Source organism: Sylvia atricapilla, chromosome 1 (genome assembly GCF_009819655.1).
Source record: "Sylvia atricapilla isolate bSylAtr1 chromosome 1, bSylAtr1.pri, whole genome shotgun sequence".
Taxonomy (NCBI): domain Eukaryota; kingdom Metazoa; phylum Chordata; class Aves; order Passeriformes; family Sylviidae; genus Sylvia; species Sylvia atricapilla.
Genome location: NC_089140.1, coordinates 42,437,813 through 42,498,760, shown reverse-complemented (window position 1 = coordinate 42,498,760; position 60,948 = coordinate 42,437,813). Strand labels below are relative to the sequence as shown.

General features: G+C 44.2%; 1 protein-coding gene across 3 annotated transcripts; it reads right to left on the bottom strand.

The window, feature by feature from the left end:
• Nucleotides 1–9,860: 9,860 nt before the first annotated feature.
• Nucleotides 9,861–41,148, bottom strand: POMGNT2 (protein O-linked mannose N-acetylglucosaminyltransferase 2 (beta 1,4-)). Of its 3 annotated transcripts, none has more exons than XM_066320451.1 (3): nt 41,065–41,148; nt 38,705–38,836; nt 9,861–12,183 (listed from the first exon to the last, which is right to left on the bottom strand). In XM_066320451.1, the coding sequence occupies exon 3, from the start codon at nt 12,089–12,091 to the stop codon at nt 10,355–10,357; it is 1,737 nt and encodes a 578-aa protein (XP_066176548.1). In that variant the 5' UTR covers nt 12,092–12,183; nt 38,705–38,836; nt 41,065–41,148; the 3' UTR covers nt 9,861–10,354. The 3 variants fall into 3 exon arrangements, with proteins under 3 accessions (XP_066176548.1, XP_066176539.1, XP_066176534.1); XM_066320442.1 differs by lacking the exon at nt 38,705–38,836 and adding an exon at nt 25,545–25,650 and having other exon boundaries at nt 41,065–41,117; XM_066320437.1 differs by lacking the exon at nt 38,705–38,836.
• Between the last annotated feature and the right edge of the window lie 19,800 nt (nt 41,149–60,948).

Below are 60,948 nucleotides of genomic sequence, written 5' to 3'. Positions count from 1 at the left end.
CATGTAATGAATAAATATTTTAAAAATAGTTAACTTAAATATTAAAAATCACCCCCATCTCTGTTCTGTAGGTAGTATTTGGGGAACTAGGCTGGAGTGGAGAGAAGGTGGAACAGTCCCTTTCCAGAAGAGCAAGGGGGGCTGCAGATTAAACCAATTCTTGAGCTGGTTTCTAATGAGCCTGCTGCAGTTTTTCCAGGTGAATCAAAGAAATGAAAATCCTTGGTCAAAACAAATATTTCCATTCAAATCCTGTTGTCTTCCTATTCCCTAATCTTCCCCCCAATTCCCAAATGCTGACCCAGATGCTCAGTCCAGTCTGTTACGAGGATGCTGGGACTGAGGGGTCACAACTCTTTCCAGGTGAGGCTGTGTTGTCTGGAGGCTGTTGAACCATCACCTTACTGGAGCCCAGGGAACCCTCACCAAGGCTGGCTTTGTCCCACATTCCTCCAAGACATTCTTCACTTGTGGTCCTTCTCACAAGCACCATGATTTCTCTTTTCTTTCTTCCTCTGCAAAGGAAGAGAATTTAAAGATTAAATCCCTCTGAGAAATTAAAAAATCATAGGTCCCTTGAGACACAAAGTACAGCTAAACCCAACTGTGTGAGCAGGGAAACAGCTTTTCTACATGTTGGGGGAAGTTTGGCAGGTAGGAAAATATTTCTCAGCTGAACACTCTCCCTGTGGTTTGGATTAATAGTTTGGGTCCAACTTCACTACTCCCATAACAAATAAATCTTAAACCATAACTAGCCCAAGAGAAGAAGTATCTGCTGGATGCCTTTTCAATGCTGACATTTTTCCACTGTAAAGCATTCCTCTTTTAAAACCTCTCTGGCTCTTCATAGCTTATTTTCCTTGGATTTTACAGAGATGTCTGTACCAAACACGTGCAGACAACTAAGTTTCCAGGTAGCAACATATATAAGATCTATGTGACAAAAAGTACAAGGCAAGATGTTCCCAGCAAAAAAATGCTGAATTTACTGCTTGTGAATTATGTATGAGGAAACCCCAACCTTTTTTTTACGTATTTAGCTATTAGTCAAAATTATTTGACACTCTGCAAGACCAGTGTCCACAGCCCCTCTGCAGCCATCTCTCTCACAGGCTTCTCCTGCCCTTGGGGATGGAGGTTTGCATGTTTTTCTGCCATGGTTTTGGAATCTTCTCCAGCTCCAGAGAGGATCCTGTGCTGAGATTGAGTTGCCATTGTGTTGGAGCACTGGGGGAAGTTATTAAAAAAGAACTCAGTGTATCATTTGTACTTAAACTAATAAACAATAGATGTTCTCTTCAAAGGTAAAGGAACAGCTAATTAAACACTCACAAGCTCTTTTAACCCAAATAAAATCTCAGTCAGATGACAAAGAAATCCTTAAACCCAAGCATTGAACTCGACGTTGAAACATCAGCCCCCAAACATGAGAGGAGTATGCCCATTTCCTCAATGTGCCTGGGAAGAGCCAGAGTTTGGAAGGTTTAATCTTTCACTTTTGCCATCAGGTAGAACAAAACGTTTCACCTAAAGCGCGGTAGTTATAAATCAGGTCTTTGAATGCCTGCAGAGAAGTCCTTGGGCAGTTCTCAGCTTCAGGTGTGGAATGAGTTAGGACAGACTTTTATCTCCATTTTAGCACAACAGAGCAAAACATGTTCTACTCCACAATTTTTTTACAGTCCCCTCAAATGAAACCCTTAATCAGGTGTCTTTCTTTATTCATTGTGCTGTCTCTGAAGATGGGGGAAAGAAAGTAAATGTGGAGAATAAAGAGGAACATAACATGGCTGCACTGAGAGAACCCTCTTGCATGGCAGAGCTCCTCTGTCTGGGTGGAGAGCTTGAAAAACCTCAAGAAGGAAACAACTCTGATAAACGATGGGGAGCAAGGCCAGCACACCCACAGGTTGTCCACGGTCCTTCTACTTGGCCAGTAAACAGTGGAAGAGAACAGGGAAGCTGCCACCAAATGCAGAGAGGCTTTAATCCCACTTCTGCAAAGAGTCCAAGAGCAAACTTCTGAGGTGGGAGGTGACGCACCAGTCCCATCCAGACCTGGCAAAGCCTAGCCTTGCACCACTGGTATAAGCCCACTTGGTCTTTTCCCTGGCTTGCTCCTACTCTGCTGGCACCAGGGGAGTGGCTGATGAGTGCTGGCAGGAGGCTGGGCACGTGTTTGAAAGCCAGAGAGAAATGGGAAAGATGTGGCATTAATTATGATGGCTTGGGACCAGCTGGAACTGTCAAACTGAGTTAACTGAGGAGAAAATGGCTCACAGCTCAGGGACAAGGCAACCTGGGGGGCTTGGCAGGGGCCACCAGATGAAAACCACCACCATGTGCCAACTCCCTGCTCTTTCCCAGCATCAGCCCTGGAGCATCACCCTCATGTCACCATGGATGCAGCTTGGATAACGGGAAAAGAGAGTGAGCCCACTGTCAGTAGTATTTTCTTTTGAAGCCCTGCCATCATATGTGGGATCCCACTCTGGCAGAGTTTGAGCTGTCTTCTTAGCTAAACTGGGAAATTATTTACCCTGAGCCACACTTCCAAGTGAACAATGGCAACTTGGTCTTGGGAATGCCTGGTCTCAAGCAACTAAATCAAGCTCAGTGAAGCAGTCTAGAGCCTCATCACTTGGTCTGCTGTAGGACCATGGCTTCCAGTGGGCAGGATGTTGAAAGAAATGCTGTACATTGACGTTTGTAATATCTAGAGCTCTTGGCAGCCAAAGAGCTGGGCTGGGGTAGCAGCAGGTGCACATAAGGTGGGCATAGAGGTACGTGTGTTACATAAATGCTTTAAATGGAAACAGACAAAACCTATTAAAATATATTGCACTGGGGTTATGCTTCTTGTTGCCTCTGCTTCAAGCCGTAGATTTGCAATTAGTTTGTATTTATGGACAGTTTACATTTTTAAAGCATTTCAAAACACCTCAGCCTAAAAACATGCATTTCTAGTCTGTTTAGATTTCATGGAGAGAAACAGGTTCCCCTATGAGCCAGGCATGAGTTAAACAATAAACAGATCCCTTTTACAGGCAGTGCCAGATTTCCCCTCCTGCTGTGTATCCATGCAAAGGTAAGTAGGGTCCCAAGGCAGTGCAGGTGGCTGGAGCCCCCCACTATGGCAGAGCCCCAGCAAAGGTGGCACACGTGTTCCATGGAGCTCCACATCAGTCTCTTTCCTGGTAAGCAATGACATTCAAAGGCCTGATTTTTGTTTATTCCACTGCAACCCGTGTGGTTGTTTACATGAAGGTAAAAGGTATGAAAAAAGCTATCAGACCAGAACAAGGATAAAAAGGGAAAAGCTCCATGCAGCTACAGCTGGATGCACTGACTGCACCTGGCTGCGTTCAGGCATGTTAGCTTACTCCTGAAGCTGTTGATCACCTAATGCTGAACTGGTTTTCCTACAGATTATGTGGGAATGGTGGTAAAATACTCTTTAATTCCACCAAGCAGAAAGGGTTTCCAGGTAAATGACTTGTCTGGCCTGGAGTAGCACAAACCAAGGCACACCTGCTCCACATGGGTCATTTTGTGGGTCTCTTTTTCCCCTGAAATGTTCCTGCTTTGCAACAGAGCTGAGAAAGCAGAGCCAAAATCCTTGCCTAGAACTGTGCAGCTTACTTGTGTGTGGTGCTTATGTAGGAGGCCCTCACCTGAGCTACTGGCGAGGATGCATCAAAATGGCCAACAATATGCTCTTGTTTTTTATGGGATAAGGATTAACTCAGCAGGAGAAGGGTAGGAGCAGTGCTGCTCACCTTGGGAAAAACCACATCAACAGCTGTGTCCATCACAGCCTGGGGTTACATACCTGCCACCCTTCCCCACAGCACTGCTGTGGTAAGTGTACTCTGCTGCTCAGACGTTTCCCAAACCTGGGCTCTAAGAAACACGGGGTTTTTTTCTGATGAGAACGCTCAAATTATGTACTTGCTCAGAAAGCTGATGACACCTAGAAGGGAAACGTGCAATGTAGAGAATGAAGCTAATTGCTCTTTAGTAGTTTTCTTTCTGCCTACCAGCTTTACAGCACAGTTTGGGGAAGAGAAGGCTGCCCTGAGACTTCCACTGAAAATTCTGCACTGCAGATAGGGACTATCAAGGTCAGCCCCACCAATTTCCCGTCCCTTCCTCTAGCCTGGGAAAAGGAAAATGGTATAAATAAACCACTGTTTAACCAGAACCCCCCTCCAGACTCTAATCAATGGTTGAAAAATGTTTAAAAACCAGTTTTGAGTGGAGGATAGCTCTGAAATTTAGATATTTCATCAAAAATTCTCCCTAATAGAGTCTCATTCTTTTGTTTTGCTTGGTTTGGTTTTGTTTTGGTTTTTTTTGTGGAGGAAGGAAAAGTTGTCAGAGAGAGGATATGTTTCTCACAGAAGCAGCTGGGACTGGGACTGTGGTGTTTTACCCTTTGGAGCTGCAGCAGCAATGTCTCTTGTCCCCTTTCTCCAAGGACACAGCATCTTCCCGGCATCAGCATTAACCAAAGGCTGTCTTACAGAGTCACCTCCTGCCTAAAATTTAGCAAGTGAGAGGTGGGAAAAGAACAAGAACCTAAAGTATCTGAAACCCTCACTCCCAGACAACTGAATCCCATTCTTCTCCTTAAGCAAAAGGCATTTCAAATTGATCTTCTGAAGCATCACCACCATCCTGAGGAAGGAATTTGGAGGAAGAAGAAAGGAAAGAGATCTTTCACAGCTGTCTGGCTCTGAAACTGAAAAGTATTCGTGTGTGGAGGAAAGCACCTTTCTCTGTCAGAAGGAAATAAATGAAAAAACATCGTGTGAAATACAGAGGGCAGCACTCATCTTCCATTGTCCTGCAGAAGCACTGCTGTCAGGGGCTTCCTGGCCACAGATGGACACACAAGTGTCTTCTCATGGAGCTCTCCCCCCCTGCTCTCCTCTCCTGAAAGTCCAGCTCAAATTTTTCATCTTCTAATGGCAAAATAGAAGATGGAATCTGGAGAAGAGCAAACAAAAAAGTACAAACTAACAGAGAATGGTAAAAATCCTTGAAACAGAGGAGCAGGATTGGGATGAGGACTTGTACAAACAGCACGGGTGAAATCACCCCAAAGCAGGAGATCCATTGGAGCCCACACAGCATCTGCTGCCCCAGTACCTATTCATGGATAGCAACAGGGACCTGGCAGGTTTTTGCCAGGCAGACTGAAGAAGCAGGAGGAATTGACTCATCACAGAAACATCACACCGCTAGGAACATCCACAGGATAACACTGCTGGAAACCCACAGTGGGAAAACAACGTTGCTGCTGAGGATGGAGTGCCAGCAGACTGTCCCACCTCCATCCACCTCAGCCACATGCTGGCTGGCTATTGCTAGAGGCCAGGATAGTATTAAAGCAAGGAGGGACAAAGGGAGTCTCTAGGGCATGGAACAGAGATGTTACCCTGAGTGGATCTCTCGGTGGGTGCTGCATTATGCATACAGGGACACAGCTCACCCAGAAGGTAAATCGGGCAATTGGAGCGAGCTGTTTGAATACACACCCAACAGAGGGAAACTCAATTAAATTTTAAAGGCAACACATTTGAAAGTGGCAGGACTAAGTGGCATTTAAAGGTGGCAATCGTTGCCAAGTTATTTCGAGCAAACAGGAGGCTATTCCATGCATCTGTTTGAACGTGCCAACAATTAATTTAGTAATCAGCATGTTCTGAAGGGACAACTCAAGAGGGTGACAAGCAGGGCTAGGCCCTCGATCAGTGTAAATTCACCATGGCTCTCTGTGCTGCAGCCAGCCCCACGCTAGCATAGGGTTTGGCTGAAAGCCCCTCAGGAGGGACATGCTGGGGGAGGTGACTTTACTTACATAAGGACGGTGATGTGCCTCACACACGTGCAGATGGTGATGCTTCTCATACCACCCACAGCACAGATGGACTGTCAGTCATCACACTGAAAGCCATTCCAAGAGTGTGCCTACCTCCAGTCCAGCAGGGAAAAATTAAGTGCTCTTTTATCCACTAAACCTATCCTGCCTTATACCAGCATAGACACCAGAAGCAAAAATATTATAGAAATAAACCTGCTATTTATACAGCTCAGCAGAAGAGATACAGCCATAAAGATGCTGATGTCACTATTTTGCTCAATGCAAATTAAATGATGGTGTGCCTATAGAGTTCCTTTCACCCAGAGAGCAACAACCTCCTTGCTGTGGACTTGGACCATCTCCTGCCCTGAGGAGGCTAAGGGCTTGTATCAGGGCCCTTGCCAGTCCACCTGCAGTAAATGTGCCTCTGCCTTGGAGCCATCTACACCAACAGCCTACAAGGTGTTGAAATAAATAATATCCTAAATGTCTTCACTTAATTTGGGTCCTGTGAGGTGTTCGTGTCTTGGAAAAAGGGACATCCAAAGATCCCAGAGCACTGGACTTGCAAAGCCCTAAGAGATGGAGGCAAAAAAGTGGCTTGAAATACAAGAAAGAATAAAAATTTAAAAAATCAATAGACAGCTGTAACAAATAATCCTGTCATACATTTACCTTGAGTAATGTATTTAGCTCTTAGAGATTGAGGTGATAAAGCCAAAAAGGGTGCTTTGCAAAGTCCCAAGTTACTGCTCTTAAGAGTTGTAATTTCCTTAAGAAAAGGATCTGTCAAAAAAGAATCAGGAGAGGGAAGAAGACAGAAACATCTCAATTTGAACTCTGCAGACCCAAGCATTTTGATTAACTATCTCCAGTCACCTTCTGGAGCTCTAAAACCCACCCTGGGTGACCAATCTGGGCTGCAACCAGCCCATCACTGCCCGCCCCTACCACCCATGGAGGTATTAGCATCGACCTGCAGTTCCTGCTCCAACACCTCCATTCAGTTCCTCTTCATCCTCATACATGTCAGTAAGAGCCCTCCCACAGCCACTGGCTGGTCCTTGCACTGGGCTTAGAAGGAGATAGGAAATTGCAGCCAGAGGAAATCCTCCTGGATGATCCATCTCTGCAAGCACGGACAGGCCCAGCAGCAGCGAGTTCAAGACCAGCACCCTGCACTGCCCCCAAAGGGTTCTGGATTCAATCCCAGCTACTTCTCTTCTTCCAGGACAGCGTGGCCAGACAGCACCAGAGAGCATCTTGTATTCCCTTTGGGAGCAGAAACAAATGATGCAGTGGTAGAAGTTCCAAATCTTTTACACAAACTTGTCAAAAGGAGCCCCACAAACTCACCCAATGAAAAAGCTCTCCTGGAAATAGACTAATCCAGCTCCAGTTGCTGCCTTCCTGCACACTGAGAGATGCAGCCTCAGCCCCTGTGCACAGAGAGTCTGTATTCACTATAGGACAGAATTTCAAATGATGCCAGGCAGAGACATTCCTTCTGATCCATCAAGAAATGGCACTGACAGAGAGAAGCAAGGCAAAGAAAGAGCCCATGGGACAGGGGAGGTCAGGGGCTGAGAAATGGAATGGGCCTGCAAAGCACTGATGGCAAAGTTATTAAAAGAAAAAAAACTTGCTATGGAAAGATGCCAGCACTCCAGAGCAGTTCTTGAGGTAGTATAAATCAGCATAACATTACCATGCCCAATTTGTGGCAGCTACAGGCTGCACCAGGGGCTCTCACTGCTGTGTGTTCTGGCAGAGGAGAAATTCAGGTATAGCACTGAGGTGCCAGCACAGATGCTTGCTCACTGGGCAGGTGTTGGAGGCAAATGGCAATGCCACCAGCACAACTGCAGTGTTCAGCTATCTCAGAATTTGAAAAGGAAAAAGCCCTTCTTTTTTTTTCCACCTCATAAAGTACTCATAGCACTGATGAGGAAGACAGAACCTGAATGCACTTTTTTGGAAAGCACATTTGATTATCTTCTGGAAAAAATGAGTCTGTTTCTCAACACAAGAGACTGTTTCATGCCAGAGTTAAGAGCACAGAAACCCACATATATGATACTTCATTGCTCTGTAGCCAATTTTGTTGATTAGTCATTAGGATATACAGTAAAATAGTTAATGTGCTGTAACCAATCTGCAAATGTTATAAAATCTGCAATCATATGGAACTAATTTTAAGTGAAATGGGATGATCTACAAATTACAGGCAAAGGATTACTACAAAGGCACAGAGAAAAGCAGGCAGGATGGCAACAAGCAGATCAATATCCTGCTGAGGATGAACAATGGTTAGGAGAACACAGGCAGTTCACATACCCAAAGAAAATGAATGCTGACTATATTTCAGATGTCTGAGGACTCATTCACTACCAAATAGGACATCAACAATAGCACCTTTGCAACAGCCAACGAGATGGCCACTGGCCACAGGGCTACTACCTTCAGTTTGAATGGATGTGGGGCTGCAGGACTGCTACAAACCCTTCTGTGAGCAGGAGCTCATCAGCCAGCGAGTTCCTGGGGAGCCACAGGTCCTGGAGGCTTCCCTGAAGAGCTTGCTTTCACCGTCATCTTTGAGGAAGCTTTTCTCACCTCAGCTCTGACATATATGGTGTGGAATGTGCAGCAGCTATGTGGAGACTATGGGGCACAGCTGGAATACTCACTTCAGCAAGAAGCCCGTTTTGTCCTAAGAAAACAACAATGGGAATGCTCCTGTGCCCCTTTAAAAAATCAAGGCAAAACCCATTAGTTGGCAAGGTTACAATTACCAAGCAAATGCAGACTTTGGGACTCATGTTCTGTTTCTTCCCCTCCTTTAAATCATAAATATGTTCGAAAACAAAGCAAGACATAATGAAAATGAATATACAGAAGTAGCACTTGCCCGAAGGTCCAATGTTGTGCTGTGATGTTTTGCTCATTTTTCAATCCTTCTGTTTCTTGTCCAAATTTGTACAGCCATTTGTACTCTCCCTTTTCTTAGAACCCATATTTATAATCCTGCCTTGAGATGCTCATCTATCAGCCTAGAAAGCAAATAATTTATCCTACTTTTCAAATGTCCATCCAGACCTTGGGAGGAAGGTGGGGACTGGGAGAGAGAGGAAAAGAAAGCACTTTTCCTTTTGCTTCAACATTGGTTATAGAGGATGTTAATATCCACCAGGGAAACCTCTCTCACTCCTGCCCCTTTCCTCCTCCCCTTCTCAAGAGCTGCACTTGTGACTCAGAGCCATTTTTCAAAGACAGTGCCATTTAGGGTCTCCAGCTAAAGCAGATCTGAGCAGGATCAGGTCCAGTAGTCTGTGTGTTACTCCAGCAATGAAGCCAGATTCTGATGTCAGGGAAAATGAATTTAAGTCTAGACTAAACTACTCCCCCCACTGGAGTAACAGAGGTGTGAGTGTCATCAGCCTGATCCCTGCCATGTGCTCTGGACAGTCCAATGCCCTGGAACACCCACCTGTTTCCTGCCTGACTCTGCTTCCTTCACTAGCATCCAGAAACACCTGTGCACAGAAAGCTTCCCTTTGCCACCACCTGCCTATTCCCTAGCAAAACATGTACCGATTAGTTGCTATTATCAACAGATTATTTTGATCAAACACCAAAACAAAAAAGGATTTTCTTGAGCGGACTGCTGTTGACTCAATCTCCTCCCCATCAGCTCTCCCAAATCACCCACTCCTTTCTCACACACCTATACGTAACTCACAAAATGAAATCTCCTAAAACATAGTAAATTATTTTATCTACTCCATCCCTTCTACCTCTTATCTGTTACTACAACCTTTTGCAATAGGGGTGCAGTAAAATCTGATTTTAAACATGAAGCTGTAGTCTGTAGTTGTTCTCTTCAGTCAAAATATAAAGATAAGAAGCTACAGATACACATTTTATCACAGCAATGGCCAAATCTATCACAGTAATGCTTTTGACAAATAATAAAATGAAAAAAAAAGTATTGAGATTTACAGCAGTTTAATGAAGGCTCTCGTACAAAATCTTGAACTCAAAGTTACAGTCCAGAGTTACTGAAAAATATAACTTACAATGAAAAAGCTGATGAGAATTGCCCACTTAGCCATGGAATTAACTGCGCTTTAACGCTGTGCTTAAATAGTCACCACACAATAGAAACAAATTTAAATCACAACCAAGGTACACACAATTCACTTCCATTCTGTTTTCAATTACACATATTCAGCAAGTAATTGAACCGCTGGAAGTTACTTGAAGAACCCAGAGGTTTCTCTTTTTTTTTTTTTTTTTTTTTTTTCCAAACACTCACTGGAAATAAATACAATTGAAAGGATACATGTGGAGTGCAATAAAATGGACACTTAGGCACTGGTACAGTCTAGTCCTCTTCAGCCCTCTACAAACTACAAGACGAGAAGTTTTAAACCACAGATGGAGTGGAGAGCAGGTTAAGAGCTGTACAGGTAGTGCAGCAGGTTATGTACTACACAAGAGCACATCTGCAAAAGGTCCCAGGAGATTTTTGTTGAAGATGCAGCGTATCCACACCAGGTATATCGTGAAGGGCTTAATGTTTTCTGAGAAGGTGTGATTCTGATGGGACAATATATAAGGCATGTAAGTGTTCTCCCCTTGCTCTTGTATCCACACTTCATATTTTACTTCTCTGACCTTGAGATACCTCAGATTCCAGGGGATCTGCCAGGACACAGCGAGTTTAGCTTCACTCGTGCCCTGGACAGAGGCCTGACACTTGGCATCCCTCACTTTGCCAGGGTAGAGGCTACCAGACCACTTCTGCTTCTTGGGTCCGGGCTTAGTCTTCACAGTCTGCCTAATCACGTGTATGAGAGATGGGATGTTCACCTTTGTGTCCTGGTAGGCACGGAACAGCCACTCAGGGTTGCGGCAGCAGAGGTGCCGTGGCACCTCCGTGCTCTTAATGATGCGCTCCTGCTCAGCTTTGTCCAGATGAGCAATCCCGCCCTGATCCCAAGGTCTGTCTGGGTAGGTTACGGTGTCTTCCCTGTCGGTGTTCTGCCAGGCAATGTACTGCAGGTCCATGCCAGGAAGGGTTGCCAGGGTTTTGTAAGGGGTGTAGTGCTCGGGGTTGATAGCATATGGGAAGAGCTCCACCACGGTGGCCCCTCTTGGCAGGAAGAGCGACATGACTAATTGGGCCCCGTGCATGCTGACCAGCATGGACGCATTGCTGATCAACCGGACGATGTCAGAAAATGAATGCTCCTCCAGAGAGACGGAAATGGTTTTCATCTGAAACTCCTGAGCAAGAGCCAGGATTAGTTCTGCCTCATTTAGGATAAGTCTGTTGATTGTCCGACTGAACACTATGATGTACTCCTCACTGGAGCTTTCCTCCAAGCTGATGTTCAGTTTCTGCATCATGAATTTGGAGAACTGCCTGATCTCATTACCAGAAACCAAGATGTTAGCCTTTGGCCCTTGTGGCTGGACAAATCCATACTGGTACCAGGTGGTGATTTTGGACAGTCCCACATAGGATTTGGTAAAGCAGAGGAGCCTGCCCAGGGTTTTAAGCTCCTCCCTGAGGAGCGGCTGCTTGTTACTCAGTAACTTGTAGAGGTCAAAGTGAACACCTTCACTCCACCCTTCCATGAAGAAGAGTCGTGCCTCCAGATCTAAGTCGGAGAACTGCTGCATGGTGTAATAGATGGGGAGGAGGTCGTCATGAAAGACGTGCATCAGGTTGTCTGGGTTGAACCTGTTGGCAATCAATGCCACATCAGGCACGAAGACCGGCTTTGGCATAAATTTCAGCGCAGCAGCTGGCAGCTCCACGAAGTTGAAGTACTGGGTGTTGTGATCTTCCACAGAGGAGAGGTCGAGCAGAGCTGGCTGGAACCTCCGGGAGCCCAGGTTGGGCAGCATGACGGAGGAGTTGCTGTGAAAGTAGACAAACTCCTCAGCCTCGGTAGAGTAGCAGAGGGACTCAAAGCGGCAGATGCGGTCGGTGTGCATCCTGCCAGTGCACACCATCCTGGTACCGTTCTCCACCAGGGCCTGCAGAGCTGCATGGTAGTCAATCTGAGCCTCAGAAAGTTCCTGAGCCTGGCGCATGAGGACCAACTCCTCTTCCACCGTGGCGGCATGATCGCGCAGCTTGATGTATTTCCACAGCACGGCAGCGAGGATGGACACGAGCAGGGCATTGAACACAGCTGCTATGTTCATTCTGTAGTTAGATCCTAGCAGGATGACAGGTGGGGAATGCAATGGAGAGGGAACACATCATTAGCACTCTTTGACATGATGAGGGCAAAGACCTGTGGAAAATAAAACAAGAGAGGAACCACTTGAACATCAGGTTTACAGCTCCACCATAGATCATATTTTACGGACTATTCAAGAGAGTTTAGGCTTCTTTTGATAATTTTATCCCCATCCAGGGAATGAGGGGGAAGAAGAAAAAAGTGCTGAAGCTCTCCCTAAAACTGTAAAAAAATATAAAGCAAACAGAACTGGGAGCTGCTCTACAGGAAGGTGCCTCTGTCATTTTCATTTCTGTGCTTTTGAAGAAGAAAATATAAAAGAGTTTAAGGATGAGCTCTATGAAGATCTGTTAGAAAGAAAAGTATGTTCTCTGGGACTCTGGATCACTCTGCTTTTTGCCGACCACGCCCACAGTGAGAGGAAATAGAGCACTGCAGTCACTGGGCCACCTGCACAGGACTTGCAGACCAAGCTCCTTCTCCCGCTCTGTACAGCTGAGAGCACTCAGGCGTGCCCTCACCTTCACTGTGCAGGCAGCAATAGCTCGGCAAGTATTGCCAGGACAGATTTCGCTGCACTCCAGTGTGCAATGTGAACTAGTGAGCATCACCTCCAATTTCATTTTATCCAGGGGTGGGGGAAGGACTTGCAGGTCTGTGGACTGCCCTGAGGGAGAATCCTGAGTCACTAGGGTGTTGCTCTGGCTGCAAGCCAGGATCAAAGGCTAGGAACCACCATCGTCTTCCAAAAGAAATACTGGCATGGGAGAGAGGAGAGCTCTGCTCTTTATGAGAGGAACTGATGTGTCATTAAAGCAATCAAACCTTAATTTAGTGAGAGTCTGGCTCGCAGAGCACAGCCAGCCCTTTTACAAATGATAACCTAATGCATTTTAAGGGTTTCACTGTTGGCATTTTCCCATCCCAACCTAAGAACCTTTTCTGTGCTGTTCCAAAGCCTCCCTGATTCTTTTTCTATTAGAGCCTGTGACTGTTTTCCTTCTATGCAGAAACACTACTAGCTTGTATCAGAGCATTGATTATAACTTCAACTGTGAACTTCAATTGAGGTATTGATTCACCTACAGAATTTATGGGCTTCAATTTTCATTATGCATCAAGATTCACTGCTAGTCAGGCTGTAAATAATTACACCCATGATTCATGGGGAACTTTAGGAAGGGAAATTTCTGATTAGTAATTAACCCACTAGATTGTTTTTAGCTGCCATTTTTAAAGGTAGCAATTGTAAATTTCCTTTGGTGCAAGTTTGCCGTGGGGGAGAAAAAAAGCAGTGTCTCAAGTACATGTTCTGACATCCCAAGCAGCCTTTACCATTTTAACCAAGAGACACTTCTTACATGGCAAAGTGGAGGAAGTTAGCCAGGCATATTTGAGACCAAAGCAAACACCTCTATTGCCAAAGGAGTTCCTTTGAAATCAGCTGCTGCAACTTAAATGCTTGATCCTACAACTTGGAATTGAATGGAGAATCATTCATAGAACTCAATGAAGTCAGAAGGGATTCCTACACCTCATGAGATCCCAACAGCCTGAAGGATCTGTCTTAGGAAGAACTGAAGGTACGTGGGAGTCTGAATAATGCCAAAGAATTGAGTGCTAGCTTTAAGCCACACAAACTCAAGAGGTGAGCTCTGGGGACCTGAGCAGCAAATTCATTTCAATTTCTAGCTACTCAAACAAAACAGAAATTAAGTCCATCTCCTTTGGCAAGTGGTCTGAAAAACTGCTTCATTTAGAAACTCTCTAAAAGCAAAGCAGGCAAGTTCAAAATGTGTTGTTTTGATTTCAACCATGGAAAAAAGGGACCAAGAGTGGTCACCTGATTATCAGGACAGGATCAACTCTCCACAAACTATGCCCCAAAGATGCTTCTCCATCTCATTCTTAGTAGTCATTCATCTCTTCAGCCAGTCTCTATCAAGAGAGGCACAAAGGACCGTGGTACACTCTTTTCTAACGCTTAGCCTTTGTTTCTACCACAGCAATTTTAACTGGGTTTTTCAGGGGCATTTTGGTGGTGGTGAACTCTGCTGACCATTACAAACCCCTTGAGCCAAAAAGGCCTCCTTGAAAACAGCCTGTTCAAATGTTTCACCCCTGATTTGTTCTCTCCTCTCCAGCTGCAAGGGAAGGGCATAAGAGGCACTTCAGAGATGCGGCCTGATGGATACAGCTAATGTTCAGAGGTTAGCAATTCTCATTTCAGACTCTGCCACAGCCATACCTGCTAAATGGCTAGGAATGAACAACTCAGCTTTTTAGTAAAAATCACCTGCAAGGCCCTCTTCTGCCTCTCCCCTCTTTGCAGCTCTTTCACTTCCCTGCACTTAGCTGAAGTGAGTGCATGTGCTTTAGCCAACCAGGTGTCAGGAATATGTTAAATGTTAGCAATGCTAAAGTAATCCATCTTCATTTCTGTTCCTCATTGCCAGTTCCTAAACCCTGGTTCATGCTGCTTGGGAGAAAGCTGCTTTTGATGGAAGTGAACAACGGGATGTGGACAGGAAGGGGTGTTGCAGGCAGAAATGAGAATTTCACAGGTACTCAGAGAACTGTCTTAATTCTTTGCCTGTTTTCCCACATTTTATCATCCACCTTTTTTCCAATCTGACACTTTCTGTGAAAACAGAACGTCAGGATCTATAATTTTTGGTCCCTCAGGGAACGATAAAACATAAATAGTAACAAACAATCCCACTGTCTGCTTTTACATACCCAAGAGAGGGTGCACTGAGAGAGCAAAGGCAAACAATCACTCTCCATGTCCCTGGTTCCTCAGTCCCCTGAGCCGAGATCAGTCGTAAAGTTCTGTCAGCAGCAGCAGACCCAGGATAAGAAACTTCCCCAGAAGGCAGAGGGTAACACGGAAACAGGTGAAAGCAGATAGTTTTCCACCTGAAGAGAGCTGCTTCACAATAAAAGAAACTTTCATTACTAAATCTCCCTCGTGAACTAGGTCTAGTGCTGCCACTCCCACAGTGTCATCAGAGAACATCTTAAGAACTGAAAGGCACTTGCAGAAGTGGCAGGCCAGACACACTGCTACTTTTTTTAAGAGTGGAGTGCTCTGTGCTGCTTCTTTCTACATAGAGGGCAGCCTCTAGGCCACTCACCCCCCGAGCTGCCCACAGACTCCCTCCTCCCCATCCCTACCATGTTCATCCACTCTCTTGCTTCCTAGTGACACTGGGATAACCAGGGCTCTGCTCCACGTGAGTAATATGCCCCAGTTACCAAGGAAATCGATTAGACTGACATTTTTTCACTCTCTGCTTTTAAATGCTAAGGCAACCATCCTTCAGCACCAGGAGACATGACAACTGGTAGACCAGAGCCAAGCCAGAAGAGATGTGCACGTAAAAGCTGCACAGAGCTTCTTGCTGCCAAGCTGGCAGAGGGCAATGATGTCCCATGGGAGGGGATGGGATGTGCCCTTGAGGACTCCCGAGAGGAGTGGGCTGCAGGGGAGCAGCAGGAGTAAGAGAGGGAGGTAGAGGAGGCAGATTTTCCTGGCAGTGATCCTGACAGGGCAAGGGACAGCAGACTTAGAGCCAGACATGGGCAGTTCAACAAAAACACTGGTGTGGGGGCAGCTGAAGATTGTGCAGTGGAATTAAGAGCATATCCTGAGGCTTGCAGCTCAGCCACAATGGATGCCACTCCAGCAGCTAAGAGCCTGTGGGAGGCACTCTATTTTTGGTCAGCTCATCTTTACTCTTTTTCCAGGAGTTCACAGGCATGAAGAGCTTATCCCATTTTCTTCCTCCACCTCCACTCACTTAGCAAAAGCATCATAGTTTCATTCTCACAGCCCAGCTACTTCTCCTCTAACTAGCACTGGCTGATGGTGAGCAGGTGGTCTTCAGGAATATTCATTTGGTGTGTTCAGCAGGTACTTCTGGCAGAGGCCTCCAGTGTCCTGCAGGTCCATAACACTGTCATGCAAGTTTGGACACAGCAGCACCTTCTGCCTGTTAGCTACAGGTTATCTCATGTATTAAACATCCTCAGGAAGTGGTAAGACACAAGAAGCATAGATGGAGAACAGTGTCTCCATCTCCTGTTAACATGCCTAGGAGATCAGAGTGGGTGGGATGAGAGAGGAATTTCCACTAATAGGCAGTTGGCATAAAGAACTGTTTGGATTCATTTAGGAGACGAGTTCTGTTGTTCTTTTTTTAATTGTGAAGCTACAGTAGGATGAATCATTAAAGCTATTAATATGACGGACAATGTTCCAAATCTCCTCTCCATTTTTAAAATTGCAATATAGGTAAGAAATAGGGAAAAAAGCTACAAAATCCACATTTAAAAAATCCCAACTACAAAAAAGACAAACATACACTACTAAGACCCCCAAAGGGAAAAAAACCAAGAGCTTGATTAGGGAGAACAAGGGTGAACAGGCTGACCAGTAAGCCTTAAGAGGGGTCACCTATTCCTGCAGGTATTAACAAAATGAGAAGTGCTGGTTTTGTCTATTTAGGCCTTGATTAACTTTGTTACCAACTGCCTGAACATTTTCTGGGCCAATGTTCATCTTCCCATAGCTACAGCAGGCTAAAAAGCCTCAAAAAATGGAAAACAAAAAAGCATGAAGGAGACACATTTCCAGAGAGCACCACCACTGTGCACAGAGGCAAATGCCTCTTCATGGAGGCCAACTTGGCCTTGGCCCAACTGGTCAGCTCCTGTGCACAGCCTGCCAGTGGTGGCAGGGTGTCCAAACAGAACCATCTCCACAGTTCCCAGAAACACAACCCAACTGGAAGTGGACTGGGGCTGCCCTTGCCACAGGACAGTGAAGGAGTTAGGGCAGAGCTGCATGGGCAGGAAATGGGCTTCTTGTTCTGGTAACACAGTGGGAGGGGTAGGAGCAGATATTCCCTCCTCAAGGACATTTTCCCCACCAGCATTCCCTACCTCTGTCCATCTCTCGCTAGACTTTCCAGGGCCAGTACAGGAAAAGAAAAGCATGCAAACATGGCATTTTGCACTCCCCCTGCAAAATGTCTTCTGTTCTTTCTCCCATCCCTGATGCAAGAGGCTTAGCTAAGGATTCAGTGTATATAACACATGCAGTTTTAAATACCTACTTCATTCATCCTTAAAGCAGAAGTTGCTAGAAGGCAACTTTCCCAATTGGAAGGAGGGGGAGTTGGGATTCAGCAGCCAAGAATTTGCTTATATTCTCATCTCTGTCACAGATTCCCACAGAACTACAAGCAAGTCAATTCCCGCAGCCCAAAAAGCTGTTATCATCTTATTCACTCTATTTATTTAATGAGATACATATATCTTTCACAGTACATAGCACATTAAAGAAAGGATGGTACACTGAATGATTGATATACTGGAACATTTTCTTTGTAAAAAGCAGCCAACTGTAGAAGTGCTGACTTTTTAAACAGGAAAAGAGCAGATTCTTGCAGAGGGTGTAAGCCCAGCAGTTAAAAATATCATTATTGAAGCCTGATACAAAGAGGGGGCCTAAAAAATACGAATATCTTGACTATGCAGTCTCAAGAAGAATTTTATAAATAGAGCTTTAAAAAAAATCCAATGAAATATAACAATGTATTTTAAAATCCCCATCTTATCAAAACCTTATCTATAAATAGTTGTGATGAAAATTACATCCATCCTCAGTTTTTATGGTTCAGCATAAGTGAGGAATACAAAGCAAAACTGTAAATCTTTCTATACAAGACTCCAACCAAGGAAAGTGAGTCTCTGTGTGATGGTCCCTACTACATGAGTACCTTCCGTATGAACAGGAGAAGACTGGTGGCTACAGGACACCTCCCAACTGCACCTATGGATAGAAAACCTAAGTTTTGTTCCATTTAATTTCAGAGAGCTGGGACAGGGAGAGATCCAACCTGACTTTCACAATGACTAGCAGCCATTGATTTTGTATTTGTTGATATTCCTGTCTTGAAATACAAAATAACAGGTTAAAAAAAATTTCAACACTAAGCAATCAATGCATAGAAGCAATGGTATGCTTCTATGGTAAGCAACTCATGAAGCTGAGCTAAAAGTATAAAGCTAAAAAGAATATTTCTTGTGCTTTTAAGGTCTGCATTTCCAAGTTCTCCATCCATAATGGAGTATGGAATCCTTTCCCCAAACAAAATCCCCAATCTCCAGAAAATACCCCTAAAAAAGACTCATTTCTGATAAACAAGCTTGAGGAAAGATGTAAGAAAAATGAGATAAAAAGGTGAAGAAAAAAAAAAAAAAAGGTATTTCTCTCATCCCTCAAGTCTTGTTCACATTCTGAGAGTCCCAATCCTAAAGATGAAAATCCAAGTTGCTCAAAATAACCATGGCTAGACAGAAGGGGAAGCTTAACAGGCAGAGTTCATTCCAGCTGATCTTTGCTCACCCGAGTATCCCATTGAAACCTATCTGGTTACATTGTCATTAAGAACCCTGCCATAAGAGTAAAAAAACCTCTCATTTTGCCTGGTCTCTTGCTTTTAGTCTGTAAACAAGATACCTTCCTCAGAAAAAAAAAGTGTTAAGAGAGCAGCAGGTTTATCTTACTTCAGTGGTCTGCCTAGAGCAAAGACAGAGCGGGGGTGGCTGAAGGGAGAATTTACTAATGCTGCAAAACTGAATTTAAAAGAATATGATGCGAAATCCCAAAGTACTGAACAAGATGATCTTCAGCCACCCCAACTGTGCCTCTGGGCTTTAGCTGCCATTTGTTATTCTCTGTATTTTATCTATCCTTTCTTTCTGTGTTCTCCAGTGGGCAGAGTACCTGTGTTATTTGGGTACTGGGACTGGTGCTCAGCAGCATTTACAGCCTGAGCTTTCTCTCTGCTTTCCATCAGCATGGTGCCCAGGACCACTCCTGTGTGCTGCAAATCCTAAGCAGGAGCCAAAATTGTTGGGAGCACAGCACAGCCAATAAGAACAGTGAAAATTCCTCCTTGGTTACCACAAGATCCACATTAGCATGTTTTTAGGAGAAGGAAAAAAAAAAAAAAAAAAAAAAAAAAAAAAAAAAAAAAAAAAAAAAAAAAAAAAAAAGTAATCCCACAGCAGCACGTGTACAGCAAGAAATACGTTTCTGCAAACCTACAAAATTTAGTCCATATCAGAGATGTTTTCCCCATGAGATTTTAGTTTTAAAATGATAAAGCAAATCACAAGTCAAACAAAGAGGGACTACAAAGAAATGGGATTACAAATGGACTACTGACTCTCTTCCCACATGTGCACACATGTAGAGGAGGGATTCAGTGTGAACTTGCATGGAAGCGGGGGAGCAAGGAGATATCATCAAAACCATGCCAACCTCCCCCCTCTCCTCAGTACACTACAACCAGGACTGCCAACAAAACTGAATTCAGAGCCGTATGTGATCAGCACAGCAAACACAGCACAGTTACAATTACACCCAGCAAAGAAATGCAGTAATTCAGAGCATTTGCAACCTTTTTAGTCTTGGAAGTACTATCGCTGTAGATCAGTGTTTCAGCACATGCACGCATACCTGGTGTTGCTAAATAACAGGAAATGCTATCCGGTGCCTCTCTTTCACAGGAGAAAGAAAAAAGAAGACACCTTAAAGCTATGGTTTGCAGGGGAACGAGCACTCTCCAGTCCTCTTCTTTCCTCACCACCACAAAGAAAAAGCAAAAATCCCATCTAAGAGCTCTCGGCACCGTAACCCGTGCACCATCTGCAGCCTGAGCTACCTTTCTCCCCCAGGTCTGAGCATGCTCTGTCTGCCGGCAGTGTCCTATCGCTCCAGCTGGCTCACCTCAATTTGTTAGCCTCCCAGAGGTCAGCCTTGCATGCAGGATGATTTGCTGCAGTATTCCTGCAAATCCCCGACCGCGGTCACACCGAAACAAACACCACCGTGCTGTTTCACGGAGCCGAGCGTGTCTTGGGAGACAGGCGGCGAACTGCCTTGGGGAGGGGGACACACACATTGTAGAAACCCTGCTTTTGAGGATCATTAACGCCACTGTTACTCCAGACACTTCACATAAAAGAAGAGAACAATAGGAGAGAAAAGGGAAAAAAATGCCCCTTGCTTGAGGACGTGAAAGCCTTTCATCATGCTTTCTAATAATTCCCTTAGCACCAGGAAAGCAATTTCCCAGCTGTGATGGTCAGCAAATGGCTTAGAATTGAACAAGGCTGTGATTGCCCTCCTTCAGAGATCCAGGGAACAGTATTTTCATACTAAAGTTATTTTTTTTTTATTGTGGAAACAAGTAAGTCCTAAACACAAAGGCACAGAAATTATCCAGGAGCTTATAAGAGAATCTCGTACTGCGCACAAGCTCATGGAGGTGAGTGCCTTACACCAACCTTCACAGCGGAGCTTCAACCTGTGGGGACTGAGCAGCTTCATGAAGATGGCAAACCAGACAGAACTGACTGGGAACACTTCCAGTTCTTATCCCACAGTGGGATCCACATGCCCTCCAAAAGGCTCATAGCACTAAGTCACACCACTGAACACAGGAGTGAGATCCCAGCTCGGCAAGGACATTCCTGCAGGCAGATCACAAGCAAACATATGAGGTTCTGCAAACATGTTGATTGCATATTTGCAGGATACATTTTGAGTATCTGTCTGTGAGGACCTCCCCATTGAGACCTAAGAGGTAAAATAAGGAAGGATGAAAAAGTAGAAAAGTTCTGTAACACCTCCTCCCACATACTCAAAGCGGACTTTGAACTACAGCATGAGTCTACGACTATCCGGAGAGAATCTCAGAGAGACGCTGGTCGGTCACATCTGCCTGGGGGAAATAAATAATAAAAAAGAGCAAAGAGAAGTGCTCTCGGCCTGTCCTATTGGGACTAAGGAAATCCAAAGTCACCCTTCCCTTTTTATGACCATCTCATTGTCCTGTTGCCCATCTGAATACAAAGATGTTGCCTTGTGCAGAACAGGTCTGATATTTTTCCTCTAAATTTTGAAACTCTAGAAGTGGAGTGCTGGAGTCCAGGGCATTCCTCTGGACACCCTGGAAGGTCACAGACCTTGGTAGAGAAGACTGGGACCCAAACAAGAGAGTTTGAATCCTGGCCAGGGGGGTGTGGAGCCAGTCCAGGGAGGTTGCCTGGCACAGAGCCCAGGAGGACACAGTCTTTGACTTCAGCCCATGGGAAAAACTTCTAACACTGAGAGAAGAATTACAAGTCACAAAGGTGTGAAAAGGGTAGTGTAGTTTATCACAGGGTGGAAGAATTTGGGTTTTTAGAATATAGGTACACGGGGGACAAGAAGGAGGATTTAGGGTGGTGCCCTGGCTTTTTCTTCTTCTCCCCTGGCATCCATCTTCTGATGTGATGACGACACAAAGCAGTTTAAGGGGATTGGGTCAGAGTAGAGATGACTCTGTTAGTACAGGTGACAGGCATTGGCACATAATTGTAAATAATATACATGTAATTATCTGTATAAGAAGGTAGTGATCTCCCATTGGGAGGGGAGTTGTCCTGTGTCTGAGCAGCAGAACACCTCGGCTGGGCACAGAGAGCATTGTAAGATAAGAATTAATAAACAACGTGAGAAACCAAGAAAAAAACAAGACCTTGAAGACTCCGTTTCATTCTTATATCTGGCACAGGGCCTTCAGAGGCAAAAGGCTCTCTCGAACCACCACTTCGAATCTTGGGTGAGCAAAGAGAACCAAACCCGAGAGTGGAGTCATATTTGGAGCTAACTTCACCTGAGAAAACGTATCTTGCCTTTGTGTTTTCCACACTTCAGAAAGCTCCACAGCATGACCTACCTCCCACTGATGCTAATGGGAGCCTTTCCACTAATCCCAAATATCTTGGTTAGTGACTTTATCAGCGGGACCCCAAATAACCCAGACACACCATGTTGGTCTCTTTCTCTTAGACAAGCTTTTATTTTACTGGAGAAGAAAGGACAACATATACAGACTGGTCTTCTATACATGAACAAGCTTCTTCTCTACCCTTGGAATGAGTTATATTAAAGGATTTCTTAGGTACAAGTTTCGCAATGCATGGAGCTAGAGAGTCTAACCCCAGTCATGAAGAGGGTCCTGTTTGTCAATCTGTCACATCACAGTACAAAACAACTTCATTAATGGGTGAGGGTGGGGGAGAAATACCATAATCAAATAATTCCAGCAACTGTGAAATAATAACTGTCCATTACTATTGCACCATAAGGCACTAAGTGTGGCAGTCCCAAGCTCTTCACAGCCAGCACCTACTACCAGCTGGCAAGGTCTGAATAGCAGGTCTTAGCTCAGAACTAAGAATTTGATGAATATTTAATACCACTCATAAAGTTGCAGCCTTCAAAAACAGCACCACATTTTAGGACTCCTAAAAAGCAGTACAGCACAAACAAAACTCATCAAGCTAGCAAGGAAGTCTGAATAGATCCCTCTTGGTTTAGGGCTGACAGAGAGTAGGTAGATCATTATTTACTGAATCTTTGCAGTGCACATACATATATGTTGCAGGGATGCCTGCATCACTCTGAATCACAGCATTTATTATTTATAGTCCCTGAAGGACTCTCTATAAGAAATTGTTCTTGCAGTGCTTTTGAACCAAAAGTGCATTTCAGTTTGAGAGCACAAAAAAAAAAAAAAAAAATTATGCCTGAACTAAAAAGTCTTTGTACTGATAAATACAAAAAGGACACAAAGGAAGCATTTGGTTTTTGGACACCAAGACTGGGACTTCACACAGAGAGGATGACATTTTGATTCTGTAGAAGCTAAAATTAAAACTCATGCCAAAAAGACTATGACTTCAGCCAAATATTGGAAATTCCTAAGCAAGAATATACTTTGACAGAGTAAAAGGTATTTTTCTGAAGAATATCTCAGGGACCAAACCCTACTTTGCTTGAATGGTTCAAGAATGACATACTCCCAGGCTTAAGAGATGTAGGTTGCAAGTTCTACATAAACATGAGGTTTAAAAAGGTTTAAGTATGATCAAACATACTTTACACACACACACACACACACACACACACACTCTCACTTAGGCTACATCTTGACCTGACAAATCAACCTGACAAATTCATAGATATTTATTCTCCTCTTCAGATATGAGCTTATTTTATACATATAAAACATACACTTGCCTATCTGAATTTGTCCTATGCTAAACTACTCAGTCTGATAAACCCCTCCATCCCTGCTAGGAACCACCCTAGCAGCATTGGCCTGCTCCTGCAGCTGCATGTAGTGTGTGTGGACAAGAAAGGTGTGGGAGAGTCACCTGCCAGTTCCCAAGGCATAAGATGGCTTTGGCAGCTGTTCTGATTCAAGTTAGGTGTCACTTGTGCTCTTCCAAGTTCCCATTTTGGCATCAGTAATGACAGGTCAGCAGGGTGACAGAGATAAATCAATCCCCTCTCCTACAGCTTTGCCAACTGCGCACCTTCAAATGTAATTAGTGCCAATGTGTCTGCAAGAGAATCTGAGATAATTCATGCTCCTAAAAGCAGTTTGGTAAGTCAATGATGTTCAGCAAGAGAAACTAAGAGTAACACATTGCCTGTGACATCCATGGGTATGGCCTCACCTTGGTGCTTCCCACAGTTGCTGTTTGTTAACTGGTTTTGCCCAGGCAGCAGAAAGATCATCTGCCCTTTCTCAATATTAAGCCACAACCTCACCTGAAGAACATCTCCCATTTTATAGACAAAAAGATTGAACCTGTCAATGGGATCTAGGTGGGATGCACCACACCAGTATCCATTAATATGGGAGTAGCTTCCTGCCAAAAATCTACCAACAATTACAACCTCTTGTGTATTCCAAGGTTGTATTCATGGGCTTCAGGGCTCAAGACAGAAGCTGGGGCCTCCAAGACTCCATGTGACAGAGTCAACATGGTAAAGGACAGAGAGGAGTAAGTTACCAGCTTAGTCACTGTTGCTCTCAAAGAGCTGTTGGAGGAGTACCCACATGCCTGACACACCCTGTTCCCCACACACCTTCTCCCATCTTTTATTCCCACCACACTTGCTGTGCAGAAGGTCCAGGGGCCTCCTGCATGCCTGGGAAATGCATCCCCCCCAGACCCACAATTTAGCCTCAAGTTGGAGGTCCTGTCAGAATGACTTGTCCTGGGAATTTTGGAGGAAAAGGAAGAGAACCTCTTTTCCTGTCTGTTGAGACAAACAGGATAATCATAACCAGCAGTCTCACAGATGTCTTAGGAAATTAAGATGTTAATATCACAGCAAAATACAGCTATTGAAAGGAAAAACACCCCTGAACGTGAACATCATAGGGGTGCCAAGGTATGGAAAAGAAGAGACATAATAGAAATACAAAACTTGCTTTTCAGGAGTCAACAGGCTCTTAGACAGATCTACAGGGGTGAACAGATAACAACTGTGTGGAAGTATGCAAAGGATAGGGCTTAAGATGTCCAAGAATTTTAGTTGATTGCCTTCACTGGATTATGCAACTGGTCTGCAGTTGTTCCAGAACTGATGAGAACATCTCAGTTCACAAGCATAATTACAGGAGGGCCTCAAGGATCGAGGTCCAGGACTTGGATGGTCTTTATGGGTATCTTCCAATTCAGAATATTCTATGATAGGACTGGTGCCTGAAGTGGCCTTTGTTCTAACCTTTCACTTTTTTATGTTCAGAGGCTTGGTGCTTTCTTAAAAACCTTGCAAATCCAAACCTACAAACCAAAGTCCTAGTACTTCATGCAAAGAACTCCACAAGGAAGCAGTAACAGCATATACAGTCTTGATCAAAACAGCAGTTTCGATCCAAGCTGGAGCATGTGCTTCAATTAGCCAGTCTCTGACAAATGCCTGGAAGTAGCTAGAACAGCAGCATGACAGGAAAATAGTTCAGAGCCAAGCTAAAGGAGAATCTAAATCAAATCAGGGGAAATAAAATGGTTTACTGCCATTTTGAGTCCCATAATTACAAACTGATTGTCTTGCCTCCTACGCCCCCTTCAGCCACACTCGTACGACACACTCTCGTTTAAAGGATGCAGGCAGCATCCAACCCGACACTATTCCTTGGACAGCAGTGTAATATTAACAACAGCTAGGAGTACAGTAGCACAGGATATCTCCCCGTAGTGGAACCTTTTAGACTAATGATAAAGGAGCACAAAACATTCATGTTTTGGGTGGGGAGCACATCCCAGGGATGCTGACAGTCACATGATATTTCAGAGCAGAGCATTAGGTCTCACAAATCATACAATAACTTACACAGGAGGTTAAAATAAAAGGGTGTTTCCTGACAGCATTAGGCACAGGACTGAAAATTAGCTGCTGGCCAATTAAAAAATATATCCTAACAACTGGGTTTTGATTAGTACTTAAAAATCCCAGTCTGATATTCCCCATGGAAAAGATAAATTCTTACCTCCTCCTTCACCTGATTACAGCACCATCAGAAGGTCCAGAAGAGAAGTAGTAACACATGGCTGCAGGCCAGGCATTTACTGTTGCTCTGAGGGCTACTGCTGCTACTGACAGGAGGGAGAAGAAAGCAAATGAATCATCTTTCTCAGCTTCAACATGAACCACTGCACACAACAGGGAAAGTGTGATGAATACACTGAATTAATTGTAAAAGCCCATTTCAACTCCTCCAGGTGTCATATGCAACCATTTACAGTTTGATACCTAAAAAGAGCTTCTTCATGCCCTCAGCAGCTTTAAAATTCATGGAAAGGCTATTGAATCAAGGCATATTTATCAAGGGCACAGCAGCAAGAGAAAGAAGTCCAAGCCTGACCTGATTGGAAATTTTTGGTATTAGACTTGCTGTTGTATTTATCTGAATAGTAATAAAACCCGAAGTGGTTAAATTTTGCCCCATTTTTTTTCCCACCAATAAACCAATGAATCATTTCTCTACAAGCCCTCTTTGTGACCCACTTGTGTCGAGGTTTTAACACCCCCATAAACAGACAATATAACATTCAATACACACAAGAAGGTGAAAGTTTCAGAGAAAAAGCAGGAAGTATCTCTTGAAAGCGGAACATCTGCAAAACTACTGGCACAGTTGCTATTCACCTGCAGCCTTTCAATTGTGGGAGATTCCTCACCCAACCCTGCCACAGCAGCTCATGTCTGTTCTCTTCCTTCCTACCAGCAAGATCTGCTGCCTCTTGTTGCATCAAATGCTGAGTCAAGTCTTTGGTAATGAGAACCTCTTCAAATAACTGAAGTGTAACCTGACTGTCACTGAAAGAAGAGCAGCATCAGTCCCATAAACCAACTGCTGTTTAAGACAGCTCCAGTTAAAAACATCTGCCCTCATTCATTTTGTACAGCTCTGGATCCACGTGCTGATATTTGCAATGCCAAGAATAGAGTGGTCTTTCAGCAACTTTAGAGAGTATTTCAAGATATCAAGGGCTCTCCAGACAGCTTCCTACATCAGGATGTGCTTTTCCATCTCTAGGCTTCAGCTGGCATTGATGCAGCCATTCCCCAGAGAAGCCACCTAGCACAGGGAGGGTTGGAGCAGGGCTGAGCCCTCTCACTAGTGAAGCATTCCCAAGAATGCTGTCACACTCAGCAACCTCAAAGAGGAAGTGCTTGTGACCTTGAAGACAAGACTAAAATATGTATTGGCCATAGGCAGTGAATCCTATCCCAAGTCTGGAGAGGTCAGAGATAGAGAACATTTACAGCCTCCTCCCTTGGCTCATCCTGCTTGACCCCTTCTGTGGCAGAATGATGTGCTTATAATCTAACCTGGAGGCTGACAGGAACAATTTGCTGAGGTAGCCAACCCCTCTTTCCAAGCAAAGGGATTAAAGCTACAGCACAAAAAGCTTCTCTTGCAACTATGAAGACCCAAATCTGCACCTGTGTTACTGCAACAAGCATGTGAAACAAGAAAACACGGAAGTCAGGGACTAAGGACTGACTAGAAAACAACCATCTTGCTGAGTGACTTAGAGTTACAAAATAACCACCATTTCTTTACCATCCAAGTGATGAACCAAATTAAAGCCCAAAATATCCTGAAATAAAAGCCCTCTTCTCTCATTTGATTTAATATATTTAAGGCTTAAAAATAAGCATGTATGCAAGAGGCCTGTGTTCCAGTGGGACAATACATGCACATAAATTAAGCAAGAACTAGAGAACTTTGTGTATAATAGCTTGTCTTGTGACCTCTGTGCCAAATATATATATATATATTTATATATAATACATATGTATGACTATTGCAAAATTCATGTAAAAGAATACAATTAAGACAGAGACTACCTATTTCTCTATGTTTATACCCACATTAAAAGATGACTAATCAGTGATTTTAGAAATCCAAAGAAAATAATTTTAATGAGTTGCTAACTTCCCAGCTTTAGCTTTATACTTTGACACAACAATAACAGAGTCAGAAGCCAAGAGACTGAAAAGCCACATATAAATATGTGTGGAACTGTCCCAGGCAACCTTAAAGGAGAAGGGAAGGTGAGAGCAACTCCAGTCTTTATCTTCTATTAACTCTCAGGTCTCTACATGAACATGAGTAACAACCTAAGTAGTCAAGAACAAACAGCCAGAAGCAAGGAGCAGAGGTAAGAACAAATCATTAAAAAGTGATAAGCACCAAGGGCCCTGACTTAGCTAAAGGCAGTAAAAATGCAGACACACAGAGAAAACCACATCATGCCTCCTCAAAATGAATCTGGTCATATAGTTTTAGTGCTGAGTAAGTGACTGACTCAGTGCAACACCACAGTGTCTCCCAGAAAGGACAGTATTTCATCTGTGTGCTTAGAGGTCTGATAACCTATTTCCCAGGTATGTCTCTCCCTCCTTCTAAGAGAAAATTACACAGCAAATTAATCTTTGTGAACCTTTTTATTTTTTGCTGCTCCTCCTCTTTCCTCCCGCCACTCCTCCTATCTGTTGTGAAAGATAAGCAAGAATATATTGAAATTAAAATTGAAATAAATGACAACAGCAGGAACAGCCTGAATCTGGTTTGGCTCACAAAAGTGAGTTTATGATACGGTTGAGTCAGTGCAAAAAAAGAGGTCATGAAAGTGCTGTCACACGCCTTTCTGGAGAGAGCTTTTTGTCCACACAGCTACAGATGAAAGCCTCACCTGCTCAGGGAAACTAATTTTCCAGTGCAAAGGGATTTCAATTCACAATCCACCACCATCCCACTCAATTTACATTACATGTGGCCAGCTGGGAGAGGGGAAAACAACAGCAAAGACAGATACAAAGCAATTCACAACTCATTCATTTCCAATGAATCAAAGGCTTACCAGTGAGTGTTCCCTGTGATGGACTGTGGTCATTCCCTAACTACATCTGACTGTCTGCTTGCCAGAAGCACGTGGAAACCCCAGCACATTCGGGGAATCACTGACAATACACAGTGCATTCCTCTTCTGTAGGGGGAGTGCAGTCCCTACACACAAACTGAGAAGAATTTTTTTTCCCTGGGACAGAAGAAGGGACAGAGGCAGTTGATTTCAAATTCCTTCAAGGCATTTCCAAGGTATGTTATGCAGACTGTGCTTAAGTATTTCGTTGGTCAAAATGTGATTCAAAAGTCACAAACAGCTTGAAACTGCACGAGTCCCTGAGCTTAAAGAAACCAAAGTCTAAACTCTCAGTTGAATACCACTCTTAGAACATTCACATTAGTACACCAGTGAAGAGAACTGAACTGCCAAGAGTAAGTTTTATTCAGCGAAGAGTATGCAAAATTGAGCCCTAAAACATAACGGGGGAAATTTTAGCACTAAAAGACATGAAAAGCTCACAGCATGGCTTTGAGAAGAATGTCGCAGAAACACCCCAGTCTTGTTTAGAAGCTCTGAGAAGGGAGAGCAATGACTACTTTTCAGTATTAGCCATAAGACTTCTCAAGAGGAATCTTTATAAACCTATATGGTTTACTATCAGAAAACATAATTAGATGAATAAGAAAGATCCCTGTGCAAGCCCACTTTATACGAGGGGTTCATAGAGCATAACCAAGAAACCCATCACAATTTCTTGATGTCATTAAAACATGGTCCTAATACACAGCTCTAAGCTGAAGAAAGAGATGGCTCTCTGGAACAGAAGTAGCCTATGCCAAATTTACACTACAAGGACTTACAGTCAAGGACTAAAATTCCCAATTCAGCTGCTCTTTGCTTCTTGAGTAACAAAGATGCCAGCACATCAGACTCTAGAGACATCTTTCCCTGCTAATACATGATAGCAGTTTAAAACAGAGATTGTATCACACCCACCGTCTCTCGAGGGCAAAAATATACGTGTAATCAAATTGCTAAGGTAAAGCAGTAAAAAGATGGAAAGGCAATTAACACCATATACAAAGAAATCTTTGCAACTGAAAACACATGATCTGTTTTCACTGAGAATAACATTTTCTCAGCTGAACTTTGGCAAGTAAGCTGCGTGGTACCAAAACTGTTTTTTCATAAATACGAGAAACCCCTTTGTTATCAAATAAACTCTTATTCCTCTCATCTTTAGCTCCAAGCTCCATATATGCCACCTCCACACAAGAACCAAGAAATCTTTGTTTGATATCAAAAATGCCCCTTGGCTCCTTTTTATGCACATGTGGCTTTCAGAACATCTAGCAGCTGAAGAAGGGACTCCTGGATGCAACTGAGCAGAGAAGTCCAGCTGCCAGTGAGTACCTAGATCTCTGTTGCAATTTTATAAGGCAGAGTCAAAGGCCAGAGGAGAGGAGAACACTTGCATGTGTGTTTTGAAAGGAAAAGGTGAAACATTTTACAATGGAAAAGGGAAACATCAGTTGGTTTGGATGAAGGAATTGTGCAGCACAGCCTCTCGCAGGTATGACAAAGCAAGCTTTGGAGCACAGGATGGACAAAAGGCAACTAAAGCTGGAGGCAGGATGTGAAAAGTTTGTGAAACTTTTCAGTTGACACTGGGAGAAGTTTGAAGAGATGAAGGGGCAAATTACTAAGCTCTTTGCTTATATGGCAGTTGTAAGGAAAGCTTCCAAGCTAACTCCAAATAGCCAACTATACTTTAACTCAGGTACGCCTCCTCTCAAACCCAAACAAAACAATCCAAAAGACTAAAGAAGATCTAGGACTAAAATAAAGGGAAGGAAGAGAAGAAACAAGTAGGAGGGGAATAGAGAACAAAAAGGACACACTTGGACAAAGGATGTACAACAGAAGAATGTGCAACCTTCAAAGATTACTCTAGGAAAAGAAAAGATCAGACAGGGAGATTATCTTTTTGATCTGTATTTATCAATAAAACACCAAGAAATTTCCAGTCCTGAGCTTGAGACCTCATTGCACTGCATGAAGTAAATAAAATCACTTAAAACACAGGAGAAGAATGTGAGAATTTCAGCACCAGCCACAATGCTGTTGGATCAGCTGGTGGTAATTCAGCGAAACTGATGCTATGAAATCAGTGCATCAGGAAAACTCAGCCTCCATCTCTCTTTTAGAGTCTGAAGGATACAAGAGAGATGGCACCAAATTCAGACCAAAAAACCCCAAATAAAAACACTTCCGTCTGTACACAAAAATGATACATCACCTCCCAGTCAGAAAGCTAGGACAAATCCATGAGGAAAGAAATAGATGACTTCACACTACCAGGAATATGTGGACAGCAGTCAGAGCAGATAATACATTGCATCCTCAGAAAGCACACATGACATCAAATACAAAGAAGGAAGAAACACGGCATGAAAACAAACTACAGCAGAGGAGAGAAAACAGAGACAAAAAGAGTACTTCCACTAAAGGACACCCAGAAAAAGAACCAGATAGAGAAAACATCACAGAATATGGAGAGTTGGAAGGGACCCATCAGAATTGAGTCTAACTCCAGGTCCCATGTAGAGCATCTCAAGAATCACCATATGCTCCAGAGCATTGTCCAAATGGTTCTTGAACTCCATCAGGCTTGGTGCTGTGACCACCTCCCTGGGGAGCCTCTTCCAGTGTTCAGCCACTGTTTGGGTGAAAAACCTTTTCCTGATATCCAAACTAAACATTTTTGGACTCAGCTTCATGCCATTTCCTTGGGTCCTGTCACTGGTCATGAGAGTGAAGAGATCTGTAGCTGCCCCTCCTTTTCTCTTCAGGAGGATGGTGAAGACCACAATGAGGTCTCCCCTCAGTCTCCTCCAGGCTGAACAAACCAAGTGGTCTCAGCCAGTCCTCACCAGGCTTCCCTTCCAGACTCTTCACCATCCTTGTTGCCCTCCTCTGGACACTCTCTAATAGTTTAATGTCTTCTTTATATTGTGACTCTCAAAACTGCCCCCAGCACTTGAGGCTGAGGCCACCCCAGCTCAGAGGAGAGTGGGACAATCCCCTCCCTTGCCCAGCTGGCCATGCTGTCCCTGATGTACCCAGGACATGCCTGGACCTCCTGACTGAGTTGTGAATTATTGAAAATTTCTACATATTTCCCTGTTGTCAGGGAGGAAAAGTTGTGCACTCCCATGTAATATCCTCAGTCTCTTCTAGTGCTTCCACCTTCTAGCCTGAGTTCTGCGGTGCTGAACCTGCTACAAACAAGGCTCTCTGCTCACGGTTAGCAGACACTGACAGACTGTGAAAATTGAGAAGTGGAGGGATGCACTCTAAGGTACCAAACAATCAGGATTTCCATCTACATCAGTTCACACTGTTGAGTCAAGGACAGTAACACAGAACAGCTAAACCTGCACTACTCTCAGACTGCTCTTCAAGGGGATGGGAAAAGGCTCATTTTCTTATCCCACTTCAAGCCACTCAAACAAGTCAAACCTCCTTTCACAGAATGAGCTTTGCTTACCCCACACAGGACGGTGCCAGGAATAGATACCCAATGGAAGCAATGCTTCTGCTTCAATATAAGGATGTACCTAACTCCTGGCTGGATCAGCACTTTCAAACACACACATCCTTGTGGGCCAAGGATTTGCATTCTTACACATCTTTAAACTTTCCAGGACATGTCATTTATCATTCTGACTATGATAAGGGATGGCAACACCCTGCTCATTTATCTTACTCTCAATACAGTGCAGAAAACAAAAATATAGATTTTTTACAACAAGGCGGAGGACACTGATATCACTCTCCCTCTCTGATAATTTAACTATAGCATAACATCAGGTTTAAATCAGGAGAAAAAAGAAAAGACTTGGGAGGGAAAAAAAAAAAAAAAAAGAAAAAAAAAAGGAAGCAATATTTACACCAAAAGAAAGAAACAAAAAAAAATCCAAAAAAAAAATCTGAGAAGAACATCTCTATTAAATGTGATTTCGGAAGAACTGACAAGGATAAATCCAGGTGGAGCTCCGGGTATTTCAGCCTAAACGTGGAAAATACACATTATTCTGAGTTTATGAAGGGCTTAGTTTTGTCGGTACTATTTATACACACTTTCATGCTTCATCTTAGACATATTGCAAGATTTTAAACCAACCGACTTGAGTGCTCATTGATTTTAAAAGACAACAGTTCCCTTTTTTTTTAACATGTTTCTGAATTATATATAGGTTGTGTACTTCTTCAGACAAAGAACTCTGATATATTACATTCTGCCTCTAGCCAGCTTCAAGTAATCTCCACCCTCCCACCTCTTCATCACATGAAGTGAAGATGAAGACTGAACGTCAGTCACGCTGCAGACTCGTTCAGATGCTGCCTCTACCTGAAACAACACAATCCATGTGTTGAGATCTTCCTCAGTCTCCATTACCAGAAGCTGAAATTTTCGCTACCGTGGGCTCAGGCAGGTCCTGAGAGGGTGCTGACTGGAACACATCCTCCACAGCCAGCATTATGCCAGACTGCATCTAGTTCCTCTCACAAGCTTCTCCTGATGGGATTGTTCTCCCTCCCAGCTGACTTTCTCTTTTATGCCTGGCTAAGTGATTTTGGCTGCACCTGTGGTCTGCAATACATTTCACAAACAGCACAGTGTGCTCCATAACCTGGCTGCCCCTGAGCCACATGCCTGCAGGAATGCTGCCTAGAGCATTAAGCCCACTGCATGTGCTTGAGTGCACATACCCCATTTTGGACCTGCTTCATTGCCCTTTTCTCAACAAGCTTGCATAGAGTTAATTTAATCCATTTAAGGACTGAAGACCAGCTTTGCCAGTCTGCATTGCTATCAAGCGTTACAGGCAGAGGATTTGGCCATATTCCATCTATGGGATTTCCTTCAAACTCCACTTCTTCAGGAAATAGCTGAGCTGATGCTTGAGCAGTATGAGAACAGTGATCCATCCAACACAGACCAGCACCACAGAGAGCTGCTGCATCTTTACACTGACCTTTGCATACTCAATCCCCCTTCTAATGACAGCACAGGAGTGGGGTGATTTCCAAGTCTCCTTATCTGATACTCTAAAAGGACAGAACAAGACTGAAATACACAGCAGTCATCCCTATATTCATGTTCTACTGGTCAGCTTAATACAACATCTCTCTCTACTGCTACAGACAGGCACTCACAGTGCCCAGACCAGAAAGCAGCATCAAGGACTCACAGGAGTAACTAGAGGCAAGTAAATGCTTTCCAGCTTCTTCCTCAGCAAAAGTCCCCTGGGCCTGGGGACTGTCATCTTAATATTCAAATTCCCCTGTAAGAAAGCTTTTTCCTTTTCAAGGGTGACTTCCAGCCTCATCAATATTTAAGCACGATGTAATGAGCAGGAGGCCTGATGTAACCAAAAGAGAAGGGAGGTTTGAGAGAGAAGGGAGGGGATTCTTTCTTTAGAGCCACACCTGGACATGCCTTTGGAGTGCAATGCCACCTCTGTCTATAAACAGGCTTCCTCCCAACCCATTCAGAAATATCTGTACTACGCTTTCTACCAGTACTATATAAACTAAAAAACCTTTAAAGTTCAAACACAAATCACTTCATTTCTGATCTAGCCAATTGAAAAATGATGAATGGCAACAAGTTGTAAAATTTATCTTGTCACCAGCCTGTAATTTCTACTACTGGAGCTTCAAATTATGGCAGAAAAAAAATGAAGAACAAAATGGAAGTGCTTATGGCTTGTTTGGATTTTGGTTTACAAAGTAGAGCATTATCTTCGCCAGTGTGTGAGGAAATGCAATTGCACTGTGGACCTCTACATCAAAACCCATGTACTTTAATTAATTATTTGAGTATTATACCAGCAAGAAAAGAACTGCTGTAGTTATTTCAGCGTTGCTTATTGCTTTTATGCATATGATCTGTCTGCAAAGGTTAATATGAATTTGTCAAAAATCTAAGTTCATTTTACTACAGAATTATCATGGTATTAGGATTTAGGATCAGCACAATGAGATACTATGATTATTAGGATACCTAATGGTATCCTAACAAATACAAAAATATTTTGAGATCTCTCTAAAGAGGAACTGCATAAGGACTGAGGAGTAAAGGATGAAGAAAAGGTTGCAATTCAAGTAGATGTGAGATTATCTACAGATGGAGATTTAAGGAAAGAGAAAGACTAAGGAGCCCAATGTCAAAGAAAAAAGAAACAACAAAAAAAACTACAGGCAGACTTCCAAGATCTTCCAAGTAAAATTTAGTATTTTAGGTGCACTTGGTTTAAAGTTCACTCATTCACCTTTCTTCACAAAAAAGTCACCATAAATACCAGAAATAAAAGCCCACCATCAAATGAAATCAAAGTTACATTTTTAAAGCTAGCTCTGCCTCTCTGTTCTTCCCCCCAGGCTTCCAACTTCCCATCTCAGGGCTGTCAGTAGCTGTCAGCAGATCATATGAGAAATTCATCTGAACATACAACATAACTTGACAGGCAATACATCAGAAAACCTAGATGTGACAACAGCAAATTCCACCAGATGGTCCTGGATCATATCAATCTATTAAAAAAATTCTGACAGAAAAAAAATCCTAACCACACATAAGCAGAGCTTCCGAGGAATGGGAAAAAAAATCTGGTATATTCACTGTTTCACCCTTTGTCCTAACCATGCCAGAAAAGGAGATACACAACAGCTCCAGCTTGTCCTGTCATTAATATCTATATTTCATCCTCCTCCCCAAAGAAAAGACTTCTAAATAAAGATGCATCTCCATTAAAGACATTATGCACTACTAACAATGCTGCTTTTCAATTGAGAAAATTTTGTCAATGACTCTGGAGCCTGGTCTTGCTCCAGCACCAGCCTGGTCTCCAGGAACTCTAAAACCATGTGATTAGCCCTGGGAGTAGCTGCAAACTCGAAGCACATTCAAGAGTGCCTGTTTGCCACCCTTCCCATCTCCTTGCTGCTCTGGCAGGCAGCAAATTGTGTTTGGGTTCAGGCTGCCTACAGTCCTCATCAGCCTCTGCAGCAACTCTTTTAGGAGAGACCTTGGATTGCCTTGCCCACTGTCAGTCATGCAGGTCAAACACTGACTGTACAGACCTACCCTCAATGCAGGTAAAACTGCCTTTGATACATGTGTGCCTTTGATACACATTCCATTACAGCAGGCACAACCTGCTCCAGCCTCAGGCCCACACAAAACAGTGCTGTGGTGGGCAAGGGTCAAGGCTGGGGACACTGTGCCACCCTCTGAGAGATGAGCACAGTCCCACTGCAGAAAACACAAGGTTCAGAAGCAGTTCTATGGCTATTTCACTGAGGCTGTCACTGTTCTTCAGGTCAGCACCACCACCCTGGCCACAGCAGCAGCTCAGCTGTGACAGAAGTGACAGGCTATGAAATGTAAATCAAATTGGAGCAGGCTGTCACTGCTCAAGTGAGACCCTCAGGGACACCATTCCTTGCTCCTGTTCTGCCCCTGCCTTCTACAGCTGTGTGCAGATACATCTCTTGCTCTGTGAGAAGTATGTAACTGCAAAAAACAACCATGTGACCTCGTCCTCCCAATTACCCACACTTGGAAGTAAAAGGTATTTAGTCAAATATACTTTTATTTGGTAAAGCAAACAGACATGAATCTGAATGCACAGAGGGAAGGAAGACAGTGAAGGATGTGCTGTTATTTTATCATTGTTTAATAGGACAGGATAGTTCTCCAAGTCCTTTGGAAATTTGACAGTTGCTTTGAATACAAAGCTGTGACTGTGGTAGAAAGCAGATATACCCCCTGTCAGTGCACAAGCTGCACTCCACAGCTCAGAGCTGAGGAAATTTCTCTTCAGGCCAGTGTGGTAAAATCAGTTTCCAGCAAGAAACCAGACTGATCCTTTAACCAAGGAGTGGTTCTGTATACCTCACATACCTTTTTTCTTTCCCCTAAAGACAGCTCCTTCCATTATTGACTCTCCTCTGCTGTTAATCAAAGTGCACCTATTTCCTGAGTGAGAAACACCCGTGTGTGGGATTACTCCAGTGCACTGTTTATTGTCTCCATCCAATCCATTTTACAATTATCACCTTTAGCACAGAGAGAAAGTTACTTTTCCATCATAGGCCAGAGAACAAAAGGCTTATGAAAAAGCCAGTTCTCTCCTCCTCCTCGAACTTCAACAAGGAATATATGATTTTCACCGTGCCTTTGTCATTTTGACATAAAAGAAAAAGTCAGTGACATTTTCAAGTTTGTTGTGCACCAGTGGGGTTCCAAATACTGCAGAAGAACATAATTACATTTATAGACACTTCTGACTGGAACTTAAATGTTGTAACAGCTATAATGATCTCTTAGAGATAGGAAAAATAAGCATTTAGCTCAAAATGTATGTTCTGATTAAAATGAAAATGGTCACCACCTTTTTACTGGAGTGCCTTTTGTCATCTAAAAGTTTTTTCTATAAATAATTGGCTATGATTTTTCAAACCATCAACTTCCTACAGAAAGAAAAATACACATCTTACTATTTAATCGTTCTCAGCAGAAATACTGCAAAAGAGAAGGCATAACAGGTATTTAATAAAATTGATAGAAAGTCACTTCCTCCCATGCTGATATTTAATTATATCTCATTAGAAAAGCAAAAATAGTGTAAATCAAAGTCCATGAATCAGCTGTTTATTTATTTATAGGCATTTATATAGTGTTCATCACCATAGCAACCAGGAACCTTTTTTTCTTCTTCTACAAAAGAAAAGTTGTAATTTCAAAATGTGATCCTTTGACGTCACAGTGCAAATAGGTACTTAGGCCCTGTGCTGCAAACACTTTAGGCAAGTGCCTGAAGTATAGGAACCAAGTCAAAGGTGTGATGAAAGAGACAGAAACACAGAAGGGAAAGGAGCCATGAAACAAGTGAGGAAAAGGAAAAGAGTAAAGGGCTTTCCTATGAAAATCCACAGTGAGCCGTGTCCCACAACAAGCCATGATCGCCCCAGTACCTTTTACCTGTAATAACAAGTGACTGGTTCATGGAGAACAGTCCAATTAATGAAGACCAATCATCAAGTTCCAAATTTATGCTGAGGGCACTGAATATTCTTAAGCAAGGATTTCTAAAAGGATAGTAACTTTAAAATGAGGCTGTAGAAGGTGTCTCCCTTTCGAGAGCAGAGAAGTCCGGAGTCTCACTTTGACTACCACCCTTTTCTGAGCCCCCAGCAATCAGGCATTACCAAATTCCCACAGAATTACTGGACCTTTTTAAAAATGCCATCTGCTCACAAAACATCAAAGAAACGTGTAAATTAGAACACTACTACTGCATACACCATTATAGAATTAATTACTAGGTATGTCCTGCAATTGCAGTTTCCTCATGATACTCCTGGGAACCTCTTTTCAGACCCCCAAAAGAGACTGAAACTGGTTTTACACTATTTCATCTGGTTCCTTCCCACCATTGTATAGATAATACACATACATGAACAATGTTGTATTTCAGATTCTTTTTAAAGCTAATGAATTACTAATAGGGACAGAGTGGGGGGGGGGAAGGTATCTTTGGCTTATTGTCATTTTGTTATATAAGAGACGTTGTCATGAAGATTTCTTCAAGACACCAGTACGTGAAATTATTATCTTCAACTCTGTATTTGCTTGACCCTTCCTCATAAGCCAATACTGTTCAAAGCAGTTAAGTAAGGAGTGTTGAGTTGTTCCTAAACTAAATACATAAATCTTTACTTAAGACTGCTGGTTATTTTGTAGTCTTTTTTTATACTGTATTCTAAATAGGGCAGAAGCTGCATGTATGACAGCAGGAAAAGTGACAAGCTCCTTATCTGGAAGAGAACCAGCAGGCACTGTTATCAGAGCAGACCAGCTCTTTTAAAGTGGATTGATGAAGCTATTTTTAAAAACACCTAATAACATCACAGAGGAGACTCTGATCTCTGCAAAGGTGAGCCGCACAGCTCGATACTCCTGGGAGGCAGCTAATGAAACTGAAGCTTGTCATACACAGGCTGCGTCCAGTAATTGGCTTTGAACACTCGCAGCTGAGCCTCCCCCGTGCTGAGCTCAATGACCCGCTCGGCTGCGCCAAACGCAGGCAGAGCCGGGCACTGTCTGGCACGGCCAGGTGTGACTGGCCCTCTCTCCCCTGCCCCTGCCACCAGGCACAATCTGCATACTTGGAAGGCAAAGAAAGAAACCTGCCTTCTTCTAGCCCCTCACACCTACCAGTTGGTTTCCCGGACAGGGAGACACACTTGTGTAGGGAAGGTGGCCAAGTGGTGTTGGAGTAGGTGGAGTGCTGACAGAGAAGAAGGGAACACGTTCTACCACAGAAGGTGAAGGAAAGGGGAGGAAGACCTAAAAGAAGGAAGAGGGTCCCATGTCATGCCTTCATCCAGCACACCAGTACCACCAACTAATAATAACCCTCAGTCAGTGCTCTGTGCCAATGGTGCCAAATCCCTCAGGGACAGCCGCTGGCTTCCCCAGGAAGGCAGCCAGCAAAATAGGGGAGCATCACTCATCTTCCCAAAAACTCCACTGACTCTTCCCAGCCCACTCTTCCCTGATCTTTGTGGACCCACAGACCCTCTACCTCTTAATGTAAACACTGAATTCTGCAACCACCCTGGAACATAACCTATGAAAATACTGTCCCACAGTGTGAGAAGACTCTTTGTCTCTTGAAGAAATTTTATCAGCATAGCTGAGGACCTCTGATCTGGTTCTGGCTCTGTGATTTAATGCTCTTCTTTGCACCACCTTCTTTTTCATGATTCTTCCTGCCTCCCACTACTTCCTAGAAAAATCCTTCACAGCCTAGATACACCCTGACTGGAAAAGCCATTTTAAATAGAAAGCAGTTTCTTCTGCTGAGAAAAGTCATCCATGGCTCTGATCATTTGACAGTTTTACTCGTGGAAGATCTCTAAGTCTTGTCTGTGCTTTAAATCTCCTAAAGACCTTGCTATGTTAGATCACAGACCAAATACATTAAAAACCCTGGGGAGCAGCAACTGAATGTGGTCTGATATCACAGGGAAACATTTAAACTCACAGCACTTATGGAACACTTTAAAGCAATAATTTTTAAGAGAAAGGGGGGTGGGGGAAAAGGGGAATGAGAATATTCAATTTCCAGATGATTGAAGCAAACCTCAGTAAGTTCACAACGAGATGCAACTCAGGAGATTGGAAATTTAACTGGAAAGAGATTTCCATAGAGTCAATCCATTTTCCAGATTGCTTAATAATGAGTGGGCTCTAAGTAATTAGTCCCAAAACATGACCCAGGCACCTAGAGTGCAGGTTTCATGCCACACTTCTCAAGTGTTGGAAACTGAAATCCAGCTTTGATGGCAGTGAATTAAAACACAAAAGTGAGATGCCAAGTAAAACTGCCACCTTGCAATCATAAACCGTTCAAAATGCACTCTGGCAGAAAAGAAGACTGCGAGGCAGCTTTCCTGTATCTAGTTCACGCATTTGGTATCTACCACGGTTTTGAAAATGACATTGCAAAATAAACACCCTGTCATACAGCTGATGTGTTTAGCATAAGTCAGATTTGTTTCAGGGAGAACGTCCTTGCAGAGAATAAGAGCTCTTCTGGTTCCCAGCTAAGTCAAGGCTTCAGTTAACAAGCCAATCAATCAGTTCAAGCGTTTTGAGATTGCTCTTAAAAGGAGCCGTTTCTGTTTTATTACCGAAGTCAGCAGTCACCGTTCAAAAGTCAGCATTTGTCAATAGTTACCCAACTATGGCACTGGTGTGAAAACGCTGATGTGTTCCCTTGGCTTGAGCAGTTGTTCAGATACAGTCCTTATTCTGATCACCACAGAAGAACGTGCCTCTCCTGTTTATTTATTTTTCCAAACATGGAGCCTTTATCTTCACCGCCTATTTAAACACAGGGTTAATTGAGGGGGGCTGGAAGGAAGCAAAGGGACCCAGCAGACACCGGTGAGCCCACCCTCGGAACATGCCTGTGCAATGCATCCAGAGCTGACACAGGCAAGAGAAACTTCCACCGTGCTTAGTCAGCACGCAGTAATTAAAAAGGCGAAGGGTGCGATAAACCCAGCATCCGTATCCACTGGGGCCAAACTCGCAAATTCATTGCTAAGCTTTCAAAGCCGAAGACAGGTGTCGGGGGGCTAAGGGGGTGGTGTCCCGAGGCACTCAGCCATCAAGGAAAACCGTCAGGAGAACATAATTACATCTTTACGTGCCCCAGTAGGCTTTAGACCCGCAGCGCCTTTGACCTCTGGGGAGGTTGGCAGAGTTGTAATTGAAGAGCCGCCCGCAGGAGCGGGCACCGCTCACCCTCACGGCGGGCGCTGCGGCCGGACCGCTCCCGCTGCCCCGCTCTGCAGAGGTGTCCGCGGCGCCAGCCCCGCTCCGGGAGGGTTCGCCGGCTTGTCCCCGCCGCGGGGTCACCGCCGACCACGAGGGACACGCACCCGCTCCCCCGCCACCCGCTGTCCCATAGGGAAGGAGGGGGCGGCCGCCCCGACCCCACACGAACCGCCCCCTGCGGGAGCCCGGGCCGGCCCCCGCCCCACGGCCGCCCCGCACCGCCTCACCTGCCGCCCGCGGCAGCGACCGCCCCTCGGCCCGGCCCGGCCCCGCCGCCCCGGCCGCCTCCTCGCTCGCGGTGGCCCCGCCCGGCGGCGGGCGGGACGAGGCGGGCGCGCTCCGCAGGCGGCGGCTGCGCATGCGCAGTGCGGGCGAAGGGCATTGTGGGGGCTGCAGTTCGTGGGGCCCTCCAGGCGGCCGTCCTCATGCCGCGTTCAGCGCACAGCCTGGACCTGCTCCTGCCGCCGCGTTCAGTGCACACCCTGACCCCGGCCATATCGGGGGTGTTCCGCGCACACCCTGCACCCGGTGGCAGCTCCCGGCCCTGCTCCCACGGCAGCCCGGCGGGCTCCCCTCCCGGCTCTCTCCCCGGGCCGCCCAGAGCCTCCTCTACTCATCGGTTTCCTGGAGCCCTTTGCTTTTCCCAGCCGTCTGCGTTGCCCACCTGCAGCGCCTCGTTTTTCTCCCAAATCTCCTCCAGCCTCCATGGAATCATAGAATCATCAATGCTGGGAGAGACCTTTCGGATCATCCCGTCCAAGTGTCCACCCAGCACTACCGCTGTAACCCCTAAACCATCTCACCCAGCCCCAGATCCAAGTGTCTCTTGAACCTCCAGACACGGTGACTTCAACACACCCCTGGGCAACCTGTTCAAATGCCTGACCACCCTGACAGTGAAAAAATTGTTTCTAATAGCTTGCATGAATCTCCCGTGTCCCAGCTTAAGGCCATTTCCTTTAGTCCTCTCATGCTAGGCATGGCAAAAGAGACCTGCCCCCAACCCCAGTGCAACCTCCCTTCATGTGGTCACAGAGGGCAGTGAAGCATCCCCTGAGCCTCCTCTTCTGCTGTACCTCCCATCACCTCGGCACACTGTCCTACCCCTGTCCCTCTGTGTCCCTTTCTCACCCTCTGCTCCCCCTGCCTGACAGGCTTCTTCCGTGCTGCCCGCACTCCTTGCCCTCTTCCACTCAGAAAGAGGTGCTAAAGCAGAGGGCAGCCATCCTTATGATGAGTACATGGCTCAAAATCCGCCAGGAAAACCTGACTGATCACAGACACCCACATCCTTAGTGAGGGAAGGTTCTTTCCCACCAGGGAAATTTTGACAGTGGTGGCAGGTCACTTTCACGTGGTGATGAAACGTAGCAAACGCTACAGTCAGGCTTCACCAGAGCAACCCAGAGACCATTACAGCTTGAATAAGCCACCGAGAGCAGGCTGAGCCTGCAACAAGAGGTTGAATCGCCTGAGCAGGTGGACACGTGTGTGTAACAGCACCTCTGCTCCCATCCTCTCCCAAAGTCAATGGGGCTTCTGTCATTCACTTCACTGAGGCTTTTGTTTCTCATGGGAGCTTCCCATTTCCAAACCCGTACAGAGCTCTCACTCAATTGGAAGGACATAGATAGAGATTTTGTAGCATCTTTCACATTAGCTGGTGTTTGTATGCATAGCTAAATGCTCCCAGAGTGACAGAACTGCTAAACATGCATGCAGGAATTTAATATAAAAGTTTACCATTTAAGAGTTTGCTCCTGAAAAGCTAATAATTTGGGGGAAATCAAATCTAAAAGCTTAGTGCTCCTTCCTCCAGCTTCTTTTTTCTTTCTTACAGATTTTGTAGCTAATAATCTGAAGAATTAACTTGTGTTTAAAGAGATCAGACAATAACTGAGGGTTTTCAGGAATGCTTGTTGCTACTTAAAGTTTAATTTCATTACAGTCTCTGTGAATTCCAGTGTTGAGCTCCCATGTACTGACAAGGCAAATGTCAGGTTTCTGAGATGTGTTTTTCAGTTTGTTCAAGAACTATTACAGTAATTAAATCCTTTGCAAGAAATCCCATCTACTATGTTTCTTGTTAAGTTTCTGAGTTATAGTCCAGTGGAGAGACTTCAGAATGTTGGACCCACATCCCTTTAACTAGAACAGCAGTGCCAAATACTCATTATCGCCATAATTTTCATTATTTCATTGGAATTTTCATTGGAATAAAAAGACACCATTTCGACTATATTTAGAGATATCTATTAATATTATTAAATCAAAGCATTTGTGAGTAGAAAACCTGACTAAAATTTCACAAATACCTGCTTGCATATTCACGTAAATATCACCTGCAGCACTACTTTCCCTCCTTGTTATGAAATATTTAATGAACCAGTCAAAAGCCAGCCACTACAGTAATTTGAATCAAGTGGCCAGTCACATATCACAGACGATGAATGGCCAAAGACACAGACATAATCATTCTAGAAAAAAAGAACACCCATAAGCTGAAATGTGTTTCTATGAAATATTCAAAAGCTTGTGGTGATTTATTGTCATGTCTGCCTCAGAATAACCTGCAGTGGGAAAAATAGCATAATCTGATAAACTTTTCATGCAAAACAGTTACTTTGTTATTCCTGGAGTAAGAAGTTTGTAGACTCACATCTGTTTAAGCACATCATCTGTACAGGATAGGGATGTGTTTTCCTTAATGCAAGGTTTTACAGGGGATACCTATTGGAAGCAGTGTGAGTGTGCTAATGGCAGAGACAGTCCCTTCAGGTGGCATAGGTGCCTAGTGCAATTTTGGACGATTTAAGTTGCCCAAGACACCTGCACAAGGCTGGTAGGTACGACATGGGACCTAGAAGAAAATGCTGCCTGGTCTGAACTTGAGCTTCAACATAGGGTCACTCAGTTATATTGTCCAAATCACTTCTGATGTGACCATTCAGGGAATAAATCAGCTTTTACAGACACAGGCAGAGGATAGGCTCACAGAACAGTTGAGTCACTCTTTACAGTTCAATAGACAGAGCTCTATCTTGAACCTGAAACAAACATTGGAATATTTCCAACTCATAGTCCTCTCTTCACATCACCTTTTACACTTGGGCTATAGCTCTTTCTGTATGTGCAACCTCTCTGAATGCAAAAATACCAGAGGGCTGGACCCTGGAAGCTGGCTCCACCCAGCAGAGTCATTGATGTGCCTGCTCATGAACAACAGCACATGGGACTGCAGCACTTCAGGCCTTGTTCAGCTGAAGTCTGATAGATCCACTGGCTTCTTTGTTATGTGTTTGTGTGTGAAGCTGCCTCAGCTTTTTTGGCCATTTACCCAATGCCTCTGCTCTCCCTTTCTTTTCACTACCTCAGTGTGCTGCACAAATTGTGGGCATTTGTGCTCTTATCCTTTCCACAGCAGGACAGAAATAAGGATCTACACAAGCAGTTGGTTGAATCTTGCTGGGGTTTAGCCACTCAGATTTTTTTAAATGTCAGCTTTGTGAAATGCATTTAGGGGGGTAGTGGGACACACAATCCCAAAGGATGTGGCAGTTTGCCTGTGGTATAATCACAGCTCAGCAGAGCCTGCGGGCCAACCAGCCAGTATGAAAAACTGGATGAGCACCAGTGATTCCAGTCTTGTAAGAGGTAATGAGCAACATCCGTGGAGTGTGCTGCTGCCTAATCATCCTAGCAAGGAAAACCATTCCAGCCAAAAACATCAGTGAAGCCATTTGGGACTGAAGGCACCATGGAACTCTCTGCACATCCGCTCAGCATATGCAAAAGAGCTGAACGAGGGACTTTGAAAGTGCTATATGCCTCAAACCTCTCTTACAAATTCATGTAATTCGCTAAAGAAATTATACATATTCATGTCATTTTACCTCAGGACTATGTATTCGTTTGGAGGGGATAAATGCTTTCTTGCCTCCAAAGAGCAAGATTTCATTAAACTGTCTCTTTTGGAAAAAGCAAGCAGTGACCCCAATCTCTGCAGTACCTGGCAGCCAGTAATAGCTGTATCATGATCAGTATCTGCCCTCTAGTAGCAATTTTTCACACACTGATGTCGAACACATGCAGGAGTACAAAAAAGAAATAAATCTGCTGCTGAGCAACGCTGCCACTGAAATGACTTGTGCCTACGAGGTGTGAGGACACTGGGTGTTCTGAAAGCACAGCTCTGATCCCAGTGTTTCACTCCTTAAGCCCAAGGGCTGGGTAATTGCTGGTGTTGCCAAAGAAGGTTAAGGCTTTGTTTATCTTGTTGCAGGTAAGATGAGGTGAAATGAGCACATGTGCTGTTAAACAGGTAAGCAAGCATGACTATTTTGTACAAAGAGAGATTAAAAAAAGACTTCTAAGGATGACAGTTAAAATTACCCACTAGTTTCATGGTGATGCTAAGAGAACAGGAAGACTTCCCAGTTCCACAAGCAGGGCACCAACCCCTGCTTCTGCTGCTAGCAGTTGGATCCCACTTAGCACAGAAGTGAGCAGCGTGTAGCAATCCACACTAGCATGACAGCAAAGGAACAGAAAGAGTAGCTCTTTCCTAGCTCCTCCTGGAGTGGTGACAGCTTCTGCTTGGTTTTTGGAGTGGTCTGCTTAGTTTAGCATGCAGGATAGTTAGATAAGCAAACACCTGATTGATTTAGCCATTCATTTATTTAACAGCATAATATAGGCAAGCTATTAAGCAATAAGGAATTTTTCCTTGTAACAGGACATCAATTCCTATATGGACTTGAAGATGCTTCTGCTAAATATAGAAAAATACTTGCACTAATCTAAATTCAACTAAATATAAATCTCCACAATACAAGAAAGGAATAGGTGGGTACTGGTAACAATGAATAAAAAAGACAGGAAAATGGAGAAATCCAATAACAGTCGGCATCAACAGATGTGCCAAAAGCTCCCTTGTATGACAAAATGACTGTCTCATGAAATATTAGCAACTATCCAAAACTGGGAAAGTGTGAAAATCTTGTTGCTGTATAAATTATCTAAGATACTCCTGCCAATTATAGACTTGCTGTGAGGAAGAGAGACATTGGTAATCATGACAGTGACTGTGTTAGAGTGTCATGTGAATATTCTTGGGCAATTATTCAAATCAATCATTTCTTGTCTGTGTAGGAAAGATTCATCACTCTTAGTACTTTATGTCACTCAGTGACTGAATTGATGGTGCTCTGCTCTCTGGTGTTCCGTAGTCTGCCTGTTTAAGGTGACAGCACTGTCACATATTTAACTGCTAAGGTGAAGAGCTGTCCAGTAGAAAGTAGGAGAGCATGGGCCCAGAGTCCATGAGAAACATTACACAAGTTGTAAGAGACCATCTCTCTTCTGCACTGAGCAATGTCCCATCCAGAGGCACTTTTGGAGGTGGCATTAGCAATGCTGACTGTTGCCACTGTGGCAGGGCATGAGAGGGCTCTAGATGCAGGGGGAATGCAATCACTTTAATCACTCTTCTTCCACACAGGATGTTTATGAGACCTGCTAACCATGTCTTGTCATTACAAATCCTCCAACTTCAGTACCTGGCACCCCTGTTTGTGGAGAATTACTCCCATATTTGATTATGTTCTTGCCTCTTGCTTTCCCAGCCCTGTGTGCCCTGACCTACCCTCTCACTCCTGCTGTTCTGCATAAAGAGGGCCTCCTACTACCACAACTTCTTTCATCCTCCTACCCTTCCTGGCAGGAATTCTTCCGACAGAGGGCTGGGTCCTGCTTCCTTGAGAATTACTGTTGGTAAGAGACATGACTGAAAATGTGCAATGTCTCTGTGTGTTCAGCAAACTGTGACAACATAAATTTTGAACTTTGGCTTGGCTTGATATATCTGGTCATACCTTCCTTTTTTTTTTTTTTATAGTGAGGTATAATATATCAATTCGCTTTTTTGTTTTTAATTAATATGTCCCATCTATTCCTTCTGCCTCTTCCTATAAACTATGCATGTATAAAGGCGGATTCCAGCCCATTCACAAGGGGATGCATTAAAGCTGCAGATCTGCCTTTGCAAAGCTTTAAGCACCTGATTTTGTAAATTAAATAAAATACCATCTACATGTTATTGCCAAAAGTATCAGCTGGGTTTCAGTACCACAGGGCTTCCCTGCTTCTGTTTGAGAAAAAAAAAAACTAACACCAGCAAATGGTAACTTGAAATGGAATTTGTTCTTTAATAAAATAACAAAACAAAGGCTTCACAGAGGAGTAGTTTCCTTTTTTCTACATGTAAGTGTTTGTAACAAAATAAAAGAGTGTTTAACTCTTCAGGCTGGTGATAACAAATAAAAATGTGGTTCACCTCGACTTTCACATGCTCTGTCTCTCTTTTCAAAGAGCTTCTTTCCTTTATTCATGAGCTCTTTGGGGACAGGATTTTTAACAGTTCTTTCTGCCAACTTGTGGTTAGCAGAATATTTGCTTTCCTTTTTTTTTTTTTTTTAAAGCATGTGTTGTGGCTCCCAAGTATCCATTTGTAACTCTCTGAAAAATATCCGGTAGCTTGCGGCTAGAATATATTTTGGGATGCACAGTTTGTCACTGCTTAGCTCAGATGCTGAAGTTTAAGCTGACACCTGAAATTCACCAAGATGAGCAGTCCTTTCGAGACCCTCTCTTCAGCCATCTCTTCCAGGTCACCCTGCTGAAATCCTGAGATCTGAGCCATTGGTCCTGAGCCCTCACACAGGAGAGAATTTTGATTTTTTTTGCTTTAAGACTGCTTATGCCACAGATCATCACTGCCTGGATCCCTTCTGCACCTGTAATGAACTATGATGACCTTCATTCATGTAAAGTTTTGGCAGAGCATATTCTATTTTTTGGAAGTGATTTTACAGGACAGGAATCACTTTAATGTGTTATACCTCCATAGCAAAAGTGTGAGGTCTGGACACAGAAGAGGTCTGGGTTAGGGTTAGGGTTAGGGTTAGGAGGTCTGGACAAAGTGTGAGGTCTGGACACAGAAGATAACTATCCCTGCTTCACCTGATGGTTGAACAGTCCAGCCTCTTACTCTTTGTATCTACTTTTTATAAGATGTGAGCTTCCCCACTGTAGTATAGCCTAACTTTTGTCATCTTTGTTTAATGACGCACACATATGAAACAAGGAGGCATTCTCCCTCCTCCCAAGACGGTAGCTTGAGAGCTGTGTCCATCCTGCAAAACAATGGGAAACATCAAGCCTAATGCTAAGAAATCCCAGTCTTCCTTTGGGACAATTACTTCCATTTTCAGCAATTTGTTTGTTTTTTTTTTTTTTTTGCCTGCATGCACAGCCATTCTGGTTCCAAATCTGAGTGAGGATGAGTTACAATGATTCCTCTGCTCCATAAACTCCACTGCCCACTACCTGGGGAAATGGTGGTCATTCCATCCTTCTCCCACCTGCAGAGGAGTCTGGACTAGCTGGCTCTTACCTGAAAGGGTTCAGATCTTTCTTCTTAGCGAGAGCAAATGCTCTCTTTACCTCTTCTTCTGAGGCCCAGACTGTGATAGAGGATGGAAACTGGTTGTCCTGCTTTTCAGGATGATCCTGTTCCAGGCCAGCCAGAAGGCAATGCCAACTACCAGTCCTTACATTGTTTTCAAGTGGGAATGTTTGGTCTCAGTGAACTTTCCCACGACTTAACTAGAACTTTGCCCTCCGTGGCAGCAGCCCTAGGTACCAGAGAAGTGAATTGGGAGAGCCAGGCCAGATAATAAAGCTGGCTCCCTTGTTGGATTCTGTCTGCCCCAGGAAGTATGTTCTATGAGCTCAATTTTTAACTAGCACAGCAAAATAAATGAAAACAAGGCAAAGAATAATTCTCCATTTCTCTGAGAGCACAGGGCCTCAAGGATGTAACATGAATTCAGCATGTCTGTTTGCTGGACAATTCATACATAGGACAGAAAAGAACTCTCCAGGGCAACAGCAACACAGGTACTCTTTTTTTTCCCCTTGCATTGCCCTGCCTCCTCTCCTCTCCTCTCCTCTCCTCTCCTCTCCTCTCCTCTCCTCTCCTCTCCTCTCCTCTCCTCTCCTCTCCTCTCCTCTCCTCTCCTCTCCTCTCCTCTCCTCTCCTCTCCTCTCCTCTCCTCTCCTCTCCTCTCCTCTCCTCTCCTCTCCTCTCCTCTCCTCTCCTCTCCTCTCCTCTCCTCTCCTCTCCTCTCCTCTCCTCTCCTCTCCTCTCCTCTTCTTTGCTTTTCCTTTTCCTTTTCCTTTTCCTTTTCCTTTTGTTTTTGTTTTTGTTTTTGTTTTTGTTTTTGTTTTTGTTTTTGTTTTTGTTTTTGGCTTTGTTTTTTCTTTTTCTTTTCTTGTAGTGGAAAACATAACATCTGCCTGCATATCTGAGCAGGGAGTTTGGCTCCTTCCATTCATGTCACAGCAAGACAGAGCATCTCTCAGACAGGATCATTTTCCTACTCTTTCAAAGCACCACTGTCTGTGAGCGTGCCCCAGCTCTCCCCTCACGCACTTTGCGCTGACAGAAAAATCATCTCCATCTGAAGCTGCTCCCTCTCCCTGCAGCTACAGCCCCCTGTGAGCTGAGGCTGCCTCCCCCCTGCTCCCTCACTTACAGATGACACATCCCATCTCATTTATATTATTAAAATGATTTCCACGGGGTCACCTTCTGCTTCACGCCTGCAATGATATAGAAAATTAAGCTCTTCCTCTTGTGCCGCTTGGATTTAAATTGTAGATTTTAAATCTCTCCTCACTTCTCGATCCTTTAATTTTCCACAGGCAGCGCCACTGCAGCGGCAACTCTGAGTGACTGCTTTAGACGTTAAAAACAAAGAAATCACAGCCACCGACTCATATGATGCTGTGATGAGTGAGGTGGATAATAACAAATGTGCAGTACTCCAGTCACCCACTGGGTCTCTTTCCATTTTCTTCACTGAAAACCTAAACAACCCGCTGTGTGGAGTATGAAGAAGGTCGTATCAAAAGAACATCTGCACATTAGCGTAGTGATTAGCTTGTAGAGTAGCACCCAGTGGTGAAAGGGCTTTTATCTTCCTTTCCACACACAAAAATGATGTGTCACGTGAAGAAGTGCTTACACTTAAGTCAGACCTGATGTCTGTTGTGACTTCTCAAGCATTTCTTCAAAAATACTTCCTTGCAGGTGAGTTTGGCAAAAGGCATTGGGCTGTTTAAGGCAAAGTGCTAGAATTTTTTAGGAGTGTAATTGCTATTACTGTGTTTCACAGGCAAAAATGCTGCCAGAAATGAATAATTCTTGGTATGGGATGCAGACAGTACAGTAAATATGCAAACCAATACTTTGGAAATTGTGCCTTTCACTTAAGCTTGATTTAAATGTGTGAATTCTTTGCAGCTTTCTGGTATTTCCTAGTCTTCCCCATTGTCTTTCTTTGTTATAGGTCTGAAAGAAGCTGCTGCCATATGGAGAGCTGGAGCAGCCAAGAGTTATATTCACCAGCAATGCACTATTCAAAGCATTTAGAAGCTGCCAGTCCTCATGGTCCCAGACCAAAGCTAACCTTTGTAGCAGCACTATTAGGTTTTCTTGCTTCTTTTTCCAAGTCAGATGGCGTTGACACTCTCTCGTGAAGAACACTGGGTCAGATGGTCTGAGGGGTTACTCCTGGTGGCAATTCCTGTGCTAACTCAGATGCAACTGCACCCCCAGTTACATTCAGTTTAGGGGACAGAATAATCCTCTGCATTTTTTCACTGTGGGCAGCACAGGTCTCATAGATCTCACCTGAGTACTGCAACAGGGTGGAAGAAAGGAGGAGCTTTTGCTCTTTCTTTTGGCAAATGACTGAGCTATTCCACCGAGAAGGCTACACAATAAAAATTAATCCAACTCTTTCATACTGGCTAGCGACTAAATACACAACTCTTTAAAGAAGCACCAGGCTATCTGTTCAGCCTTCCTTGCAGCATATGCTTCTATCCAGAGCATACTCCAGAATATGGCTGGGGAGTGACATGGGTTAGAGATGCTGGAAAGATGAAAGTTATTGGATTAGCATTTTTGTCCTAGGGCTGTAATAGAAATCTTTAGTAAGCAAAGCCCAGGCGTGAAAATCACATTGTAGCTTGACGATGAAGTCCAATTTTGAGCTGAAATTCACTCCCTTTAGCGGTCTCAAGGCCCAAGTATGCACAGAGACTCTATAAGTCTTATTTTCAGGGTGTTAGCAGCTCATAGATCCCTCTGCTGGTTCCTCTGTACGTGTATGAATTGGATCCAGAGCACAAGCACAAGCTCATGTCAGAGCACTGCCATAGGTCATGTTTGAAGACAACTTTACCAGATTAAAAGAAAATCTGACCAGAGGAGTGCTGACACATTCTGAAAATTTAGAGGTGAACGGGATCTGGGGTCTTTTAATAAACGGTTATAAAAGTAAAATCACAAAATAACAAAATACCACTCTTCTGTGTGGAAACCTCAAGGCATCTTCCCAACTTTGAATCTAACTTGTAGACTGCATTGCTCTTCTGTTTCCTTTTACAAGGCATAGTGATATTCTGCCTCATAAAGAAGGTCCATGCAAACCCCTCTGAGCTGAAAATTTCTGATTCTACTGATGGGACTCTTATGGACAAATTTATGCTACAGAACATTTCTTCAAATAAATAGCAGATGTAATGTGTGACTATGACAGTTATAGTCCAAGCCTTTCAACTGTGGCTTTGGTTCTAGGATCACTAATTCCTGTAGGTTTATCCACCCAAGTGGTCTTAGTTTTCTAGTCACCACACAATCTGCTCAAGGACAGTCTTCATGCAGGATAAGGAATGGAATAAGGAACCACTCTGAGACTAGGCAGCCTCAGACAATAATGCCCCCTACTGATATTTGAACAATTCCAGGGGAAAGAGATGTCTCAAAGAGCTGGCAATGGCAGTAAGGCTGACAAAAGCAGCAAGAACATGTGTGAGGAGCACAGACAGGCAGCTTGAGGCTTCAGACAATTAAATGCATAGCACAGAGGAAAGTAACTGCTCAGAAAAAAAATCATATTTTGAGAAAAGGCTGGTTTGAAGATCTTGTATTCTAGGGTGAAGGAGTCTCAATAGCTATAAGTTAAAATTTGGCATTTCAGCTGCCACAGGAGCCCATGGACTGTCTCATCTAGGCCAAAGGAGCTGTGGGCATGGGCTGCTTGGGAGCTGCAGGGGCACCGTGAGCACAGCTCACACCGAGATGTTTTCAGACCCACATCATGCTCAATATTACATACAGACCATGGTCACCTCACCTGGAGGGAAAGTGAGATGAGATGGCAGTGACATGACTAAAGAGGTAAGCAAGTACAGGAAGGCAAATTACTTCCTTTATAATTAGGGTTTCTGTAATGCCTGAGTTCTCTTACCAGCCCAGCAGTTATAATCCTTAACAGCCAAATGCTGACAGCAATTTCGTTGCCCGTGAACCACTACTTCTAACAGCTTATGCAATTTGGTGTTTGAAACGTGGGTTGCTCTGTGTTATGTTCCATTATCGTATATAGAGCAGGCGTTTCTGAAGCTTCCAAGGAAAAACGTTTTATACTGAGTATCTGTAGCCTAGGAGTTACAAACTTGTATTTTTAAAATTAAAATAAAGCTCAGATATTTGAGCAAAAAGACTGCTGCTTAGTTTCCTCATCTTCCCAGGAACAAAGACAGCCATTCTGTTATATCCACTGAGAGCCAGCCTTGGCTCAGAAGAGCACTCCTGTAAACTTCCTGTGAGCTGCAATCGACTCTGTGGCTCAGTGGAAGTTGCTGTACTTCCATCCACACACCTTCAGCAAGCCTTAAATCGTCCTAGGAGCCACATCTGTGCAAAGAACACAAGGATGAGTATGTAATGTGCTTGTCACACATGTATCCATGGTCTAAGAGGGAAGAACAGCCTCCTCAGCCACAGAGAAGCTGTTTGCTGTCTGGTGATCAGAGCAAAGAATCTCAGTCAATATAGTCCTGTGGACTGGGAGCCTCAGGGCAAGAGACAGGGCCTGGCCTTGATGCTACTCTTAGGTGAGTTACTTCCTATTGTAAACACAGTCTGTACTTCCAAACAGCTTCTTCCTGCCTATAAACTTGCTTAGAGTGAAAGTAACTTCCTGCTAAGTTTGCTGTGCCAGCCTGTCAGCATCAGACAAAGACTGCTTTTGCAAAAACAGCAAGACACCTTAAGATATCCAAAAAGTGAGGTTGGATTTTACTGTTACCACTACCCAAAACACTGTGTATCAGTGTGCCCTTGGGAATACATTCAGACAGCAAAATCCAGTTTCCTTATCATGTGCAGTAAACACTGTGAAGTTAAAACCCTCGGTGGCTTCTTAAGCTTTTATCACTGGATTTATGTCAGCAAAATAGCATGGAAAGTGTATTCAAGTGGTTATTATGCACCACTCTGATCAGGCCACATGAAGTTGTATCTGGCACCTTGTATGCAAAGGAAATCTGCTTTTGATGGAAACTAATGCATGGTTAATTTGCTGCATTAGCATGTGACAATTAGTACGCAGGGCTTATGATGTATTACAACTACATCTTAGTATGCATGCATGCAAATAGACACATAATACATCAGTGTGTTAAATGCAGGCATCTCTAGGACAGAAGGTGATATAAACAAATCTAAGCAGAAGTTTTGGACACAAAATGAGAGCTGCATAATAAGTGCCTCAATTTACAGTCCAATAACATATTATATATTCCTCTGCACACCCTGAACAGTGTGCATGTATTAAAATCTCTAATCTGTCTACCTTCATATTCATAAATATATTAGGACTTTCTGTGGTTCTTTCTTTCAAAATTGCACAGTCCAGGGTCACTTAAATAGTTGCAGCTTGAAAATGAACGCTGTGGCTGTGTCAGAGCAGGACATCTCATCACTCTCAGTTTTGTGCATCTGTAACCATGGTGACTTTGTGGCTGCAGCTTTCCCCAGACTTGGTGTAACCTGGGGTGGATAAAGGCATGCTTCCCGTCTGGTGTGGATGTCACGTACAGGATCTCTTAGGATACATTTTTAATTACTATGTTCTCTTAATTACTCCTTCTGATTTCCCTGGTGAATTGCCTTTCTCGAGTTTCAGTGACTCATTGTGAAACTGAGTGATATCTTTGCTGTTTTCAGTCAGGAAAATTCATCCCAGACCTCTGCACCTTCTCAAGGACAACACTTGTCTGAAAAGCAGTGCAACCTGGTGCTTTGTGCTTATGGCTACTCACCAAACACAGTGTTTTACTAGTGCAGATATCCTTCCTTTGGCTGCTGGCCTTGCCAAACCACACTGGAGAGTGTGGCCATCCTGTCCAAAGTAGTCTTTGAGGGCAGCCCTGCTTTGGCTGCAGGGTGGCTGAGCTCAAGGTGGGCTCCACCACGTCTCCTCTCAGGGAGGTGCAAGGACTGCATGGTGGTGACCCCAGCAGCAGTGCAACGGTGACACACGATGGGGTGTAAGGACAAGGAAGGCTCTTACCACCCCCTCAGTGGGCAATTTGGTCCCCACCACGGCTGTCAGGCACTCTGGAGACACTCACAGGCCTGTGGGACATGGGGCCATAGAAACGCTGGCTTGGTGTTCAGGAGGGGAAGCTGTGGGCTGCCCAGCACATATATCCCACTCACTGGGAGCTACAGGCAGCACTCTGTAAGTCTGCAGTGTGTAAATCTCACCAGCCCCTGCTGAGAGAGGGCTTAGCCGGGCAGTGTCCCCTGTCACACAATCTTTTTAGATTGCTCTGCTACAGCACGGTGTGCTGGGACCAAACAACTCTGCCTTTTATTTGACAAGGTACATAGCTAAGAGCTGTGATTTATCCCTTTTGAGCAATCACTTCTCCTGGTGTGTTAAACCCACCCCTGGGGAGAGGTCCAGCAGCACAAGCCCTGTGCCCTGGGCAGGCGACACAGACCATACACACATTTTACAGCCACCACAGCAAGGGGCAGTGCCAGACTGTAGGGGTGTTTTTCTCCCAGTATACCTGAAGGGCTTGTCTTCAACTTGGCCTTCATGAACTGGGAAGTCACCTTACACCATACATTAATGAGCGTTTAACAGAGCACCCATGTATTCTTCCACTTAAAATGCACTAAACACAAGCAGTAACTGCACTATTTCTTTTTTTTTTTTCCTACCTGGGCAGTAATAGATCTTCTTTTCATGAAGTCATCCTTAGCTGAGCCATCTCTGTAAATAGCTGAGCCGTTGAGGTGCATTATTTATCACCGTCAGATGTTTAGCACCAAACGGAGCAGCAGGCGGCAATCGGATCACCTTCCTGCTCAGATGGGATGAGGGGGATTTATGGTCAAAGGCTGTGCCATGGAAAGAACACACAGTACTTGTTAATTAAGGACAAGCAGCTGAAGACCAATACTGCTGCATTTCTGACAGAGGGCAGCATTGAGTTTTTTATCATATAAAATAAAACCCCAACAAAACATTTCTTAGCTCTCCAGTGATTGCGCAGTTCAGAAAGAAGAAAAGCTTATCACTCAAATTTTTCAAAAACCTGTGCTATCAACTGGCCTTTAACTAAAATTTCCTTTAAAAGCCGACTATTTTTGGGACTGTTTTGGCAGAGGGAGGGCAGGGTCAGGGTTGTTTGCTTACAGCTTCATGGAAAATGCTGCTTTCTAGTCTACCCCTTGCAGGGCCTTTGCTGCTTCTCCTCTACCCAAGGCCGTGGAAGTCACCAGGACTAGATACTGCCTGGGCAGCCTTGTAAGGGAAACATGCCCTGTAACACCCAGCTGTTGTTCCCCTGTATTGAGGGCCTGTGGAAAGGAAGGATCTAGGGGTGCTTAGAAATCATTTGGGTAGCTCCTGCTGCAGATAGCAGTTTTGTGAACCAACTTTGGACTTGAATGCCTTACTCACTAAAAGCCTCTGTTCCCTTCTGAGTTTAAATAAGACCAGAGAGCTATGAGGGCATCCCCACAGCTGCAACAGGAGGGGATGCTGCTCAATGGCACCCTGGGCAAAAGGCTGGACTCTGGAAGTTTTGAAGGGAGGACTTAGCTGATGCAGCAGACACTGTCTCTAACTCTCTGTTTTCTGTTAGAAATGCATCTTTCGTTTTCACTGCCAGCAATGAATCAATTAATTTAATTCCTGAGCAATGTAATTTATGATTAGAAACAGTCCTTGATGTGAGAATTTACAGTAAAGCCTGTATCTAACTGTCTAGTGTTCCCAGCCTGTTGCATCTCTGGGCTCTGGCTGCACCTCCATTTGTAATTGGAAGGAGGCAATTCCTATATGAAATTGCTAGAAGAGTGGGTGCACCATGAACTTGAGCAGACAATTGGAAGCTTGCCCACTTATGAGATGTTTTCCAGTAAATGTGGATGTTTCCCAAAAACAGTGGGTGTGAGAGTGTGTGTGTTATCTGCTGCAATACCGCCTCCCTGTAGGCATCTTCATTATAAGTTTGGGAAGAGAGCTGCTGCATATTCCATCTTTGCCCTGTCTAATTGATATTCATTCATTCTCTAGTGGGCTTAATGTTGCTGTCTGCACAGGGGAAAAAATTAAAATAACAAGACAAGGAAATAATAGAAGAAGGAGGTGATTCTTTTTTAAACCTTTCTTGTGAGTGAAGACAAGGAATCATTCGTCCCAAGCCTTTGTTCTGGGAGCCCTCGGCACAGCAGTTGTCAGAGCAGGTTGCAGGAATAAGGTATTCAAATGCCTCAGAATACATCTATAAATCATGTCACCACTTTTCTCTGCAGGAGCCAAAGAGTAGGAGGGAAGAGAGATGAGAACAGTGAACAGATCAAACAAGCAACCTTCGGAGGAGACACCTGCCCACCATGATCTTTGGCGTGATGTGAGCATCTTTGAGGGTTCCTGTAGGTAGTTATATTTGTTTAAAATAGGATGGACCCTAACCAAATATTTATGTGCCTCTCCAGTGCCTTTCAAAATATTTAAAGTTCTTTGCTCATGTGAACTGAAAATCTTCAAAGGAGTACAAGTCCTCTTGACTTGCAAGATGATATGAGCACCTATGTCACATGTCTGCTTTTAGAAATACTTCTTACAAGGCAGGCTGATGGATATTGTCCAGCTGTCCCGGCAGGCAGAAGTTGTTCAGCCACTCCAGGGCAAAGGATATTTGGACAATGAAAGGGAAATGAGGATATTTCTGCTTCACCCAGCCCTGATTTCTTTAGGAAGGATGCAAATGTCTCTACAGTTTTACCTGGAGGTCAAACAGGACCTTATCAGGCCAGGGTCTGCGAAGGGAAGCTCTGCTAAGCTGTCAGGTCTCACAAGCTGTGCATGAGGGTCCTGGGGCCACTCAGTGTTCCTCTGCCATAGGCTGGGGCTAGGCAGTGGGGTTGCTCCCCAGCCCTGGTACCCCTCATGCCACACAGCCAGACAGCCCAACATGGGCACTGCTGATTATCTGTGGAGCTGGTGGCCAGCCACCATAGGGGGAGAGGACAATGTGCCCCCCTTCCGACTCCTTGGGCCCATTGCCCCCTTCCATCCTCTGCACATTGCCAATTACTGTCTTTCTGCTGTAGCTTCTCGCCGTGTCTGGTCACTGCTTGTGGCCTGAGGGGGGTCACTGGCTGCCACTGCTGTCTCTTTGATCACTGCCCACCCCAAGAGAACCTTGAGCAATTGTGTGCTCAGAGCAGCACAGGGTTTTGGCTGTAGCTGCCTATAGTTTGCCTACTTTCCAAGGGATCTTTGGGTGAAATCCTTGCAGGTCTGCTGCTTTCACCTATGGACAGCAGCGTTTGTACCAGGAGGTTCATGACGGGCTTTATGGGTCTGGCTTTATGGGCTTTTAGATGCTGGGCTTCATTTGTGCCTTCATCTCCCCTGTCTGCCTCTCTATAAATGCATGTCTGGGATGTGGAGTGAAAAGTTGTAGAAGCTCACATTAGCCAGACCATCTCCTTATATGCCTTAACTACTCCAGACTACTTAACTACTCAAGACTAACTTATGACAGCTTAAATTTGAACCTACTTATATTTGTGCTCAGAAGGAGTGCAGATAACCCACTTTTATCCTGTGAGCTGTGCAAGAATGCAGAGATCAGAGGCACCAAGAGTTCTACCAAGTGTAAAACTGTCCACAACACTACCATCCTGCTGTCAGATACACAAGGACTGAGCTTTGCAGAGACCTAACCCAGCAACTCTCTTTATCTTCTGTGCAAGTCCAGAATACTACTGGTTATCTTCACTTTAACCTATCAAACTTTAAACTTTGGGTGGAAAGAAACCTTCTAAAGGTGGGACATGCTTGCAGTTTTGTTGCCAGAACCCTTTAATGACCTGCAGCATTCCAGATGTAGGTCATGTTTACTACATCAAATTCTAGCAAACAGCAACAATACAATTTCACAGAATAAAACACAAATTTTAAGCAGCAAAGATGAATGCTGCCTTTTGAGCTTCTGTTCTAGATTAAGCATCTTTTAACCTCCAAACAAGCAAAAAATTATGTTTTCCTGTTTCACACATGACCTCAGGACGACTGAAGCATTTTTTGAGTGCTCATAACATACTGTGTGGTTGTAATAGCAAGCAAAGTGAACTGGGCCACTGTGGGCTCAGTATTTTCTGAGCTTGAGAAGAGCTAGCTCTTCTCAAGGGGAACTTTTCAACAGTTTTTGGGTTTTTTCCTAAAACAAATTTGTGTAAACAATATTCCTTTCCCATAACAACAGGTGTTGTGTTCTACTTCTGTTTCTTAGCCAATGGGAGATGTGTCAACCCTATGGACCAATAGTGTGTATTTTTAGTGTAGCATGTTGTAAAAGGGCTGAATGAATTGTAAATAAAGCCTTCTGATTTCTACTGCCTTCTGACTGGAGTCAAGCATCTTTATTTCATGTTCCGTTGTGACACACCACAGAAGAACTGTAATGTCAGAGGAAAGCAAAACAGCACCATTGAACAGATGATTTCATGCCTGGAAGAACAACCCTCAAAATTCACTCTTGGAGAATGTGGAGGCTGTGCACAGTGCAGTCCAGTGGCAGGGCCAAGGGCAGGGTACAAACCTTTAGCAGACAACAAATCACCATTTTGTATAAGAACTGCCTCCACACCGAGATGGGGAAGGCATTGAAGGTTCCTCCCCTGGCCAGCCCAGGCACGTGGCTGTGTGTTTCATCCTGCCTGGCATTCAAGTGGTGGGCGCCAGCAGGAAAATGCATAAGGGCATTAAGCCAACTTCCTGAGAACATGCCACTGCTTCGCCCTGCAGTCAACAACAGTGATCACCTTCAGTGCAACAAACCCAGCTTTGCTTCTCCAGGTTGTCCCTCACATGCTCCAGGGTGCAGGGCTTTGCCTCTGCAGCCTGCTGGAAGGGGTGTGCCAGCATAACTGGGAGATACTCAGGCACAGGATGGCTTAAGGCAGTGGAAACACTGAGAAAGAAGAAGGAAAAAAATCTTCTGAGGGAAACATCTGTTCTCTTTACCATTAGCTACAAGTGGTACCTTTTTAATTATTGAGATGCTGGAGCTGGCAGAGGTTGTGAATTGACTTGGTAATTATTTAGAAGAGCCCCAATTGCTGGCAAGGATTCCCATGTAGTCATTTTCTAGCTGGATGGAGGGAGAAATAAACTCTTCAAGTATTTATTATTATTACAGCCTGTCAATTATGAAGATTTATTCATTCCTGGTAAGCTACCTCGAGACTTGGCTTTATCACTTCACTGCTGCTGCCACAACACTATTATATATGTGAAAATGTGAAGGTGAGGCATGCTTTTTGAAGTTAGACACAATTCATCTTCCTGAGTTTTGACAGCTCCCCACCATGTACAAGATAACACTGTCTAACACACCGACCATGGCATTACAGCCTGCTTTTCTCAGGTTTGATTCAGCACAGCTTCTTAGCTCACACACTGTAACATCTTTAAGTGAGTTGAAAGTGCAGTGAGATCCAGTTTTAGCGTTTTCCACAGCTATCCAGAGTGCTGTATAAAATACCCTGGTCCATTGGGCTCATGTGCTGCTGAGGTCATATTTAAGGCCATTGAAATTGGCATTTCAGTTGGTAAATTCCCCACCTTTCAGGTCAGTCAGGTCCTGAACTTAGGGCAGGTTGACCAAGGTCTTTAGGAAATTTGGGGATGTTGGTGTTTTGTTCTGTGTTGCTCATTTAAGCCTGTTCATGGATGCAGTAGATGCCCCTTTCCCTCTCTCTCTCTCTCTCTCTCTCTTTCTCTCACTCTCTCTCTCTTTTTTTTTTTTTTTTTTTTTTTTTTTTTTTTTTTTTTTTAAGGAAAAAAAAAAAAAGAGAGAGAGCAGCAGCCTTTTATGGTTTTGTTGAGTGAGGGGCAGATTTATTGGGGCAGAATTAAGGAAATAAGAGCATGGAGCCCCCCTCGTTCAGACCTCAGTTTGAGAGGCCCTGCCTCAAGAAAACCTTCCCCATCTCTTCCCTGTCTGCCTGCACAGCTGCCTCTCACACTGCTTGCACTGACCCCCAGGGTGCACGCTCTCTGGCTGGTAGGTGACTCCAAAATTTGCTTTCACAGGCTTTATTTTGGAAGCCGTCTGAAAGACATGGCTTTTCATGGCCGTCTGTGAGGATATGAAGCCCTGATGCCTTGTGTGCTGTAGCCAGGATCCAGAGGGTGCCAAGCAGTGAGCCTCAAATGGGTGGGACCCCTCCAGTCCCATCCCAAATCGGGGGTCAAGGTCCTGGGCTGGGGACTTGCCACAGAAATGCTCTTTGCAGTCTCATCCCAAGCAACTGTGACAATTTGGGGCCATCTGCAGATTTGCCACCTCACTGCTCACCTGTTTTCCAGATCATTAAGGCATGCATTAAACACCACCGGCCTTCGGAATGGATTTGCGAGTCACTCCTACAGCTAGCTGGAAAAACGATCCCAGCTCCTTGTTTTCAGCCTCCATCTCTGTTTGTGCTGTGCTTTCCCTTGCATGATGGGCCGATTTCCCAGTCACGGTTATGCAAGGTGTGTCAGTCAGGATCCCTCACATCCTGTGCAGAATCAGGGCTGGAATTTCTACGTGAGCCTTTGGGGAGGAGCAGGTGCTGCTGCTGTGCTTGCCAGCTTCCCAGCTGTGCCGCAAGG

Bases quoted from the DNA above. Each gene is read 5' to 3' on its own strand.
- POMGNT2 (XM_066320451.1), bottom strand. From the start codon at position 12,091: ATGAACATAGCAGCTGTGTTCAATGCCCTGCTCGTGTCCATCCTCGCT.